This window comes from Mytilus californianus, unplaced genomic scaffold (assembly GCF_021869535.1).
Source record: "Mytilus californianus isolate M0D057914Y unplaced genomic scaffold, xbMytCali1.0.p SCAF_4, whole genome shotgun sequence".
In the NCBI taxonomy this organism is placed as follows: Eukaryota; Metazoa; Mollusca; class Bivalvia; order Mytilida; family Mytilidae; genus Mytilus; species Mytilus californianus.
Genome location: NW_026262690.1, coordinates 24566595 through 24638683, shown reverse-complemented (window position 1 = coordinate 24638683; position 72089 = coordinate 24566595). Strand labels below are relative to the sequence as shown.

Sequence of the window (72089 nt, the reverse complement as noted above, 5' to 3'; positions counted from 1 at the left end):
TTGAAAACGAATGTTGAATGTTGAAATCGAATGTTGAATATTAAAAACGAATGTTGGAAATTTAAAATCGAATGTTGAAAACAAATGAAAGAATGTTGAAAACGAATGTTGAAAAATAAAAAATTTGTGAAAAAAAATTATTTTGAAAATACAATTGTTAACAAAAAAAAATTTTGAATGTTGAATATCGAAAACGAATTTTGAATGTTGAAATCGAATGTTGAATATTGAAAACGAATGTTAAATGTTGAAAATCGAATGTTGAAAACGAAGGTTGAAATTTGAAAACGAATGTTGAATATTGAAAACGAATATTGAATGTTGAAAAACGGTTGTTGAATGTTGAAATCGAATGTTGAATGTTGAAAACGAATGTTGAATATTGAAAACGAATGTTGAATATTGAAAACGAATGTTGAATGTTGAAAATCGAATGTTGAAAACGAATGTTGAATGTTGAAAACGAATGTTGAATGTTGAAAATGAATGTTGAATGTTGAAAACGAATGTTGAAAATGAATCTTGAATGTTGAGAAACGAATGTTGAATGTTGAAATCAAATGTTGGAAAAAAAAAAAATGAATTCATTCAACATTCAACAACCGTTTTTCAACATTCAATATTCGTTTTCAATATTCAACATTCGTTTTCAAATTTCAACCTTCGTTTTCAACATTTAACATTCGTTTTCAATATTCAACATTCGATTTCAACATTCAAAATTCGTTTTCGATATTCAACATTCAAAATTTTTTTTTGTTAACAATTGTATTTTCAAAATAATTTTTTTTCACAAATTTTTTATTTTTCAACATTCGTTTTCAACATTCTTTCATTTGTTTTCAACATTCGATTTTAAATTTTCAACATTCGTTTTTAATATTCGACATTCGATTTCAATATTCAACATTCGTTTTCAATATTCAACATTCAAAAAAAAATTTTGTTATCAATTGTTTTTTTCAAAAAAAAATTTTTCAACTTTCGATTTCAACATTCAACATTCGTTTTTCAACATTTAACTTCCGTTTTTAATATTCAACATTCAAAATTCGTTTTCAACATTCAACATTCGTTTTCAACATTCGATTTTATAAACATTCAATATTCGTTTTCAATATTTTACTTTCGTTTTCAACATTCAACATTCGATATTCAGCATTCAACATTCGTTTTCAACATTCAACATTCGTTTTGAATATTCGTTTTGAACATTCGATTTTCAACATTCAACATTCGTTTTCAATATTCATCATTCGTTTTCAACATTCAACATTCGATTTCAACATTCAACAACCGTTTTTCAACATTCAATATTCGTTTTCAACATTCAACATTCGTTGTCAACATTCAACATTCGTTTTTAATCTTCAACATTCAATTTTTTTTTCAACATTCGATTTCAACATTCAACATGCGTTTTTCAACATTCAACATTCAATTTCAACATTTGTTTTCAACATTCAACATTCTTTTAGAGAATCCCCCTCCCCGGTAACTAAGTGAGTTCATACTCATTTCAAATATAAAACTGAAAGTCACTTAGGTTTAAAATTATATAGTGTTCACATGTTTGAGGTGTCAAGATGGACATTGTTAATTTTGAGACAAACATGCCGTTAGTTTAAATCGATTGAATTGTTTCATATTCTTCATGTTGCTTACAAGTCTTGTGTCAGAACAAACTTTTGGTTTTACTCCAGTGTTACTGTATAGTGCTCTCTGTTAGGATTTATGTTTACGTTAATTTATAACAGAACTGTGTTTTAACATTATTAATATGAAAAGTATCTTTTTGATAACGTATCAGTGTATAGAGCTTTCATTATGGTTATGATGACTGGTTTCGGATGAATAGTTTTATTAATCAATCAAAAACTGTGTTTTAACGTTATTATTAAAAGTCTCTTTTAAATAAAACATTTTTTAATACTATTTACCAATATCATTGGCGCAACTAAAATGTTTTCTTTTTTGGCGCAAATGAAATATGGTTTGTGGCGCAAATGAAAGATTGTTTTGGCGCAAATGAAATGCCTATTGGCGCAAAAGCAAATGAAAGATTTTTTTGGCGCAAATGAAATGCCTCTTGGTGCAAAAGCAAAGCACCGAATATAGCCCGATATAAACATAAATATATATATAAGTAGATAACGATCTCGCGCAATTGGATTTTTCTAGGTCTATTTGATTTCATAATATAGGTTAAAAATATATGGTAATCATCGTTTTACCTGTATAAGTATTAGTTTTTGAAGATCGAATCAGTCAATCAAATGAATTATTCTTGTTTCATTTTCAATATGTTGACATTCTTTTCTTTTAAAATAACCGAACACGCATAATTCATGCGTAACCCATCTCAAGCTAAGGGTTAAATTGAAGGTGACATGAATACGGATTCAATGAGGTCGAAATATTCACATGCAAGTCATTAGTTCATCCGCGATAAGCATGTTATGTAAAAAAAATATTGTATGTTGTGAAGGACCATTCATATTCAATTTGGTTATGTGTATGTGCCCTACTGGAAACATAATTTTGAATTAAATATCCGTATCTTTTATGAATATGACAGAGAATTTGACAATTCAGGGAGCAGGTAGATCATTTAATGAGCCGATGAACGAAAAGCGGTGTTCTGGTACAGCTTTAATCCGAATCAGCGTGTCAGTCTAGTACTAATCTGGGTTAATATTCATATAACATTAACACGTTCTCGTCCTGAATATGCGTATAATTTGCCGATGGACGTTTAGCAGCCATTTATCATCATCATCTGAATATGTGCGCAGTCTAACACTTTACATCCCAATGAATTTAAAAAAGCATTACATTTTCAGTATATACGCTTATAATCTTGTCTTTCAGAAGGTAGTTAAATATATATTTAGAATTGTTTTCCTATATATAAATGTCGCCATGTGACCATTTCCAAACAAAGATACAAAGTATATGTGTGGGAATCTTTTTCTTATATATATGTAGCCTTATGCCCATTTTCATTCCAAATATATATAGGAATATTTTGTCCTATATATATTTGCTGACCATATGACAATTTTCATTCAAAATATATATATTGTGCCTTTTTTTCCTGTGACTTTTTTCCTACATTCTTGTAGACAGTAAATTATGTCTGAAGTAAAAGCTAAAATTAACCAGGAAAGCGTATACATATGGATCTGTTCCAACATATATTCTTCTTATGAAAAACCGTTTTGCTAAACCTGTTAAACTCTTTTAAACCAAATCTGCATCCAGTGATGTACAAACAGTCTAACAGTGACGAATTACGAAACAACTGTCTTTTGAATATTATTTTCATGATTTTGAATATTAGCTATATCTTTATAAAGTCGACCGTCACTGATGAATCATTTGTAACGAAAAGTGCGTCTGCCGTTTAAAATTATAAACCTGATATCTTTGATGAGTTTTTATAGAGAAAGCTTTATTATTGTGAAGCCTAGGTGGTCGTGTGGTCTAGCGCGTCGGATACAGTGCAGGCGATTTGGTGTCACGATATCTCAGTAGCATGAGCATAAGCAACATATGTCATCAAGCATCAAGAACGAGCAAAAACCATACTGTATAGTCATCTATAAAAGTCGCCGATATGACATAATCATTGAAAAACAACTCAGACGAAACAAAACTAACGGCTTGATTTTATGTACAAAACAGTGTTGTTATATCCAGATGACCTATTATTTTTTTTACTGAGAATGTGAGTTATTTACAGAAACTATTACGATGTTTCGAATATGTTGTGTTGCACAAATGATCTAATGGTAACATTATTGATATTGTTTCTAAATATACATATTCTAATTCAAATTTGTTAATATACAAAATGTAAATAAAGGCAGCAGTACGTAGTATACCGGTGTTGAAAAAAAACACCTTTAGCTTCACATTATGATATTATTGTATTAAATGATGGTGCGGGTTGTTATCTGCGTAATACAGCATGGTCTGCTTATCGTGCGTTTCCCTCAGACTCTCAACAGAAAAACTACTTCTGTGAGATCTGTGTCTGGATCTATACATGTTCGGGAAGACTAGCCGTGGACAATGCCTAAGATGGTTTTAGGCATTGCTGTCGCTGTAGAGACAGGCCGGAATCGACTGACACCTATTAAGGAGGTTAGTATTTTTTAATAAAGAAAAAGAATAAACAATACAAAATAAAATACAATCTGAACGATAAAACAAATTAAAGAACAATAATAAAATTAGCTACATATTCTCAATTAATTTCTAAATATTAAAACAGCAAATACTTTCCAAAAATAACTTTAAATTTATGTATATCAAGTATATTAATTATCAAAGTTTTATTTAACTTTTAAAAGTTTTACAAGTCCTGAACTTACCTTTTAAGGTGAGGTTCGCATTTTGGCGAGCCAGCTTTAGTCAAGCTTATATAGCAATACGCGTTGATGGTATGACAACGTAACTTTCTTAGTTATTTTAAAAAGCCAAATATCGAGTTGTCCGAAATATAGCCAATTGTTAAGTTGTTTAAGAACAGATGTTTATATTATGTTCAAAGCTATATAATAAATGTTGACCTGCTTGTGATGTTAATTTGATTCATATCTCATCAAAGATTTGTTCTATCAAGAAATAGTTAATTATTCATTTGCATTAATCTTGTAATGATAAAGATTATGTCTTAGAAGATTATTTAATTAGTATTGACAATACCTAACTATAATTTGTAGTATCGATATTGATTCCACTTATAGTGAAATAATAGTTTCCGACCTAGTTTGTTATACAGTTTTATCAACTATTTCGTCACAATAATATCAACAAACTCAAAGATATTCTAGCTTTTTTTCATGTCACCCTAGCTTAAATGAAAAGTAAAGAATTTACATAAAATTCACACATCTAATTAAATGGGCATTTAAAAAGTCAGTATGTTAATATGTTACTTTCTAACTCTATTAGGTCATTTTTCAGTAACAACAAACAAAAGAACTATATTACTCAGACCTGTTTGAGACGATAATACGATTTAATCATTAAGCATTGAGATTATCGTCTGCTACAGTTAACCTTTCTTTAATTTTGAAGGACTTGAGCGTCTTTCATTTACCTACATAATTTCATAAGCGGTTTTCCCGCTTTAATTTGATATAAAATTGCAGGCTTTTCGTGATTTGTTCATTGCGTGATTTGAACTGAAGGAACACAAAAACCCACCCTATCCCACCCTTGAGAATATTTTTCTGCTGTTTGTTGTATATTTTCAGGTATTGTTAAAAGAAGCGTCATGGATTGGAGAGAATGTGAACTGAATATATTGCTTTACATAATGGCTGAATTTATCACAGTTGGCGTCTGGTAGCCCAGTTGCCATTTGGAGAAAACATATGATGGTTGCCCTTCAATGTTTTTATCTTTGACATTAATGAGACATTGTCGATGAATGCAAAATCATAGGCCGGTTGATATATAGTTGAACTGTCCTAATAAATCCATGACAAAAAATTGCCAAAATTCAAGCTTACTATTTGTTGTTTTTTATTATGATTATTTTGTATAACGAAGGTAATCTGGAGTAATTGGAAATATTACGAGTGATTTCAATGAATTTGGGTTATCTTTTATCTGGTATATCGAATTCCTAAATTTACATCTGTTGGTTTCTTTCGAATATTTAATAATTGCCCTTGATATTTTATTAGATAACATTTTTGTTCGCTATGGAGATTCCGTATATCGTCGAAGCTAACTGTTCACCACTTAATGCGGACCTGTTTCTGTATTGTTATGAGTAATAATTTATGACTTAAATCAACAAAGACTCATCGAAACAACATCTGATACAAAAAAATAACACTTTCAGATATTTGGATGATGTATTGGCTCATGATAATGACGACTTCAGAATATACACTAAAGAGATTTATCCTTATGATCTGACTTTAAATAAAGCTAAAACTAACAATGAACATTGCCCTTTTTTGGATCTTGATATCTATATCTTTAACGGGTAGCTTTATACCAAAATTTTTGATAAAAGAGATGATTTTTCATTTGCTATTGTTAATTATCCATTTTTAGATGGCGACGTTCCTTTGTCACCATCTTATGGTGTTTAGATATCTCAAATTGTTCGATTCGTTCGTGTATGTAACAACGTATTTGATTTTAACGAAAGAAACTTCTGTATTACTGCACCATTATTGCATCATTATTGCACCAGGGTTTTCGATATCACAAACTAGTTAAAACATTTACAAAATTTTATCATCGGTACAAGGACATCATTCGTAAATATAAATCAACATGCAGACGTCTTATACTTTCAGGTATTTCTCATCCAATTTTTTATGGTAATATTCTATACAAAGCACACAAATGTCGGCATTCACATCAAAGCTGTCCAAAAATTTAAACAGACTTATTCAGAAGGGATATAGTTACGATACTATTGTCAGGTCATTAAAGAAGGCATAGTTTGGTATTAATATTGATAGCTCATGGTGTCTTGGCATCGGAAATAAAAACATTTAATCTATAACCAGTTGTTGGCATGATACGGGTAATGTTCTTCTCGTATGTTTTATGATAATATGATAATACGGGAGGGATTGTGCTTGATTTTCATATGATAAAAACAATCTTTAATCAGTTCAATTGAGGTCTGGAGCTGACACGCCAGTAACTGCTAGAAGTCCTTTGTTAATTTATGTATCATTGTTATTATGATTAGTTTCTTTTGTAACCTATTCTGACATCGGACTCGGATTTCTTTGAACTGAATTTTACTGTGCGTATTGCTATGTATAAAAAAGAAGACGTGGTATGACTGCTAATGAGAAAACTCCCCACAAGAGACCAACATGACACAGAAATTAACAACTATAGGTCACCCTACGGCCTTCAACAATGAAGAAAGCCCATACCGCATAGTCAGCTATAAAAGGCCCCGAAATGACAAATGTAAAACAATTCAAACGAGAAAACTAACGTCCTTATTTATGTACAAAATATGAACGAAAAACAAATATGTAACACATCAACAAACGACAACCACTGAATTACAGGCTCCTGACTTGGGAGTCGGGACAGGCACATACATACAGAATGTGGCGGGGTTAACATGTCCCAACCCTCTCCCTTACCTGGGACAGTGGTGTAACAGTACAACATAAGAACGAACTATTAAAATCAGTTGAAAAAGGTTTAACTCATCAGATGGATACAAATAGAAATACATCTAACAAAAACACAGAGTGGACGTGGCCGAGTACTTGTTTATCCCAACAACAAAAAGACACTAAGTACTGATCTGAGAGTGCTCGCAGTTACAGACAGCTAGTTCAACAACTAATAAAAAAAATCATCTAAGACTAAATTATCAATCAGTACACATCCAACATCCAATGGATTTAGTGTAAAGATTTAGTATTTGTTTTTTTATTCTATATTGGCTAGATGCATAGAAGGAGGGTTTAGATCTCACGAAACACGTTTAACCCCGTCGCATCTTTTCGCATGTCTGGTCTTTGTTAGTCTTGTATGGTTTTTTTAATTTTAGTTCATTTATATGTTTTTAAGTTTAATGTGACGTCCATTTTCACTGAACTAGTACACATTTTGTTTAAGGGCCAGCTGAAGACCACCGGTGTGGGATCTTCTCGCGGTGTTGAAGACCCATTGTTGGCCTTTGGCTGGTTTTTGTCCCTTGGACTGGTTGTTGTCTCTTTGGCATATTCCCCATTTTCTATTCCTAATTTTATAAATATGCATTTATATTTAGAAAAAAATATCAATACTGTTACCATTTAAAAAAAGTGATTCAATATCTTCAAGTGAATCGTCTCGAAATATATTCTTTGGGTTTATTATATATATCATTTATTGCAAAGCCAGGTGCTGTGTGTTTGGTGGATAATAACCAAGATACAATTTACAGTTACAACATTTTGTTTGGTTTATAGCTGAAATAAAGTTTACTGTATTTGCAATAAATATGCTAATCAAAAATCTATATTTGCAGTACAATTTAGAACGTGTAAGTGATTTATTGAACTTTTATGCAAGCGATACATTTGCCCTAAGCAAAATATTCAATTTATCACATTGTCCGTAAATACTTCATGTTATCCATAAATTAAAGCAGAACTTGTAAAAAATTATTTACACCAAGGTTTCAATTCATACAAAAACTGATCTTTTATGGACTGAAAGACGAATAATTTGATTCCGTCATATGTATCCAATTTGTATGAAAACAACCCGCAATTATAGAAATAAAAGATAATCCTACCTTACTAACCAAGATCAATCAACACTGTATATTTTTTACAATTTTATACACATGGCTTGTTCACCTCTTGCAAACCAAATGTTTTTTTTTTCTAAATAATTTTTTTTACTAATTTGAAGACATTTGATGTTGTAAATATGAATATATTTACAGAAACATTTTATGAATTGTCATTTTATGATTCACATGAATAATACGTATTCAAATTTGATGAATTTTGATTCAATTATGATTTATTTATGTAAATTTCAGCTATAAGATGTACAATTGTACGGATAAGCTTTAAACTCACTAAATAATTTCTGTCGAATAGTTTTTATGTTGAGTTCATAGTTTTTTACTTTCAGATTCACAATTTATTTTACATATACATTTTATGACCTTCGAACAGAATGAATTCAATTATTGAAGAAAAGGGTACTTAAAGTGTTTAAAACATGAAAATACTTTGTGCGGCCATGGAATTTTACGAAACTTGCACAGAAGCTTCTTCGTGATCAAAATAAGCATTACATTTCGTATTAAGATCAAATTAACAAAATACAATATCCATCTTTGGCCGTATTTTACTGATAAACAGACTTTGAGGTTCATATGTACAGTCAGAGGTTTATTTAGCATTTTGAGAAATCAACATCTCGCTGAATTTAATTCTACGAATGTTCTAAAATTTAAGACATTATGATCAAGAGTAAGCAACTGCTGTAAAATATTCGGTTTTACAAACTCGCCAGCTACTGAACAACGCAAACACAGGAATTCCTCAAAGACTACCATGTGGAATTCTGTTATATCTTCCTTGAGGATGTCATCATTTTGCCAACCCCTATGGAGAAGCTCTCGAGAGACTGCATGGAATTAGTATTTGACAGAATCCGGGAAGCCAATCTGAAGGTGTCACCTTTGAAATTCTCCTTCTTTATACTACTAGTAAGTCAAGCAGGTTGGCCACATAGTATCTAACGATTGTATAGAAACAGACCCGGAGAAAATAAAGAAAGTGATGTTTTGGCATAATCCAAATACACCGGAGGAAGTTTAACGGTTTATAGGATTGCTGGTTACTACTGTATATTTATCAGGAACTCCAACCAGACAGCTCGACCATTGACTGGCACAAATGCTAAAATCAGTAAAGAAGAAAAGTGAGAACAACACCCTTGGATTTGAAACAATGAAGAAACAGCAGATAAAGCATAGTTTAGCGTCCTGTTATGTCTTATCTAGATTACCATAGACCATTTGAGGTACAGACAGATGTCAATGGTTTAGGTTTATGAGTTGTGTTGTATCAAGAACAAGAAGACAAACTCAGATTTATTGCATATGCCAGCAGAGGATTGACCAAAGCTGAAAAACTATCCTGCTCACAAGATGGAATTCTTCGATTTGAAACGGGCAATTACAAATACGTTCCACTACTATTTGTATGCACATCGATTTCATGCGATAAGAGATAATAACCCTCTGACTAATGTATTCACAAAGCTTGATGCAACAGGCCATAGATGGTTATCAGCACTTGCGGCATATTATTTTGACATAGCACGGAGGCCGGATAAGATAAACAACGATGCTGATGCTCTTTCCAGATTATCATTCCGGGGGAAAGGGGGGGGGGGGTGGGGGTACGTCAATACTTAATTGATAGTAAGTGCCGCTGGAGTTATATTACCCCACCCTTTTCATATAATTTCGATTTTAAAAATGTATACCTTTTCATATATTGCGTAGGTAAAAATGTAACCTTTTCCCATATTGTTTGGGTTTCATGTGGTGTGTAATGGTCTGTAATGTAAGAGTGGAATACCAAAGTGCCAAAAGAGAAAAATTGGTGAATAAAAACAGCCGGGAACACCAAGAAAGATGACAGACGAAGAAGTTATGAGAACTGTATTGACCTAATCATATATTTCTGATAGTTTTCCCCGACCTATTCACATATTTTCAAGCTTGAAAAGGTGAACTATTCCAGCGGCACGTCCTATCACCTTGTATATAGTAAGTCCCCCCCCCCCCCCCCCCGAGGATTATCATCAGCACAGATTGACTTTGTGGAGTCAGAATCTTAACCAAGTAATGGACAGTTACCACCAAATTATCTGAATCGACATTTTGGGCAAGTAAGTTGCAAGCCAACATACTATACATGGAGATGAGCATCGATGGAAAGAATGTTAGAAAGTTAGTCTTGCCATCCATACATGTACATCCTGTAGTATTGAAAGCAGTGCACAATGTGATGAGTTATTCATGAAAAGATAGGGAAACAGCTAAGTCCGGAATAGATTTAACTGGCCAGCCACGTCTAAGGATATTGGTGAAGGATCAACCACTGCGACAGATGTCTCAAAAGAAAGAAGGACCCACATAGAGCTCCATGTCATCACCACAGCCTAAAGAGTTGACATGTTTAGACTTTGTGAATTTAGGACCATATAATGGAGGCAAACATAATCTCATTGTACTTACTACCCAAGGAACACGCTATGCTCAAGGTGTAACAATGAATCAGAACGCCCGAATAACGGCAGGAACTCTGTTTAACAGCTTTTCCGTGCATTATTGAATTCCACAGATATTGCACTCAGACCAAGGAGCCAATTCGACAGCAAGTTAACTCAGGAACTCTGTTAGCTTCTTTAAGTACAGAAATCAAGCACAACACCTTATCACCTCATGTTCAACGGGACTTTACTTTGCATGTTAGGAGCACCTAACAGCCACACCAAAAGATAAACTTGAAGACTCATGTAGACTCATGTTACCCCAATTGTATGTGATTTAAATTGTACCCGCCATGAAGCCATAAGTCATTTTTGACTGAAACTATTGCAAGTAGAGATGATTACGATGTTTAGAGCACCGTTGAAAGCGGTACAGGGAATCAACAAGATGAAGCGGAGATACAACGAGAACCAGTTGTGGTACCATTACCTCCAGTGCCTGTGCCTAAACGTTATACACGTATTCGTCATGAACCAAAGTTGATGCGCTCAGGTGAGTTTGCTTACAAGATTGCTGTTCCTATACAGCAACAATGAGACCAAAAGGCTAGGTTTATATCTGATTGTTTGCGACTTTGTTATTTGTAGGATTAGACAGACAAGCCGGTAAGGCACTACTTGCAGTCAGTACTAATGATAAGTATTCTATTGTATTTATTTCTGAAATAATTGACATGTCTTTATTAAAGATAACTAATATTTGATTACAAATCATATGATGATATACAAAACTCATTTTAAAGTTTTATATTTAGTGTATAATAATACAACTGTACACATAATTTTGAGAATTGTTATTTATTTCCTCTGTAATACATTTGTATAAATAATTACATTCAATAATCTTTTGTGGATTAAAAAGTTTAGAAACTGAAAAATAATTATGATGCGAATCTTTCAAATAAAAACGATAAGATTAGATTTGTTTTGCCTCATATCTTTATATTAATGACAAGGCATCATCAACTGCTCTTCTGTATCTACTTCAGTGCAGAATTTGGAAAACTTTCTTCTTTGGAATTTTTGGATTTAATATGTACCCCGCTATATATGTGAACAATAAGCACTGATACGTAGTTATGATATTTAACATTTTATATTTTAGAGAAGATTGGTTTCAAGATAGAAGAGACCAAAATGTTACTAAAATGCACACTGTTAAATACATTGTGTAAGAACATCAAAATGCTATTCACTATATAAAAGTGACTGTGGGCATTTTGTTTTAGTTATTATAAAATTAATTTCCAAGAAGTGCTTTGTAACCGCTGAGATAAATTTTACTGTTCTTTGCCTTCTTTATAACTGTCCTCGCGAATATGTTAGCTATTTCGTTCTTTGTGCGAAACGTGCTAATCATTAAAGTGTCCTATTTGGAAGGGTGCTTATTTGTCGTTACACGTTTGTCTACTCAACGTTAATAGTTGTTTTATAAAGCAATTGTCGGAAATCAACAAATGATTGGAGTTCCGTTTCAAGTAAGCAAACGGAAAAAGTAAAGGAATTAAACTAGGCTTGTTTTTCCGAACGGGAAACATAATGTTGATCGAATTAATGTCAACCGATTAGTCATTTGTCGTATTTAAAAACAACAATAAAATGCAGAATATCCAATTTCATTCTGATCAAACAGTCAACAACATGTACAGATACCTATGGTGTCTGTTGACTATTATATCTGTAAATAATTATGTTTTTGCAATACCTACAGGTAAGAACCATTTTTATCACATTATTTTCTTGTATTTCTTATTCAAAATAGAATAAAATTCAACAGAACAGATGATGACAATATGTTTTAATTAGTTTTTAGGATAGCGATATCTTCAGCAGATTTAAGAATAAATGATATAAAATATTCAATGCGAAACTCTCTTTATAATTATAAAAATACATGCAGCATTCGAAGGCTTTCAGCCAATATTTAAATTTTCCCCTGAAATTAGCATTTTGCATTCGAATCGATAATGATTAATAGCGTTTATTATACTAAAATCTTACTTTATGTATATATAAAATTTGGCTAAAATGAGGGGATCAGATAACACATTTCAATTTATCTTTTGGAAAATGCTTACATAAGAAAGTAATAAAACAAACAGCATGTTACACAGTAAAAATACTTCGTAATAAGCTAAATTGTACGAACTGTGTTTGAAAAATGTGTTTGAAAATCAAGCAACGACTTTGTATTGCCTTTGTACAAAATTACAACCTTGGACATTCATATAGTTGTATAATGAAAATGGTATTATGTTAACAGTTACAACTGATTCCCTTTTTTAACTATATACAATACATAGTAATTGACGTTTGAATGGTAGATTATAGAATTGTATAATCATGGTTTATAGACGAGTTGATTATTCACAGCTGTTAAATATTTAGAGATCAGGAAAACGTTTATATCGTCTTATCAAAACACTGACCCTCTTTTTGTATCAATTGGCAATTTAGCCATGGAAAGAAAATTCTTTATAACAAAAATCAGACAATTTCTAGAGTTATGCGGTTATGATCCTAAAAACTTTTCAGGTCATTCATTTAGAATAGGTGCTGGAACCGCAGCTGGTCAAGCTAACATAGAGGATCACATGAGTAAAACGTTAGTCGTTGGTCTTCAGATTGCTATGTGCGTTATATTCGCACCCAACCAACCCCTATAAAATATGCACAACAGCAGCTTGTTGAATCTATTTATCATTGATTATATTATAGTCAACTTCGAATTTATGGACAGGAGAACTGAATGGTTGCTTTATATGTATATTTTGTTTCTTGTATTTACCTTATTATTGTGTTATTCGTTGACTTATTGAAGGTGATCCCGGGGGATTACTCATTCTAAATACTTGGGGACTCATCTGATTTCTAATCACTATTTCGTCAGAGTTTCTTGGCACCTTTTCAAATATTTCACTTATCATTCATAATTTTCATTCATTTTCTAAGTATTTTTCATTTAACATCTCCAACCTCAACTCAACACCTTAAAACATTGTAGCCCACCGTCACGCGGGGGCTGGTCCACTGCCACGCATAGGCCGTCAGATGAAGCTTCGCTTTGTCATTCTTTTGTCAGTTGTGTTGTTCATGTTGAGCGTAGTGGCTTGTCAGCTGATGTACTTTCCACGAAAGAATCGCTTCCTGACAAAGTTCTGGAGCAAAATTATTACAGAGATACTGTATAGGATTATGCATCTTTTGTGCTGTATTTTAACAATTATGTACAAGCATGCTGCCTGTTTACACATAAATTATTTAGTTGAGAGATTTCCCAAGGCCAAACAATTTAATATGTTTTACATATTTAGTACAGAAAATACGTTGTCATTTTATTTAGTGTAATATTCATAATAAATATTTTACATTTACACCGTATTTGTTTAGTAGCAATGGTTCCGTGACAAAATTTATTATTGAATCTACAGTCTGCTGACACTACACTAAGATAACATTCACCAGACAGGAACCTTTAACAAATTTGACCTCAAGATTTGCAACAGATGTTAAAGTTTAAAGTAGTGACGCTTATGAGCATATCGACACAGAATAATTTCACAGTTTGATGTCCTGCGAAGATTCTCATACTAACTGATTGATTGATAATTGGAATAAAATAATTATTACAGAGACTGCAATGTCAAATTCCTCACAAATCATATTGTGCTATTACACGTGTATAGCAAACTGCATAACATGAGACTTGTGGTTTAATCGCCATTGAAATCAGCATCACAGTTTAAATACAACCTTTAATATTAAAGTTTACATGATTTCACTTCGACTATTGAATTATAATTAGATAAACAAGATTATCATGTGGAAAACTCGCGTCATTTTCACATATAAAGTTATCGATTGATTAATTGGATTGGATGCTTACATGGTTGATTGGTTGTTGGTGTAGATCCAGTGGCAAATATTTCATGCATATACACGACGGGAAAAACATAAAATATATTTTGAAACAGAATTTCAGTTTTACACAAACACACGCAGGAAAAACGAGTATATAAAGTCAGTGTATATGTCCTTTTAATGAAAGATACACTCCAGATGTAGATTGTGTTTTTTTTTATTAAGAACAATCTATTGGTTCATTATTATACGTTTCTCCTAAATCTAACATGTTTAGCCTCAAAGTTGCAATCAATCCTTTGTAATCATGTCTGTAAAATTGGACTCAATTAATATTTCTTCGATACTGAATAGCTCTAATCATGTATTTTCAATGCATTTCACACAGATGTCCATTTGTACCCCATAAAAATCAGAAAGATTGCAAGATGTGCTATTTTTGGTAATATATTTTTTTGCGTAATATTTTAAAACTTCGACGACCTAACATGTACATGTAAATGTTAGAGTGCATTTGTGTAATCATGGAATTTGTAAACTCCCTGAAATATCAGACCTTTTTTTTATAAAATTGCAGAACTGGCTATAGAAGTTATTAAATCCCTGATTTTGAATAGGAATTTTACAAAATCACTGAAATAATCTTAGATTTTATTTACAGATTGAAATAATAAAGATTTTATTTACAGATTGCAATAAATAAAATTTTATTTACAGATTGAAATAATTAAGATTATATTTACAGATTGAAATAATTAAGATTTTATTTACAGATTGAAATAATTAAGATTTTATTTACAGATTGAAATAGTTAAGATTTTATTTACAGATTATCTGATTTAATTCAGGGAAATTGTGAAATTAGCAATTTTTTAGTTTAAATAATGCATTGAAAAAGACTACATCATTAACAATGAAGCAGTTCCCAATAAATTTACGAGGTAAGAAGGTTTCAAAAAATTTAGGGAAAATGAAAAACTAATAAATGGAAAAAGTAAAAATATGAGGAAACTGAAAGAACCTCAGTACGACAAAACAACATCATATTACTTGACTGACCAATGTAATGACTTCCTGTGACAAGTATTAAAGACACATCAGGACAAAAACTTATAAATGTGTTGTGAATGGGAACCCTGTTTTGTGTAAGGCGGACAAGCGAAGCCGGAATATTTACGTTCTAGTTCACATGTTACCCTACCAATGCACATTATTGTGACTATAGATGTGAAAAATATCTTTTTATGTAGAAAAACAGCAATTATGTTACAGCAGATATCAAACAAACGTATTATGCAAAAATAAGTAAATTGTTTTCATCATTTCAGTACATATGTCTTTTATTCACTTTAACATATTGTAAACTTGTAATGTCTATTTATCAAATACATTTCAAAAACTAATAGTCTATCTATATTTAAAAAAGACATTTCTGATATCCATTTTCATGGAGCAAGGGAATGCTTTTAGGATTGTCTCGTCTCTTTAAACACAAAGTATGATAGTATAAGAAAAAATGAGGTTATCTATTTAGTTGAGTGGCATTAACAATAAAATATCATTTTAAATGCACCAACCTTGCATATGGCTGAATCATTTATCTTTCGAATGCATATCATCTGTAACATCTTTTTTGCCCGGTAGTCAAATATATCTACAGTACAATATCTGTCACGATGAACATAATTAAAGGTCAAGAACGGGCAATTTCTAATTCTACAAGACGTGTTTGCATATTCTGTTTTCTAAATAATAAGATTAAGTATGAAAATATGCAAAACCTTTAGAACAGAGACTATAAGTCAATTGTCCAACACACTTTAAAAAAAAATTTTATTTAAAAAAATTAATTTCAATTAAAATTTATTGGTGAAACTAAAAAGCTATTGCTTTTTGTATTTGTGAACTCGATGCTACAAGATGGGACAGGATATCGTCCTGACCGGAGAGTTTATTTATGCATAATGAATTAGCTCTAGTCTAACAGATGACAAAACATTGGATTTGTTCTTTATTGTGATTATTAGAAACATGAAAATGACACGAAGTATATTTTTTTTTTATTTCTATTAACATGATAAAGTTTCTTCGTTTTCACGGCTTTCAAAAATTCAAGAGGGTGACTTTCGTAGCTGCTGCATCTTAAAGGGGCACTTGCTACGAGATTTAAAAAAACTAGAATATGATTTTGTTTGGTTCAATCATTAATATAAGTGAAATGATAAAATAATAATTCGTTTTTAGCAACCAATTTTGGTTCAAATTTGTCAAAATAAGCAAAGGAACATTGCTGTTGAATTACTCACTTGCAAGTGAATAATTCGACCTCATTGAACCCGTATTCATGTGACCTTCAATTAAACCCAACAGTTAAAGATTGGGTACGCATGTATGAATCGTGATCAGCCATTAAAAGGAAAAGGAAGTCAACATTGAAAGTAAAAAACAAAGGTGAACCATTTGTTGATTCATTCGATTCACACACAGAAAAAAAATCATTCTTTTACAGGTAAAAACGATAATTAACTTTTTATTTAACCTATAAAATGAAATCGAACATACCTAGAAAAATCCAATTCCACGAGGTCGCTATTTATTTATATTTATGTTTATGTCGATCGACAGTCTCCGGTGGTCATCTCGAAAGTTATTAGATGGCATCTAGACTGAAATACTGATATACATTATCGAGTACATGAAGTGCTTATTGTTTATTTCAGACTTATTGTAATTTGAATATACATTTTAGAATGTTAAAAATCAAATATGAGAATTTATGTCAAATCGGTGAACGAATGTGACCTACCGAATTAGACTATTTACCGGATTTGTAATAACATAAGCAACACGACAGGTGGCACACGTGGAGCAGGATCCCTTCCGGAGCACCTGATATCACCCCCAGTTTTCGGTGGGGTTCGTGTTGCTTAGTCTTTAGTTTTCTATGTTGTGTCTTGTGTACTATTATTTGTCTGTTTGTCTTTTTCTTTTTTAGCCATGGCGTTGTCAGTTTATTTTCGATCTATGAATTTGACTGTCCCTTTGGTATCTTTCGCCCCTCTTTTACAGCGAGTGCGTCTTCAAAGTTTTCAAAGTTTAGACTTTTAATTAATCAATTTTTGAGAGATCGATAGAGTAGTATACCAAGACTGTTTTAACAAATCTTTTAAAATATAGGAATTTTTAAAAACGAAATTTTTTCATACTCATGTTTATTTAGTGCTTTGAACGTTCTCGACAAGAATGCTGTTCATTATCAGTTCACTTGTCAAATGTTTCGCTAAACTGTAATATGATAGTATTGTTATATTTCGTGTACATAATGTAAAATTTTGATTTGTTATCTTTTTTTCAACCACAGTGAATACTTATTATATAATAAGACATTCTATATTTTCTCTCAGGGACGAGTAAACAACTTCTATGTAATCAATGTGCTTAAATATTTTCTACCGCCTCTTCTTGTAACATATGGCAATTATAAAAATAAAAAATAATTGTGTTTGGTTTCGTGAAAATTGTATTATGCAATAATGTACTTACTATTCGAGTGGAAAATATAAAAGAAACGGAAATTCGACAGACGTTAACCGACTGATTTGAAATCAACATAAAATGCACATTCATCAAAATCGAAATTTCAGTCCTATTTTGAATTTTGGTTTGACAAATATTCTGGACACTCAAGCTGTATTAAAAGATTCTTCTACCACTAAGTGACCACCGTCATAAGGTTGGCTATAATGTCACTGTTTGATGTACGCTTGTTTAAATCAACAGGTCGAAAATTATTTTTAACGGAAAGAAAAGTGAAATTTGTGCTGTAGATAACGTTTATACATGGTGAAAATCAAAACATGTGCATGAAATAGTCTCTTGAACGAATCAAGGAATTTTTGTATCGTCACCAAGGCGGGTAAGATGCTCCAATCTCTTATTTTATATTTAGAAAAAAGTAAACGTTGGTATGTCTTGATAATCTGTCTGGTGGTATAAGTTGTCACCAATACCAATCACAACTGCCTCGTTTGAAATTTTGCTCAGCAGGGTTAACCTGGCGTTCTTTCTTCTCTCCTCTAGTGTTGGTCGTTGAAGCTGGTGTAGCATGAATTAAAATGATGATGTGTTGTGATACCTATTTGTTACATACCTTGTTGACGTTCTTGGAATCATTTCTTGCTTATGCTCGTCCCTTTGTAGGTGAGGATCCCATTCTTAATTTGCATATTAAACTGGCGGTATTACTAATGCTCTATTTGCCTTTTCCTTGATCTGACTGTTTGCTGTATTCAAGTTTCGTTTAAGGGATACTATTGTCCTGTTTATATGAGCTCCCCACTTTAGGTCAGATGTTTTGGTGTCTCCAAGATTTTTTCTGATGATACATGTTTTAAGTTATGTCCATGGAGCATATACTTTTGTGAATTGTTTCTTTCTTTTTATTGATTGGATGGACTACATATTTATCGGGATGGAACTGCATCATCCATATTTCTTCCCATGTGACTAGTTTGTTGAGATCTTTTTATAAACTGTTGGTTGCTTTCTGATGAGACAGTAAGAACAGAAAAGATGTCATCTACAAATACATGTAGCCTCACTGTTGACGAAATGTTGTCTGGCATGTCGTTGATACAGAAAAAAAAGAGGCTTGGTCCCAGTACTGGTCACTGAAGAACACCGGAATTTATGATGTCTGATTTCTTCCGTTGAAGGCTTCTGTGACAACCCGCTGTGTTGTTAAGATTAAATACGATTTTCGATGTTTAATTTGTATGATTTCAATATTTTTTTTATTTAGTCTGCTCATATTGATTGATGGTTTTATTGTCTGAGTCAGAATCTTCTTTTCGCGCAAAGTGTGAACATTTTTATTTAGTTTTTGGACACTATAAGGTATGGGAAAAATCTGGATTCTGAACAATTTTTTTGTCATCAGTTTGACCTCAATATATTTCATCAAATTGGGGATCACAATATTTTTTGAGGAAAAAGCCATACCCTCCTTTTCTTTTATATCGTTGGTCAATCCCTAAACGATCCGACACCCCTGTAAGAACGATTGTTGACTATTGTCTAGACGTTATATATAGAAATATATAGACTTATACTGAATGATGCACATTTTATTTTAGTATCTTCTAATTGGTGGCAGTATCCATATCCATATGACGTACTCTCTATAGCGTCATCACAAGCAAAACTGCAACAGGAAAATTTAATTGACAGTTACACAGAGAGCACAGAACAATCCTACGGTCATAGACGACTTAGAAACTGCTTGGATCCAAAGATTGGTATTTTGTTTAAAAACACTTCCTGACAAAATGAATTTATACTCCCTTTGGCACAAATTGCTCGTATACTCTGTCTTTTTCTGTTTTGTTTTCCTTCATATACTAGTATTGGCATAATAACTATAATTTTCTAGAAATCCCCCAATACCTGTTGATAAATAGAAAAGACTGCTTTGTAGTTTATCCCTTTGTTTTATTTGTAGTACTCGACTTGCACCGAATACTTTATTTCTTCAGGGAAACTAGGAAGAAAGGTTAGATATGGTTGTTCCAAGCGTCGCAATAAATCAAGACGATTGGATGGACTATGTAACGATTTTGAAAATCCAGCATCGGGAAGTCTTTATTATCGTTTTGGTGAGTTATTAGTACGGATTCTCATAATTACTTATATTGTAACAAATTTCGTTTTCACTCTTTTCGAACTTGTATACCTCCAATCAAGTAGATGAAACGATGAAAAAGATTTTAGTTTTTAAGAGGAGATATGCATGTGCGAGTAGATCACAATTTGCGCAGTATAAACTACATTTCCTTTAATTTGAGCATAGCGTCATTCCTGAAAGTTCAGAAAATGTGTGCTTTCGGTTTGTATAAATACTTTTACTTTACATTCGTTTCAACGGATATTTGTTTTCTCACTTAATCCCAATCTTATTAAAACATAGTTCTCTGATTTCGCTATGCTCATACAAGCACGCGAGTCAATGTGGATCAGTATTTTAATCAGATTGACTTAATCCATTCCTATGTTCTAGTGACTAGGTATCTACTTAGTTGGTAAGATTGCTTTTAACTTTTTCTAGTGTTAATATATTCATAACATTGCTTACTAGACACACAGCAACCACCAATTATAAACTGAAATTAGTTGTTTCGTCATTGGTACATAGTTCTACCGTTTCAGAAATATAAACACAATTTTGTTTCTTTCAATTAAGGCAGAAATGTTCCCCTAAATGCCACAGTTAGAGATGAGACGAATTTGTACAACCCTAATCCACGTGACATAAGTCGTACATTGATGAAGAGGAAGACCTTTATTCCTGTAACCATTGTTAATATCCTTGTAGCCGGATGGATACAGTTTATGACCCACGATTGGTTTGACAGTGGCAAAAACGACAGGCGCAGGTATATATTTTAGAAAACGTTTAATTTTTAATTAAGCTGAGGAAAAGGAAAGTTACCGAAATAGAAGTGAAGGGGAAACCTTACAAACTAACAAAAATATATTAAATACCAAGAAATGTGTTTAAAGCTAAGTGATTGAGTTCGAGCACATAATCTTATTTTTTTTTTAATAAGTTTTTCTAACACTCTCTGGAACTCTAGTCTGTGAAAAAAGTGTAATGCCTTATTGTAACATTTGTTTCCAAAAAGAAACGGCTATTTTTAGCGTAACTTTTTTTTTAATCAAATAACAGGAGCATTGAAAAATCATTTTCAACAACAGTACAACCAGATTCATTTGATCTTGAGATTACATATACCCCCACTTACAGCATACTCTTAAAAATATGTCTATTCTGTCAAAATTGAATTTGCATATTATTGTAAATGATAATGATATTGTCTTTAAAAGATTAGTCAAGTGGAATATTTATTATCACCCAGGGAAAATATTCCAAGTTCAAATTAAATTCAGGGGCTTAATTATTAATCAGTAAAATAAATGTCAATTCTGTCAAATTCAAACGCTTTTTTTGTAGTTTTATTGTTCTTGAATTTTGTAAGAATTGAAAAAGATTCTGTCGAGTGGTATGTTAGTATTGTCGTGCAATTTGAAAATATCTACGATAACCTGTATAGATCATGAAAATGTGTGAAAGCAAAAAGATTCATTGAAGTGGTACTTAAGTAATTATGAAAAAGTATAAGTATCTAAGATAATTATTGGGAATTAGTCCTATACGGTAACTGCCAAAGTAGTCAAAATCAAACTTGACTTTAAACTTTTAAATCATGATATTGTTTTAACATCGGAAAAGATTTGGGATAGTGATATTTAAATAGAAATCCGAAAAATGAAAAAAAAATCTAATTTTTAAGATATCTATATGAGATGTGTCTTGCCCGATAAATGTCAAATCCGCCTTAATCAAATTTGACTTTTAATTTAAGAATCATGACATTAAGTTGCATCGTATATTTGTAGACATTTAAAGGTTCCTATTCGAGATGATGATCCAGATTTCTATGATACAATGGACATACCTATGACCAGACGAGATAGCTGCAGAAATTCTAAAGATTACGATACATACCAAAATACTGTTACTCACTGGTGGGATTCATCACAGTTATACGGAATTACCAAACAAATAAATCGTCGTATCCGCACAAGAAAAGACGGCAAATTAAAACTAACTTCAAAAGACCGTCTACCGATTGATCCATCGACTGGATTGCCTATTACGGGTATGTATTTGTTTATCGCCAACAAATCTAGAACTTACTTCCCATGGTGTGGGCGGGGTTACAGAATGGCGAATAATGGTGGGGAGAAAAATAAGCCAATCAAATGAATAACGAATATCTAGAAAAAATGTACCAAAAAAAAAAAAAAGATTAGGGAATAATGGCAAGCTAAAATAGAAAATAAAATATGGAATAATTGTCAAATATAAAAAAAAATGGATAATGTCCCACTAAATTAAAGAATTCAGAATAAAGAATGAAGACCCTTGCTTAAAACCTCATAAAGGCCCGAATTGGAAATACTTGCTGAATATCAAATGAAAAAAGTTTAAATGATAGTTCCTGATCAATCACGGGTGTACAATGCGTCATGGTTCAAGCTGTACGTATAAAATCCCGATCTTCTTTTCTACAATTCTATAATTTTAACTTAGATACAATAATCGGCTCAACAACTGTTAAGAAACTTACAAAAATGCCACAAAAGAGATAGCAAACATACACATTTTGAACAATGATTATTAATCTTATATTTTAACCATTATGTACAACAAATTTACATTCCTGAAAATGTGAATTTTATAACATTATACTCATGATCTTAATTTTAGGAAGTTCCTTAAATTGGTGGGTAGGACTAGGTATATTTCATGTAATTTGGACGCGAGAACATAATTACGTATGTGATATGCTTAAAGAACGAAATCCAACTTGGAATGATAAAATGTTGCATAACACGGCTAGGCTCATAATTGCTGCAGTAATTGCTAAAATTCATACGCTAGAATGGACAACTGCTATCCTGCACAATGATGTTGCTAAGTTGGGGTTAAAGTCTAACTGGTATGGAGTAAGTCCTATTGAGATTGCAAGAGGAAATGCAACCTTAGCAACATGGTTAACCAAACAATTTCCACAGTTTGCTAATGGCGAACCGGGAGCTGTAGGTAAGCATTCTAGTACTTTTTATACAAGTCTTTGTATGTGAAAAACTACCAGAATATATCAAACAAATTACCAACAATTAAAAGAAAAGAAAACAACAAAGAATGTATATAAAATGGAGGCTCATATCATTTTCTTGCGTTTTTTCGGCTGTTGGAATCTTTAAAGGTTACTGTAAAATAAAGGAGGCATGTTAAGTCTGGTTAAAAACACTTTTTCAACTGCACATTGCTAGTAAACATACAAATGTTGGTGCCAACGATAATCATTTAATACAAATAAACAAGAAATAAGAAAAACAAATAAAATTCATAAAGAATTACAATAATTCTAAAAAACAAATCAAATATATATCCACTAACTGAGTTCCTGTGTTTTCAAACACTGAAGCAATAATGACATCGCATGTGTCGGGGGTTTTTGGTGTTATGTCTAATTGTATACGTTTTGTGTTTTGTCCACTGTTGGAGGCTGTAGAATGAATTATAGTTCATTGACATAATCATATCACATCTCCTATTTTCATAAATAGTAATGTAGAACATTTGAATTCGCCCTAGCTGAAAAAGGATCGTGACGAGATAATAATCTTCTGCTACGCCTGCATCGCCGTCAAACAATTCCAACACATCCATTTGTTACTGTCAAAAGTAGGGACGTGACAAAACCAGTAATAATGCTAAACTAACATACGTTGTGTGGACATATGGGAGAGTTATACATGTGGATTTAAACGTTTGTTTTTAGTTAAGGAATTCCCAACACCATTGCCGTCAGAGGCAATATTTTGGTCAGTTTAGATTATTTCCTCTGTAATTAAGAGTTAAACTTAACATGTTGTTGGTTATCACCTGTTGTACATGGCGACCACGAAAGCTTCACATTTATATATCCCTAATGAAAACATCTGGTAAATAACATGACCACAGTAAACACTTTTTTATTGTTTTAGTCATTTTTCATTTTTTCTATTTTCATCTTTTCATCTTATGGAAAATAAAATAGAAATCGTATTTGCCAAATAGTATGCTTCAATTGGTCATATTGTGGTCAATTTTAACTAAGACAAAGAAACAGTATGATTTATATAGGTTGTTTGTAGATCTAGTACATATATTTCACAAATGTTACAAAACTTATTTTATCTGATTTAGGAAACCCGAAAAACATTAGAGGAGTTCCATATTCTCTTACACAAGATTTCATTGCCGCATACAGATTACATCCACTTTTGCCAGATGAATTTGAAGTAAGAAGTCACCAAACAGATGAATTAGGTAAGAACTGATTCTTCAAGAATATAACTTTTTAAACAATAATTATAAATGCATGTTTTACATCAATCCATCATCACCTAGCTAAGATTTTAGACAATGAGAAACTGAAATAAGTCAAGTAATAGAATAAGGAGTACTTATTTATAGTTTTATAAATACGTTAATTATTTATACTATATTACACATATTATAGTTAACCGATACAACATGAAAGATACAGTATTTGAGAAGGCGGAGTCAGTTTTTGAAGAAAACTCAATGGAGAACTTAATCTATACGTTTGGCAATGATTATCCTGGCGCAATGACTCTCCACAACTATCCAAATTTCTTGAGAAATCTTGATCTACCCACTACAAGTCCTCATGGAAAAGGAAAAGTAGACATGGCAACAATCGATATATTACGTGACAGGGAAAGAGGAATCCCGAGGTGTGTATGTTTAATAGATGCAAAAAAAATTAAGAATGGAAATGGGGAATGTGTAAAAGAGACAACAACCCGACCATAGAGCAGACAACAGCCGAAGGCCACCAATGGGTCTTCAATGCAGCGAGGAACTCCCGCACCCGGAGGCGAGCTTCAGCTGGCCCCTAAACAAAAATGTAAACTAGTTCAGTGATAATGGACGTCATACCAAACTCCGAAATATACATAAGAAACTAAAATTAAAAATCATACAAGACTTACAAAGGCCAGAGGCTCCTGACTTGGGACAGGCGCAAAAAATGCGGCGGGGTACATGTCCGCTGATCGCTTCAAATGATTTTTTTTAAATATATGACATAAAATTGAGAATGGAAATGGGGAATGTGTAAAAGAGACAACAACCCGACCAAAGAGCAGACAACAACCGAAGGCCACCAATGGGTCTTCAATGCGGCGAGAAACTCCCGCACCCGGAGGCGAGCTTCAGCTGGCCCCTAAACAAAAATGTAAACTAGTTCAGTGATAATGGACGTCATACTAAACTCCGAAATATACATAAGAAACTAAAATTAGAAATCATACAAGACTTACAAAGGACAGAGGTTCCTGACTTGGGACAGGCGCAAAAATGCGGCGGGGTTAAACATGTTTTTTGAGATCTCAACCCTTTACAATTATAGTAAAACTTATACTTATTTTTAAGTTCTTTCGCGTATTCGGTTTGTTATAATTATTTTAAAGATAACTTTTTATTATGCATTCAAAATAAGCTATGGCTAGAAATGATTCTGAATTGCATGTACCGGGAACTTAAACATGATCGATAAAATACTCAAAATATTACTTGCCTGTTAAAACACAAATAAACAAAACGGTTGGAAAATGGAATGACCATGGAGACTGAAAGTGATACTAAGAAAGATTATGTCCTTTTACTAAAACAAAAGATGCTTAAAGGGCATCAGCTGTCAAATTCATATATCATGTTCACCGATTTGACTGAATCTTTCACTTATAACAAACTAAAACTTATATCCAGTAAAAAATAAGTTTAAGATAAACAATTTACGATGTATACACTCGACAGTATGTATCAGCATTTTATGTGTATTTTAGTCTAGAAGCCATCTAAATTAACCATCGCGGTGACCTTTCGAAGACTGCCGACGGTCATATAAACCGGAGTAAACATAAGCATTGATATAAATAGATAGCTGAACACGCGTAGTTCTTGCGTTACCCTTCTGAAGCTTAGGGGTTTAATTGAAGTTCACATAAATACGGATTTAATGAAGTCGAAGTATTCGCTTGCAAGTGAATAATTCATTAGCGATGATTCTTTGTTTATTTTGAAAAAAAACTGAACCAAACTGGCTGCTAAAAACGAACTAGTATTTCACTTAGCCTTAGCTAATGCCCCGTTAAAACAGATTAATAGGAAAATCAGCATATGTTCGATGGACTACTGTAACTTGTATTAAATGTTTTATGTCTGCCATTGTTATGTACATTTCAGATACAATGCATTCAGGCGGTTGTTCCATATGACACCGATCAACAAATTTGAAGATCTCACCACAAATCCAACTCATACCGAAGAACTTCGTCATATGTATAATAATGACGTAGAATTGATTGATTTCCTAATTGGATCACTTGCCGAATCACCGCTTCCTGAAGGTTTTGGGTTTAGCGACACTTTCTTTAGAATTTTTACTATTATGGCTCGAAGAAGATTGGAAGCGGACAGATTTTTTACAGACGACTACACTTCTGAATATTATACTCAATGGGGCCTTGACTACATAGATGCTACTTACATGAAAGATATATTACTCCGCCACTATCCTTCGCTTGCTTCACAATTGCAACCAAATGTTACAAACGTCTTTATTCCTTGGAAAAGTCAAACATCTCTTGACAAAAATTTTCCTTATCCTTTATATTAACTTGAAATATCTGTTCGGATGCATTGCTTTCAATATACTACGCAATTATGAAAGGGATAAGGAAAGAATTTCCTGAAAATTTGGTGCAAGTGAAAAAATATCTGTTGCTGATCAAATATAGTTTACTACCTTACTGATCTGATGGGACAATCATAATGATGATAGATTACTTTCAGCAGGTTTCACAGTTAACAAATACTTCAATCCAACGGGATTTTTCTGAATATCGCAAAAATTAAAATCGCATTTTGGTCTAAAATGACAAAATCGCAATAATTTCTGAATTTACAGTAATTATTTTCAGCAGGTTTCACAGTTAACAAATCCTTCAATCCGCCCTGTGACCTTTCTACATTTACATATTGATCAATAATATCTTTCTATAACATTCTGTCAATAAAGATTTTTTTCCCTTCTTCTGGAACAAATCATGTAGATAGAAAAACGTTTTTAAATCATTATAAAAAAATCGTAAAATTGCTCCTAATTCATCTCAGTACCAAGGTCAACAATTTCCCCTATACAACACTGGTAGATTTGGAATATAGTGTATTAATTCGTTGTTTTCAGTCAAAGTTTATATCGTCAATTGATCCAAATATCGTTAACCTCGACCATCCACTGTTAAAACAATATGAAGTTATGATCTAAAGTGCAATTTCCTTTCTAATTTTCATTGTACGTGTATGTACTTTTAATTTCTCTCTACTTTGAAATTTAAAGAGAAGGGTTGAGATATAAACAAATGATGATTAAACCTCACCACATTTTCATGGACCTGTCCAAAGTCGTCAAACACGTATTAGGTTGTCTTTTGTTAAATTGGAAAGGTTCTTTTTTCATTTAAGGATTTGGGTGTGAATGGAAACACTTTCACGACTATTTTAGACGAGAGGCGATTTAAAGCTTGGCATTGAATGAACGAGTGTTTTTGTTGAATACCATATGTTGATTTCTAGATATAAAAATATAGGCATGTTGTAATATTGCAAATGCGCTAACTTAACACCACAGACCAACATAACGATAGAGTAAACAACTAAAATGCACTGTACGGAAATAAGCAACGAGAAAAAAAACCCTTACCGTTTATAGTAAGCTAAAAAAAGGTGTCTTTATTTTGTGTTCGTCTTACAATCGGTATTTCAATAATGGTAACCAACATCCATTTTTTTGAATTATTGATAAAGAATAATACAGAAAAGCGCTTCGGACGCATAAAATGTATAACGTGTGTTGCTTTCATTTTTTACAGCACTGAGAAGATACCTCTTCTAGTTGACTATCAGTCCCTGACGGTATCGTTAGCTCAGTAGTCAGTACTTCGGTACTGACATAATGTGTAACAAACCAATCTAAATTTGTTCGTTTATAAAATTTTTAATGATGAAGGAACTAAGGTTTCAACTCCCTCAGGCAAAATTGACCTTAGATGGTTTTATTTCTCTATTTTAGGTCCATTTGGTTATATAGGTCTTTTATTGTTTCGGTCCTCATACAACCTTGGCTTTCAAATATTCACCTTCGAGCGTTCCTGATGAAGGTAAATACAGAAAAACGCTACGGGCGCATACTATTTATATCGTGTTGTTTCCATTTAATATCGAAAGATGAAGTTGGATACTACGCTATATTACAGACGTCTAGATAAGAAGGCCTAGAGTCCTTTTTAATTGGACGATCTCTTTTTAGTCCTTGATATTTTCAAATTTTGACACCTTCACTGTCATTGAGCAATTAAGGAATACAGCTTTACGTGATTAAAACTTTCAAATAACCAAGATCATGCTGTCATACTTCAAAGAAAATTTCGTTATTGTTCCAAAAGACTCATTACAACATCTTTGGGACTTTAAACGGTTCCGATGGCTAAATAAAGGTTTTGATTGTCCGCTTTGTTTCACCAGGCCATTGACAGCACATTTAAAAATCATACATGTTACTAGCCATAGGGTTGTTACTTGGGCAATGACGTCTGACTTGTCCTTCGAAAATTATGTCGTTGACGAAAACGATGACCTCCTGCTTATTTATTGGACACAAAAACTGTGAAATTCTCCTTACAAAAATTAGATATTGGTGAATTTGTCAAGTACACCTCTTAATCTCTTCTAACACAATTTGAAGAAGAACTTGTTCATTACTGAGGTAAGGTTTACCTCATTAGTGTGACTTAGATGCTATTTCTCTAAAACAAAACAAAATGAAAATTCTTATCAAAAACTTCATCTCCGCAGTAGTATTGTAATAATTGACTTTTCTTCATTGTAACTTCCTAATTTTCATGACATATAATTGCATTGTAATTAACCACAGAGAACATTATTTGTCTGGTTTTAGGAAGACAAAAATCAGTCCAGGAATCACACCGATTAAAAAAAAAATTAATTTGTGCATTTCTTTTTTATTGATATATTTCTTTACTCATTTGAAGCAGGATGCATCCAAAGAATTATACAATACTGGAATGATTTGAAACCTGCAGTTTGCCTTATTATTCTTTTTGAAAACTCCAGAATACCAAGACTATTGTCATACTTACGTTTCCATTCCAAAGCACCCTATTTTTGTTCCCTTTTCAACACATTTGACAAATATGAACTGCATGACTACGTTGCTTTACTTTGAAATGTGTTTGTGTGTATGTCATTCCAATGCTTACAGTCCAATACAGAGCTACATTTATTTAGAGTATGTTAGCAGAAAGAAGAGAGGCTAATTGAAGAATAATTGATGTAGTCGTTTTGGTAAATAGTATATTTTGTCTTATAGTTAACATTTCAACCGTTAAACGATATGTAGGTTAAGAATTTTTCCTAAATACGCTCTGTGCAGAAGTTGACCTAATATTTTTAATTTAAAAATATTTAAGCAAAAGCTTCAGTTTACATTTTATCCCCGTCTAGTTTAACATACTTTTTTACTTTTAAGATTATACAAAACGAATGTTTCGGTTGACCTTGTGGCTATTTTCTTTATATTTGATATTGAATTGTGTAATAATTATTGCACAGATAGCTACTCACAAGTCTTAAAATATAATTCTTTTAAATTCTCCGTTGATAGATTTAGAAATTTATCAAGAAACTAAGTATCCAACTCCCTCGGGCAAATATAAACTTAGATATATTTGGCTATTCTTTTAAGATCTCTGTTTCACTTGTTCGTTGATTGATAGCGTTTGGTTTTGTCAGTTTTTATGGACTTCCCTTTTTTGAATTTGCCCTAGATTTTAATATTTTAGTTATACTTTTTTGGTCACATAGCTTCCACGTTTTTCGATAAAAGCGCTTAGAACAAACCAAATATTTAAAGTATTTTTTAAGTTGATTTGTCATTTTTTCTCGTCATTACGGTAATTTAACTCGGAAATTGAAATGTTTTTTTGTGTCTTCCTTTCAGTTGCTTCATTGCTATTATTTCTTTTGTCTCATTGTACTTTTAAAATCAATGAAAATATCAAAAATTTATGATTTATATTACTTTCAGCCAAATAAAAGTACTATTGCTACTGATTTTAAAACATACTTTTTAATTGACTTAATAGGAAAATCAATGTTCGCACTAGAAGAGTGATATTTTCTTTATGCGCCTAACCGAAGTCAGTAGCCAGTTATTCGTCGGTTGCCGATGGTTGCTGAGTGCCGTATTTGTTTTTCGTTATGTCATAAATCTCGGCTGAATTGTTTCAATTTTTTGTCATGTTGGCTACTTTTATTTCTGACCATACGATATTGGTTCTGATCCTTGTTGAAGGCCTCGTATCGTGTCCTATTGGTGTTTATTTCCACGTCATTTTGAGTTTTGTCTCATTTCATAGTATCTGTCATACTACATCTCCTTATCTTTATAATCATAGTCAAGTTAATTAATTAAAAAAAATATGATACCAATGTGAATTTTGGAAATAAACATGATAATTCAATTCACATACATTCAATTTGTCTGTTTTCTCGTTTCTTATAAAATTTTAAGATGGTATACGATATAGATATGATATATCAGAAGGTGATATAGGGGTCATAGAAGGTGAACGACCCCTTTATTGACATAAAAGATTATTATTTCATGTTTTTTCAAGATTTATAAATGATTTTTTTTGCATAAAATCGTCCAAAATATTTTCCACTCGCTAAGCTTGGCTCCTTGATCCGACTTGTATATTGACAATTACAAACTTGACCAACGTCACTAAAAATATAAAACATTTGTCAATTTACGATGATCATTACACAATGAAGAGATTAAATTTAGAACCGTTCATTCATAAAATTATTAATAAAATAATCATTATTGCATTTTCTGGATGGCCTGAGACTATTTTACTAAAAAAAACGTGTATAGAGAGCTTAAACCTCAAATTACGTTACAACCTTCATTTCGTTGTATTTCGCCGTAAAAGTAATCGTTTTTATACAAAGAAAAAAAAGGGAATTCAAGCGTTTACAGATTCAAATAAATTATAAGTTGTCCGAAAGAAACCCATTTTAACGGGCCATCAAACTCCTGTTAAACGACGGATTTTAATTTATGTTATACGATTATGCATTATTTTCTATGACAAAACAGGGCCTGCTTTGTTAAATTTCAGGACGAAAGCGGGTTGTACACATTTACAAAACCGAGTCCTTCAATTTTCACATGACCCATTTCTTCGTTCCATGCACATAAATACAAACATTGAGATGCTCAAAGTGACTCGTCTTCCATTCACCATTTAAATATCTTTCTTTGCGTATCTTTCTTTTCGTACAATGTGCACAATTTAACGAGAAATTAAACAAATTCGAAGCAAGGTTCACTCAATTCATTATTTTGACGTGCCTTTTTAATTATTTCTCCATTGATCTAGAACGGTTGTAGAAAACATTACAGCTCACAATCGTAAATAGTTATATGTGTATTTATATTCTTCAATATCATAAAAATAACAAATACATATACAGAAATCCGACCTTTTCTCTGGCTGTTGATGGTCCGTCATCGTACAGGATATAATATACTATTGCGTGCAAACATTTTTTGCCAGGGTTGTTTACACACAGTGATTTAATGATCTCAATGCCTTTTATAACTGGTTATGCGATATAGGTTTTGCTCATTGATGACAACTGTACAGTTCCCTATAACTATTTACCTACTGATCTGTTGGTTTCGGATGGAAAGTCGTCCGGTAGGCAATAATACAATTATTATTGGAAACATTTCATTATGTTGATTATTCATTAAAATTATTCAATTTTATGTTATATAAGCGTTATGTGTAAATATATAGATGTTAAAATTCTCCAGAAAGGGTTGTAAACTTACCAAGAGACCCTGGTATACCATTTGCTAAGGTTGCTTTAATATATGTCATTATTTTTGTTAATTTTGAATTCCCTTAGCAAATTCCATTACTGATACTCCATACCAGTTAGGTTCTTATTAAACCAAGGGAAACGAGTTTGTTTTGTAAGATAGCTGTAGTCCATTCAAGTGTATGAATTTTTGCAATGACTGTTGCGATGATAAGTCTGGCTGTGTTGGACAGCTTGTCATCGTATTATGTTGGATTACGTTGTTCAAGTATATCCCACACGTAATTATGTTCCCGTGTCCAAATAATATGAAACATACCAAGTCCTACCCACCAGTCTATAGCTAGTCCTGAAAGTAAGTAACATTACAATTTCCGTTTAAGAGAATATAATTCAGTTGAATTAAAAAGACTCACTTGCATCTTGGTTTTAAAGATGTTATTTTGATTTAATTTAATTATGTTGTGGGAATCAAAAGTTGTGCATGGCACAATGCCTTGTCAAAGGTGTGGTAGATAAAGTCAGATACTATTTAATATATGTTTTTCATTTAAATATGATGTAAAATATATCCTTAATATCTATTGTATTCAAAGGGCTACTGCAACATGTTGACATTAAATACGGATGCAATCAAAGACAGAAGAATTGATAGCAAAAAATGCGCTCATTATGTAAAAGTTTTTGAGTAAGGAAGTAAGTATATTTTAGTCGTACTGTACAAAAAAAGAGAGACCAAAATTAACTATAACGACGTTAGAAATAAGTGTCAACAGATCATGTCTAAAAATATTCAAATGTCTGTGGCAACAGTAGCAAAAACATACCTTGATTTCAGTATACATTAGGAAGTTACGGTAGGTTAAAAAGTACAAATGAACTATGCAGTATGACTAATAAAATTGAGAATGGAAATGGGGAATGTGTCAAAGAGACAACAACCCGATCATAGAACAGACAACAGCAGAAGGTCACCAACAGGTCTTCAATGCAGCGAGAAATTCCCGCACCCGGAGTGTTAATGCACACCTTTACTGTGTATTATAAAAGAATATACCACATAAAACTTGTTTTTGTGTATGTATTATGTTAAGTCACTTTATTTCTGTACAATTATTACGGATTTGATACACCTAGAAAATTTATGCCAATGTTTTCTGTATTTCTTTCACTTACACGGTCAGGAATAGAGTTGATGAAACCTTATGGAATTCAAAAATGAAAGACCTCAAATAATATGTTTTGATATTTCAACAATTTTACAAATATATCGGTGAAATCAGAATGATATTCACTCCTTCATATCGATTTTAAAACATAGTTTGAATAATTATTGCATAACTCATCTTCTTTGTAAAATTTGGTCCAACTTTATGTTTCGGTAAAATAATGTCCCAAAACGACGACAATGAGGTTTTTTTAACGACCTTGACTACCCATGAAGGTCTTGCACGGTCCTAAAACGAAAAATTGTTCAGACGTTATATCGCTTCTATAGCCTATTATGCCGTTGTAATAAATCAATCTATAGTCCATACTAATTAAGAGCCAGTCTGCCAGAAAACTATACAACAGGCTCCAATGCAATGCTATCATATTGACCTGAAATTGTGCATAAAAAAAAAGATGTTAATGAAAATCGGAGCATGCAGTTTTAAATTGTGGCATAAATAATTACCATTAACTCGAATTTCAATCAAAATTGGAGTCCAACGCACCTGTCACGTGCCGGACAGTGTTGACAGGCTAGTAAAACAGTAGTTCCACTACTTAGACCAATCGGCCACCCAGGCCCCATGATAAAATTAAACACTGCAGCATAATTTTAAAAGTATGTTAGGCCTTGTGAGTGTCATACCTTTACTTAATTTTTACATGAATAATATGTACTTGAGACTCTTCAGTAAACTGAACAGACGGTTAAAATGTTTTTCAAAAATCCCTTTGGTCATATTTGAAGTTGTGGTTTTATGTGTGGTTTTAATAAATTAAATGCTTTCGTTTATGTGGCTGCCTCATAGAAGAATTATGTTTTGTTTAAATGGAAATGAAATATTTAATTTCGCTGATTATCTAATGGTATATACTTCAATAATACCTTGTGCTGAAACATAAATAATTATTAGTACCATTAACTCAAATTTCAATTGAGATTGGAGTCGAACGTAACATAGAAGCGTTTATTCTTGGTCACATGATTTTTGAAGACATATGAAAAACAACCACGTGCAGCAGCAGCAACAGCTGCAGTTCCCTCCTCTGAAAGATGAATACGAATTTAAACAGCAGCAGCCTCAACAGGAGCAACAGGACCTTCCCTTTTCTCTATGAAACAGACCTATAGACGTGTTATTCAACAAGGCTGTCAATATACTTTCTTATATGTATATCTATTTTTTTCTCAAACACAACATAACACCTCATTTTAATTCTAATTTTGTCATTATGAAAACTCAAGACAACTTTTTCGTTCGCTAACAGAAGAAAAAGCGGAAGAAAAGTATTTTGTATGTTTCTTTTACCGAAATTTATTCGTACCCTGATCTTAATATTGATTGGTAAACGCCAAGTAGGTGACACTACCGACACATGTTCACCTGATCTATGGAAAGATGTGTTTGAATTTAATACGGTGGCCTTTAAGTTGTTTTCATACACACGGAATAAATAAAAAAAAAAAAACATGATATGAGCAAAAGTATTGATATGGTCAATATTACATCAAAGCAGAACGATTGTGTTCCAAAATATCAGAATGAAAATAAGGCAATGACTTTTTAGTCGTTGGTATCCAGGTCGTCCGATAAAAAGTCATTTAATATATCTTCTATCATGATACTCTGACATCTCGTTTTCACGTAATAAGCGCAGTATAGTCCACATGTTTCCGAAAAGTCGAGTTGAATTTTACATCGCCAAAAACTTGGGCGGTCCCGATATGGGAAAATGAAAGGCACCCAATGAGTTCCTTCTTGATTGCAGTTGTCCGTGTTGACCACGTACGCTTTATGTCATCCACATAGGCTGGTAAGTCGTCTGCACAGCAAACGGTGACCGACGTTCCCCTCAAAATTGCCTCGAGTGCCTCTCCAGACATTGGTAGGCGAATTAATTTCTTTCGATAATTATGTTCCTCTTAACCCTGAAAGTGTTCAAAGACCAGTCCGCAATCTCGACAATCTATTAGATACTCTATGTCATCCATCATATCTGACGTTGTACTTTCAGTGTCGGAACTATTGTTGCCCTCCATATCTTCAGATGTGTCGACTCCTTTGCCAATTCTGTCGTTCCGGGTTTCAGATCAACCAGAAGGAATCCGTATGGTCTGCTCGTCGCCTCTTCAACTGTCCGTAGATAGAAGTCCGACCTAGACGGAAACATCTGTCTTCCCAGGGTCATGACGGTGTAAACGATCTGTGGGATTGTTAATGAGCACGAGGTAATGACAGTTTCGTCTCTGAAAGATGAATACGAATTTAAACAGCAGCAGCCTCAACAGGAGCAACAGGTGACGTCACAAGTGGGCAGGGAATGCCTTATATTGGTCCCTCTTATCCTCCTTGGGTTGTCGACTTGCATAAAACCAGTCCCATCCTACTACTCATATTTATTGGCCCTTTTAAACAGGGAGCAGTAGTCACTGTCCACCTGGATCACATGAAAATCAATATTATGAAAATATTTTGGTACATTGAATCACTTTACTTAGTATCTTAAATGTCTTTATTAAAACAATTTGTAGTTGCAATATTAAAATTATCATTCCAATAGACCTTCAACATAAAATTGAAATTTGAAAAATCCAAATTTCCCTTTGCTTTTCTGAACAAGTATGAGCCATGACTTTTGAGCCCCTTTAGATACATAATTAAGGATTTTTTGCAACTTATATACGTGCTTATATTTCAAATTATAGTATGGAGATATTTTGTAAAATTTTGTAAACAGATTTTCACAATACAGTCGATTATAATAGAAGCAAATATATGATGATCGTTGATGTGCATATATATAAGCTTAAATTACGCCTTAAATTTCTCAGAAAGATAACAGATTGATTTTTTTAAAAGTAATAAATTATAACTCTGCCACCATCAACAGTTTTTTTTTTAAATCCTAGAAATGATCAAAGAGAAAATCGGGTACACCTTTTTATGTTAGGCGTATTTGAGTTGACTGTTTGTCTTGAAAACACTTAAAGCTAAAATATAGGGTACATCATTTCGCTTCAATTCAATTGTATTTATATTTGTAGACTACATTTTGAGATATTAACATTAAAAATTCACAGTACCAAGAAATGAAGTATATGGGTCTAGTGAAATACCTTTCAGGGTGATATCCAGTTGCAATTAAACAAAAGAAACGATACTATAAGAGAAGGTAAAAAAAGGCCAAGTTGGTATATTTGAATTGCTTACATATGTTTCTATGGGATTTACAAATTTAATGTAAGTGCATAATTTATGATTTTTACATCTTATATACGTGGTTTCATTCAAATTATAGTATGGTACTTCGATATATTTTTAAACTTTTAAATTAAAGACAAATTTTCACAAAACAGTCAATTGTGGTAGGAACAAATACACGTCGATCTTTTTTGTGCATAATCTTAAATTCCGCTGGAAAAAAATCCACAGAAAGAGAAAAGAATAATCTTTATAAAGCATTAATTTGCATCTCTGCCCCCGGTGACAGTTTATTGTGAAAAAAAATCCTAAAAATGGGCAACAATTTCATCGAAAAGAGAGAGTCGAGTACACTTTTTTATGTTCAGGCGTGCCGAAGTAAACAGTTTATTCTTGAAAACGTATACATTGGGAAATCTAGTGACAAAATATGACCTCACCTGTTAACACAGAAATCTTTATCATTTCTATGTTTGTTTCGTTTTAGCAAGGAGGCAAATTATAAATTTATAGGAAAACGTGCTGGTAAATAGTTACAGTAAAATGTAACTGAAATTAAACAAAATGTTCCTATAATGTTATTATTTCCCTTCTGAAGTAACAAACGACGAGTACATCAGGCTGTAGGAGCTTGTCTAAAATTGGTTTAAAATTTTGCTATGTAAATAAATTTCAGGATTACCAAATTCAAATTTTTTTTTACTGGTTGTATGTCTCTCTGGAACACGCCAATTATCCGTATATGTATGCAGCTATATCAGAGAAGTTAAAGGGGGAAATCCAATAGAATAGATTAATATGCAGCAAAGATTAACACTTTGGAAATTAAGTTACCTTCAAATTCAAACAGACCTTATCGTGATGTAAACAATGAAAGTAAATAGGTCGAGAAGACCGCAAATACATTACAGAAATCGGGACAACCTTTTCTTAGAATTGTATAAAATATAGTAAAAATATTTTAACGATAACCCACTTTATAAAAATATATATCTTCAATTTTAACTTGCACAGTCATGACTTTTACTTTTTTACTCAGAGAATTTTTGACGTAAAAGATCTTTTAACTTTAAAGGTTCATGATTTTTTTCCATTTTTGTTTTTTATCAATATGCAGCAAAGATTAATATTTTTTAGATTTCAGTTTCACAATCTTCTAATGCAATAATCTCTATAAATAATTAACGTAAAACATAGTGTCTTTGCATGTATGTTTCTAATAATACAGGTTGATAAATAATTTCTTTAAAATGTACGATTGTTGTTTAGATCATTATCGTCACCGGCATTGTTTTAATGTTGATTTTCTCGACTTTTTCATAAGAGTGAATGTTCTTTTGTTCTCATTCATCGGTTTAGCCACTGTATAAAACAAACATATTTGATATATACTATTGCTTCAGATTCTATTATTTTTATATATTTAGATTGATATTATAACATACAAAATTCACAGTACTATAAAATGAAATATATGGGTCAAGTGAAAAACTTATCTAATTAGTAATGATAACAGATAAGGCATGTTTGAATGACAATGTTTAACTAAAAGTACTTGACGACTGACTTTACAAGTGGATCCTAAAACTGAATAACTTCAAAAAATTTCACTTTTCTCGGGTAATAAGTTTTCAACCTCTGAAAGTATTTAGTCTGCCCTTCCACGAAATATCTAATGATATTTCTTTTAATTATTTTATTTAACTTTTCCCCAGACAACTGATCAGAAAACTGTTTCAAGTTGACACTTGTCTTTTAAAATACTACTTTCATGCAAGAATCGTTATGAAGTGGATAAATTTGTCGGTTTTTAAGAGCTAAGTTGACAGCATGTCATCCCTACAATGGCTTCCATTTTTACGAATAAAAGGAATAGGTGGCGTAATGGGGAGATAGTTTTAACGAAGTAGAACCATGACTATCTTTCTAATGAGTCAAAATAAAAGGGTTGTTTGAATAACAAAAAAAAGCTTCGTGCTACTACAATTGTTAAATTTGGAGGTGTTTTTCTTACTTGTATTCTATTTAAATTTTGTTTTACTTATTTCTAATTAAAATATAGGCTATTAACTATTTTATTCATGCAATCTACTTAAAAAAGAAAAGTGTGACACACCATTCACCATGGGTCCCAAAACCCCTTAAATTCTTACTGATAGCCCTGAACGACATAATTTATTTGTGGATCTTTTTAATGCCCGTAGTTGGTGTGTCACACTTTTCTTTTTTAAGTAGATTGCATGAATAAAATAGTTAATAGCCTATATTTTAATTAGAAATAAGTAAAACAAAATTTAAATAGAATACAAGTAAGAAAAACACCTCCAAATTTAACAATTGTAGTAGCACGAAGCTTTTTTTTGTTATTCAAACAACCCTTTTATTTTGACTCATTAGAAAGATAGTCATGGTTCTACTTCGTTAAAACTATCTCCCCATTACGCCACCTATTCCTTTTATTCGTAAAAATGGAAGCCATTGTAGGGATGACATGCTGTCAACTTAGCTCTTAAAAACCGACAAATTTATCCACTTCATAACGATTCTTGCATGAAAGTAGTATTTTAAAAGACAAGTGTCAACTTGAAACAGTTTTCTGATCAGTTGTCTGGGGAAAAGTTAAATAAAATAATTAAAAGAAATATCATTAGATATTTCGTGGAAGGGCAGACTAAATACTTTCAGAGGTTGAAAACTTATTACCCGAGAAAGTGAAATTTTTTGAAGTTATTCATTTTTAGGATCCCCTTGTAAAGTCAGTCGTCAAGTACTGTTAGTTAAACATTGTCATTCAAACATGCCTTCTCTGTTATCATTACTAATTAGATAAGTTTTTCACTTGACCCATATATTTCATTTTATAGTACTGTGAATTTTGTATGTTATAATATCAATCTAAATATATAAAAATAATAGAATCTGAAGCAATAGTATATATCAAATATGTTTGTTTTATACAGTGGCTAAACCGATGAATGAGAACAAAAGAACATTCACTCTTATGAAAAAGTCGAGAAAATCAACATTAAAACAATGCCGGTGACGATAATGATCTAATAGGATTTCATTTGCGGATTATCTGATTTAATTCAGGGAATTTGTAAAATAATCAATCTTTTTGTGCAAAACATTCATTAAAAAAGACAAAAGCCTACAGAAGTAACACCCAAAAAGTTCCTATTTAATATACAAGGTTAGCGCAGTGTTCAAGTGTTTTAGGGAAAATTAAAATGTAATACATGGAAACAGGAAAAATATGATGAAATTGTACTACATAATGCTAAAGGCCCACATAAAAGACAAAACAAGCTCATATTACTTGATTGGTTAAGGCCATGTCTTCCTGTAGCAAGTAGTAAAGGCATATCAGGAGAATTTAGTAATGTGTTGCGATTGCGAACCCTGAGCAGGAATATTCACTTGCTGATTCACATGTCACGCAACCCATGCACTTTATTCTAACTAGAGATGTGAAAAATAGGTTTGCCTATTCCCCTTTGAAAAAAATGTCGAATTTGCCTGACATATTGAATTCTTTGTGTAGTTCAGTATGTCGAAAGACATTTCTGATACGAAGTTTAAACTTGTAATCAGGGATTTTAAGAAATCCCTAGCAATATTTTCAGTGATTTTATAAATTCTTAACAATTTCAGGGATTTTTAAAAATCACTAAAACTGTTAGGGGTTTTACAAAATCACTATTTATTTCTAATTGTACAAATTCACAGTAACATCTACATATCAATCTTTATTCCAGTGAACAAAAGAATACTGGTATAGAGACATGCACACATTAATTAAAATGCATATAGTATAAAATATAAATACAAATGCGGGGTTGTTACATTAGATATTCTAGGCATTTATTAATTATTCTAATGAATTTGCACGTCTACTAATTTAGGTCAGACGGATTGTTTCTCATCATAAAATTGTTGGTATAACTGCAAGTTTCAAGTTGTTTCTTTTTTCTTTCTTTACTTCCATCTGCATCTTTTTCGGATTCATTTGCTGATCGACCCTCGGCACCCTTTCGAACGGGTTCTACTTCTGTAGTCTTCCTTGTTTCCCTTGTTAGTCTCGGTGTGTCGATCAAAATTTCATCAGCAAAATACTGGTTTACCGATGGGTTGCTATTCAGTACAAGAAACTAATTATTTTGCAATCTACAGATTTCAACAGGAAGTGTAGTGTTCAAAGTCTACGAAAGGTAGCAATACTAATGTCATTTGAAGCGACAATATCTACGAAAGGTAACAATACTAATGTCATTTGAAGCGACAATATCTACGAAAGGTAACAATACTAATGTCATTTGAAGCGACAATATCTACGAAAGGTAAAAATACTAATGTCATTTGAAGCGACAATATCTACGAAAGGTAACAATACTAATGTCATTTGAAGCGACAATATCTACGAAAGGTAACAATACTAATGTCATTTGAAGCGACAATATCTACGAAAGGTAACAATACTAATGTCATTAGCAGCGACAATATCTACGAAAGGTAACCATACTAATGTCATTTGAAGCGACAAAATCTGCGAAAGGTGACAATACTAATGTCATTTGAAGCGACAATATCTGCGAAAGGTAACAATACTTATGTCATTTGAAGCAACAATATCTACGAAAGGTAACAATACTAATGTCATTTGAAGCGACCCTCGGCACCCTTTCGAACGGGTTCTACTTCTGTAGTCTTCTTGTTTCCTTTGTAAGACACGGTGTGTCGATCAAAATGTCATCAGCAGAGTTCTGGTTTACTGATGGGTTCCTTATTTAGACGAGACTGGTGTACCTGTTTCCATATCAGTGATGATTTTAGGTATTTCCAAACTTCGTCATGTAGGGGTGGCGCGGTTGTTTCCAGCTTCTCCGTTTTTGATGTCGGGTCGCCTGACTGTTGTTTTTTACGAGAGAAGAAGGTTTGTTGTCGACGGTAATTTCTATATTGACGTGCTTTTTGATATCCTCTTTTTCGTCGCCAATTTCTGTCTTTTAAATTGACGCCATTTTAAAGTGATCGAGTATTTGCCATTCCGTTAGGTTAAAGTCAAATCGGCGGTTTGACTCTCAACGAGAAAAATGACTGCTACAATATCATCTGGTAGTTGTTCTGAATTTTCATTCTCAAATCATGCTCAAATAACTAGCTTGTACTATATATTCCCCTTTGAAAAAAATGTCGAATTTGCCTGACATATTGAATTCTTTGTGTAGTTCAGTATGTCGAAAGACATTTCTGATACGAATTTTAAACCTGTAATCAGGGATTTTAAGAAATCGCTAGCAATATTTTCAGTGATTTTATAAATTCTTAACAATTTCAGGGATTTTTAAAAATCACTAAAACTGTTAGGGGTTTTACAAAATCACTATTTATTTCTAATTGTACAAATTCACTGTAACATCTACATATCAATCTTTATTCCAGTGAACAAAAGAATACTGGTATAGAGACATGCACACATTAATTAAAATGCAGATAGTATAAAATATAAATACAAATGCAAGATTGTTACATTGGAGATTCTAGGCATTTATTAATTATTCTAATAAATTTGCACGTCTACTAATTTAGTTCAGACGGATTGTTTCTCATCATAAAATTATTGGTATAACTGCAAGTTTCAAGTTGTTTCTTTTTTCTTTCTTTACTTCCATCTGCATCTTTTTCTGATTCTTTTGCTGATCGACCCTCGGCACCCTTTCGAACGGGTTCTACTTCTGTAGTCTTCCTTGTTTCCTTTGTTAGTCTCGGTGTGTCGATCAAAATTTCATCAGCAGAGTACTGGTTTACTGATGGGTTGCTATTCAGTACAAGAAACTGATTATTTTGCAATCTACAGATTTCAACAGGAAGTTTAGTGTTCAAAGTCTACGAAAGGTAACAATACTAATGTCATTTGAAGCGACAATATATATATATCTACGAAAGGTAACAATACTAATGTCATTTGAAGCGACAATATCTACGAAAGGTAACAATACTAATGTCATTTGAAGCGACAATATCTACGAAAGGTAACAATACTAATGTCAATTGAAGCGACAATATCTAGGAAAGGTAACAATACTAATATCATTTGAAGCGACAATATCTACGAAAGGTAACAATACTAATGTCATTTGAAGCGACAATATCTACGAAAGGTAACAATACTAATGTCATTTGAAGCGACAATATCTACGAAAGGTAACAATACTTATGTCATTTGAAGCGACAAAATCTGCGAAAGGTAACCATACTAATGTCATTTGAAGCGACAAAATCTGGGAAAGGTGACAATACTAAAGTCATTTGAAGCGACAATATCTGCGAAAGGTAACAATACTTATGTCATTTGAAGCGACAATATCTACGAAAGCTCACAATACTAATGTCATTTGAAGCGACAATATCTACGAAAGGTAACAATACTTATGTCATTTGAAGCGACAATATCTACGAAAGCTCACAATACTAATGTCATTTGAAGCGACAATATCTACGAAAGGTAACAATACTAATATCATTTGAAGCGACAATATATACGGGTTTTACCAACAAAATGGTTCACCATTTTTGAAAGAATAAAGTACATTGTGTATATAAAATACGAATAAAAACTGTTTTGTGCAAATTTTGACGATCTTTTTGCAATTATATACTTTTTAAAAAGAAGTTTATTTTTCTCAGTCCGACAAAAACTCATTTGCAAACCTGCCTCTTATTCACATTACCAAGGATTAACCTAATGAATGCGAAATTTAAGCGTTCAAGGTTTTATTGATTAAGAAAACGTGTTTACCAAAGCAACATGTAATTGAGCTAAACCGACAACTTTGTCAAATTTGCCTAAAAATACAAGAGATCATAAAGAAGTAATAGCGAGATATGCCTGGACCACGATAACTTTAGGGAGGAACTAAAAGGCCTCAATCAACTTAAATTGGTAACGAAGTTACAAAAACCTCACCTTAATGTACGCAACGTGTAAATGAGTCTAGCACGTGATTACAATTATATTTTTTTAGATATACGATCATAAAATAAGTTAGATTGTGAGTCTGAAGTACAAGTAGAAGTCATATTCATGATTTAAGCAATTTTGTTATTCAAAAAGTAAGATGAGTACAGAGATTTTACGGGAGAATAAAAACACTGTAAACAAATGTGGTCAGCCTAGAGGCCAAATAATGTACACGATAGAATAAACGTAGAAATGACAAAACACAATAATATAAACACATAAACAACTGCTACAATATGTATAAATGTATTGCAAACATTAAACCAACTGTTTTCAAATTTTTGATCAATTGTTTTATTCATTTAACAATGGCATTTTAGTCGATAACATTTATCAAAATTTGAGAGGAATTTCAAATAGTTCAATAATAACAAGTACCCCTTCCATTAACTCTAAATAAAAATCCTTTCATACGACACTTTTAAAAGTGTAATAATTCTACAAATTGATTATTACAAATATTGAGCAGAAAAAAAAAAACAATATTTAGAAGGAGAAAAACTGTATCGGGCAAATGAAATGAATTTCAATTCGAATTTTTGGGTGAAATCAAAAAGATATTACTTTTCGTATTAATGAACTCGTGCTTAAGAAGGGACAGGATATCGGTCCGGATGTGAGAGTACATTCTTGCATAATTAATTAGCTCTGGTCTAACAGATGACAAAAACAGATGAGTTTTTACTCTTAATTGCAATTATTAGATTCCTGTAAATGACACGAAACATATTTTTTCTTTGATATCTATATAGCTACTTCATTTTCATGGGTTTAAAAAAATCATGGCGTGACTTTCATAGCTGGTGCCCCTCTTTAAGTTTTCAGAATTTAGACCTTTATCTAATATAAATATACGATTTTGAGAGATCGGTAGAGTAGTATACCAAGACTACTTTAACTGGTGAGTTCATCTTAATATTGGAATTCATGGAACAGAAATCATATCAAAGTCATGTTTATTTACTGTTTTGAACGTTCTCGACAAGGATTCTGTTCTATATCAGTTCACTGGTCAACGTTTCGGTAAACTGTTATATTATGATAGTATTGCTATTTTTCGTCTAATGAATGTAAAAATTTATTTGTTATCTTTCTTTTCAACCACAGTGAATAATTATTATATTATAAGAAATTCTATATTTTCTCACGGAGACGAGATTAAATATACTCTGTTAACACATTTTATCAGTTTGCGTAGATATTTGAGCTTTAAGGAAGGTAAAATACAACTTTCTGATGGAATAATACTTCAACTTCATTTTAACTCTAATGGATAGCTGTATCATTGACCATCATACCTTATCTCCTCATTTTTGTCGAGGCTGCTAAATTTATTTTGCGAACGTGAAACATAGCGATCCTAGATTCCGTCGTCGGCGGCGGCGTCCGCGGCGTCAACATTTAGGTTCAGTCAGTGGTTAAAGTTTTTTTGGACATCAATAACTTTGTCAAACCTACATAGAATTAGATGATATTTGGACAAAAGCTTGTTTATGACCAAAATATTGTATTCAGAGCAAAATTTTGAAAATAAATTTGGAATGGCTTAACTCAATTAAAAAAATCAATATTACACTTTTACACTGACAGCAGCAATCAAAGGCGAGACCCCAGGTTCCGCGGAACCCCTTACAAATTTTTACTGATAAATAAACTTAGTTTTTTTTTATGAAATTTGGACAGAAGCTTGTTTATGACCAAAATACAGTATCCAGATCAAAGTTTTGAAAATATTTATCTTCATTTTTCCTTATTTTACTGATAAATGGACTTAGTTTTTTTTTTTTTTTTTAACAAATAGATACAGTCTGGGGTTAAAGTTTGTTACACATCAATTACTTTGTCAAACTTTCATAGACTTTTATGAAACTTTTTTATGATTAAGAGATAATGTCTGAAGCACAATTTTGAAAATATATTTTCATTTGCAGTATTTTTATGATAGATGGATTTTTTTACAGTTAACATTTACTGACAGTCTGGGATTAGAATTTTTTGACATGATAAGTTTGTTAACCTTCATATATTGTTATGAAACTTGGACAGAAGCTAATCGTCAAGACCAAGAAATAACATCTAAAGAGAAAGTTTTAATCTTTTTTAACATTCTGTATTTTACTGATAAATGGACTCACTTTTTAATAGATATAGGAAGATGTGTTATGAGTGCACATGAGACAACTCTCCATCCAAGTCACAATTATAAAAGTAAACCATTATAGGTCAAGGTACGGTCTTCAACACGAAGCCTTGGCTCACACCGAACAGCAAGCTATAAAGGGCCCCAAAAAATTACTAGTTTAAAACCATTCAAACGGAAAACCAACGGTCTAATCTATATAAAAAACGAGAAACGAGAAACACTTATGAACCACATAAACAAACGACAACTACTGAACATCAGATTCCTGACTTAGGACAGGTGCAAACAATTGCAGCGGGATTAAACGTTTTAATCGTACCAAACCTTCTCCCTTATCTGAAACAACAGTGTAACATCACAACATAGAAAGACACACTATAAAATATCAATTGGAATGGCTTAACTCAATCAAAAAAATCAATATTACACTTTTACACTGACAGCAGCAATCAAACAAACCGAAATTCCCGTCGTATTTTGAATTTTGGTTTGAGGGGTATAGTCTGACAAATATCCAGGACACTCAAGCTGTATTTAAGGATTTGAGAAAGAAGTAAATTTCTTATTATGTTTTAATTGATTAAATCCGTTTGTTCAGGATTGTCTAATATTTTCAGATTAGAAATGATCGGTTATATGTATAACTAGTTGCAGGAACTATGATAATTACTAACACTGAGTTTGTTTTAATAAAATAAACATATGAAGGCCGTACGGTGACCTATAGTTCATTTGGTCTCTTGTGAAGAGTTGTCTCATTGGCAATCATATCACATCTTCTTTTTTATATAACTAGATACGTATTGTTACACAGTTATGAGCACTAATGGGCCAATACCAAGGCGATACTTATATTTTGGCATTGCGCAAGGTCATGCTTTTCTCAAATTGTTAAAGATGTGTACTAATGGTATTATAATTCCACTCTATTGGATGGGGCTCAGTTCATTACATTCACCTTGCCCGTCCGTTCTTTCGTTCGTTTAACAGATTTCTGTCACACTTTTCTCACACGTATCATGAAAGGTTTTTTTTTGGATCTGATCTACTTCCTGTTTGCCGATATTTTAGATAACAAATTGGGGTATACTCAGCACGACGACGCGTGCATTTTTAGTTTAGTCTTGGAACCATGGTTTATCTGTTAGTTGTAATGGGCTTTGAATGATCTTTCGGTAGTTGCGAGTACTTTCGAACGGTACTGTGTGTCCTTTGTCTTTTTGTGCTTGGTGTTTATATAATGTGTAAAACCAATTGCAACTGAATTTATAGTGTGTTCGAAATACAATTATGGTTGTCAGCAACCAAAATCAACCACTAGAATACAGGTTCCTGTGAAAAGCCATGTACAGTTCAGCCAGTATGTGCATTCGGGAGTGACTTTTTTTGTGTGTGTGTTTATTTATGTTTTTTTCTTGAGGAGATTGGGCCGGAAGTAAAATCGGATGCTGTTTTTTACCCTAAAATTTATATCCTGTTTTTTTTCCAAGACAGTCCAATCCTTAACTCTATGGGCATTTTAATTCATATTATTCTTTGAACCATAAGGATTTTATTAATTGTGTAATCTTGAATTTTACGTCGCAATCTTTTACTGAAAGTTTAAGCAGTTGATGCTGTACATTTGATGATTTTCGCTAATGTTAACGTAACGGGTTCAAATAATTGTTTTGGTGTTCGTACACTTTTAAACTTTTAACGATCCGACAACCACGTAAGAATGATTGTTGACTACTATGTAGATGTTCTATATATAAAAATCTAGACTTATACTGAATGATGCACATTTTATTTAAGTATCTTCTAATTGGTGGCAGTATCCATATCCCTATGACGTGGTCTCAATAGCGGCATCACAAGAAAACCTCCAAAAGGAGAATTTAATTGACAGCTACACCACAGAGAGCACAGAACAATCATACGGTCAGAGACGACTTAGAAACTGTTTGGATCCAAAGATTGGTATTTTGTTTTTTAACACTTTCTGACGAAATGAATTTATGCTCCATTGACACCAATTACTCGTGTACTCTGTCTTTTTTTCTGTCATTTATTTATTTCTTTCATATTGCATTATCTTACCTCCTATACATTTTTAGGAATAAGATTGGTTAAAAGCAACCGCGTTGAGACCGTTAATATTTCATATGGGGTTAGTAGGCGTGGTTTTTTCAATACACGGTTAGTAGTGGTGTTACGTCCCTTTGTAAAAACAACACGGTGTTGAGGAAAAATCTGAAAGGTTTCACCAGCCGAAGAATTGATGACGAACGATTGAAATAAATGCAGAAAACACATTAAAAGCTAACAAGTTGTTATTGTTGGCATTTGTGTATGTATAGACCAATGGAAGTAGGTTCTTAATATTGAAGACTTGATCACTTTGATAGGCCACTAGTCTAAATGCCACATGTTAAGATATTCGGTACGATAAATTCGTTACACAGTGTGCTAGTGACCTATTACGATATATACGGGGTCAGTAAATTTCATATGGGATTTACTGACCCCAAATATATCGTAGTAGGTCACTAGAACACTATGTAACTAATATTATTACTATTATATTTTAGGAATCCCCTAATACCTTTTGATAAATAGAAAAGACTGGCTAAACCTCGTCAAAACAGTCATCCAACAGTTCACACTAAAGCTGTGAATGCTTCTAGTGTAAGGTAATGTTGTTTTACGAACTTTTGGTATTTTCTATATTTAAAAGCCATTTCAAAGTATAACATTTAAATAATTTCATGCTTTAATCAATTCCTCTGACGAAAGATCAAAAGTGTTATTATAATTTAAAAAAAGAAACGCGTTTTGTAGAAAGATATTATGGACATTATCGTCATATCCAGAAATCAACGCCAGTTTGCTTATTTGAATATTATACTAAAGAAATCGGATACGGGTCACGGAAATTATATTGAAATGATAGGGAATTTTGAAAAAAAATGTCTGTTTTAACTTTAATTTAAGTGATAGACAGGTTGCGGGGACAGAAAATGAATATACACAACAATATACACCATTTAAACGAAACATAATGACTGTCGTTGCAAAACTCAAGGTTCCTGAGCTTTTTTGAAAATCGAAGCAAGAGGTTTTTAACATTGCAGTATAAAATAAAGGCTAAAATGGCTGAAACGTCAAATTTGCAAACTTCGTGTTGAAAATTGGCTAACAAGGTTAATACAAAAACAGGTTGCGGGGATGACACTTGAAAATTGAATGTCCAAAGAATAAGCAAGTCCAAACCTTGTATGTGTAGTCGTTGAACTCTAGGTTCCCACGTAAAGTTAAAATGCCCCTATTTCAAGAAGAATAAACTCACAAAAACACGAAAAATTCACTAAATTCGGGTTCATTGTTTTGATTTTGACCGCCTGACAACTTTACGGAAATATCAGAGTGATTATAAACAAGGACTCTGTGACGGGCAACTTATAATATCCGTGTTTTAAAGATTTTGATGATATCAAGCCAGTCCAGTTCAACCTATTATCACGTGGTACAATTCTCATTTACATATTATGAATATTGATTAGCAAAAGTACTACTAATTTCTGGCTATGGTTGACAAGAAGCATTCCATATGCCAACTCCTTCAGATTTCAGAACAAGTACAACTATCCATCAAAGAATGCTCTAGAAAATGTTCTCATTTAGTCATAGACAACTCTAAATGTTAGCAGATAAAGCAGTTTACACCAATTTAGGTTCACTTCACCTGGCGAATATTTGACAACAAACAAAAAAGGATCCGGGCATATCAATTTGTCTCGTGCTTTATTCTTCAATTAAAAAAAAAAATAGAATTATAAATCCCTCACTAAAATGTCATGTATAGATGTTGCTTGTGAAAATGTGACAACATTTAAAATCACATGTAGTCATTGCAATTAAAGGTATATTCAAGGATTTTAATAATATATTGCTTACTTTTAATATTCTTGGTATCTTCAAAACTTTATTATCCAGGAAACCATGAATACTTCTACACAAATGCGCACCTTAAACCATTTTTTTTTATGATGCAAACACAATGTGCCAGACAAAACGTTATGAATGTCCCGTCTGCAGACTTTTTGCTAAAAGTAAACTGGAATTTCAACTGGAACGGAACCGACATTACAAAAAAATAATATTCTTAGTACAATTTTCATGTACTCATCTTAAAAGTGAGAGTCCAAGGGTCGTTACTTTGCTAAAAGTAGGTTAACCGAAACAAACCCAAACTCGATCAGTAAGTCAACCTTTTTTATTATTAATAAGGTAATTATTTTTTTGTAATCATATTTGTATACCACGTTATTCTTATTTTTAAAATTGTATTTCAACAGTGATAAAACTATTCAATTTCTACTAGTATATGCCATTTTAATATTTTATTTTGCAAGATCCTAGTATCTGAACAAAAAAAGATTTTAAAAGACATACAGCACCATTTCAGAGAATACGCTTCCATCCCTTTATTTTCATAATAAAAGATGTAAGGGAGCTACAATTTGATTTTTATGGGGAGGGGGCTAGGATGAAATTTATAAAAAGGCAGGACAGGAGTTTTAAGTTAAAAAAAATAGGCAGGATGAGCAACTTGGCAAAAAAAAAAGGCAGGATGACAATTTATGTAAAAAAAGTCAGGATACACAAATAAAAAAGGCAGGACCGACCAGATTGAAAAATAAAAAGGCAGGACAGAGATTGCAACTAAAAAAAAAAAGGCAGGACAAAATTTTTTATCCTAGCACCCCCCCCCCCCCCTCCCCCCCCCCCCCTCCCCCATAAAAATCAAATGTTATCTCCCTAACAGGTGACGAAACGGTACACTGTGCCATAGAATGAATACAATGAATTAATATTAAGTACATGGCAAATATACAAGTATGAACACTAGGTTAATTTATAGTCTATCCGTTTGTTTTGGTTTAGTACTCGACTTACACCGAAAACTTTATTTCTTCAGGAAAACTAGGAAGAAAAGTTAGATATGGTTGTTCCAAGCGCCGCAATAAATCCCGACGATTGGATGGACTATGTAACGATTATGAAAATCCAGCATCGGGAAGTCTTTATTATCGTTTTGGTGAGTTCTTAGTGCAGAATCTCATAATTGCTAATATTTCAACAAATTTTGTTTTCCCCCTTTATAAACTTTTATATCTCCACACAAGTGGATGAATAATGGAAGATATTGTTGCATTTAAATTGTCTGTCGGTTCGTCTTTCTGTCCGCCCATTTGTTCGTAATACAAATATTTCCGTCACACTTTTCTCAGGTGAGTTCTTGCTCTTCCTATTAATGATATATTTCATTTAGAGAACCATATATTCCATTTAGAGAACCATTTGATTGATTCAAATATGACTGCTAAACAGCCAGCGAGTCATATTACATGCACATTTAGGACAAACACGTCTTAATAAGATAAAGATTATATCATGGCTTGACCATCCCGCTATCCCCTGCTTAATTGTATAGCGACAAGCCGAGTCTAATGTTTAACTTGCTAGCGTGCAAGTTCCTAAAGAGTCACGACCCAACATTTCTGGAACCCATATCCCTACCTCTGGATCTGGATCTGGATCTTTGGAGCCCTTTCATTGAACCCAATGTCAAGGTAAATATGTTAAAAATATCTGGATCCATGAGCCTTTTCTTTGGATCCCTTTCATAGGAACAAAAAGTCCCGATATTTATGTTAAAAATAAAATATTTTCTTACACATCCAATCTTTTACTGACGAAATAAAAATGGGCAACTTTTGATTATCATTTGGTCGTGAAAAGTACATTTTTATTTTACTAATTATATGCATCACGCAACTAAAATAAGAATAAATTGAGTCTAGACAAAAAAGAACAATTTTAATGACATTTGAACTGTATTGGAAATAACCTGTAATTGTTCGTCGACATTCATTATTAATTAAATAATTATTACTGGAATACAAATGAATCTGGTTTGTTGAAATTAAACCAATTAGACAACAGGGACACGATTTCGTTTCGTTTTTGCATCTAAGTACCTAGAATGAATATTTGTTATGTCAGTCATCGAATTTGAGAATATTCTAAAGTTGCGAGAATTTGACATTCAAAAGCGCATACAAAATGCTTTAGCAAATAAACGCGAAGAACGTGTTTTATTTTAAGAGAAGATCTGTAAATGCGAGTAAGTAACAACCCACGCAATATAAACCATGTCTTTCAATTTGAGCCAAACACAAGCGTTATTCCTGGGAGTTCAGAAAATTCGTCTCTTTGGTATTATAAATACTTGTACATTCCATTCGTTTCGACAGAGAGTAAATTTTGTCTCATTTAATCCGTTCTTATTCTTTTTCATCTTTGTAACATGATTTTTAACTTCTCTAGTGTTATATATTCATAATATTGCTTATTGGACATACAGCAACCATCAATTAACAATTAAAATCAGTTGTTTTGTCCTTAATGAAATAATTTAAAATAATGAAAATAAGTCTTTTAAAAATAGAAATGACAATCTTAATGAGTCTTGTTTCAACGGTTATGATTGGTATATAGTTCCACCGTTTCAGAAATATGAACTGATTTTTTTTTTAATTTAAGGCAGAAATGTTCCCCTGAATGCCACAGTTAGAGAAAAGAAGAATTTGTACAACCCTAGTCTACGTGACATAAGTCGTACTTTGATGAAGAGGAAGACATTTATTCCGGTAACCATTGTTAATATCCTTGTAGCTGGATGGGTACAGTTTATGACCCACGATTGGATTGACAGTGGCAAAAACGACAGGTGCAGGTATACATTCTAAAATACGTTTAATTTTTAATAATCAAACTGAGGAAAAGGAAAGTATACCAAAATAGAAGAAAAACCCTGCAAACTAATATCAATATCGTTAATACCAAGAAATCATGTTAAGTTTAGTGATTGAATTGGAGCACATAATCTTAATATTTTTGTCAATTTTTTTCTAACACTGTCTGGAACTCTAGTCTGAGAACAAAGTTTAATGCCCTATTGTACTGTTAGCGTAACCTTTTTTGTTAATCAAATGATAACAGGAGCATTGAAAAATCATCAATATCGTACACAACAGTACAAACCAGATTGAGGTGATCTTGTAATTACAAATACCCCCACTTGCAGCATACTCTTAAAATAATCGATCCATTCTGTCAAGATCGAACTTGCATATTATGGTAATGATAATAAGATTGTGTTTAAATTCGTTTAACATTATGCCAAGTGAAATATTTACTATCACCTAAGAAAAAAATTAAAATTTAAATTTAAAATTTAGGGGCATAACTATTGATCAGTAAATGTCAATTCTGTCAAAATCAGTTTTTTGTAGTTTATTGTCCTTGACAATATGTAACAATTTAAACAGATTCAGTCGAGTGGTATTTTAGTATTATCTGGAAATTAAAAAAAAATATCACTTTTTAAGAAATCGTGTTTAGATCATGACAATGTGTTAAAACAAAAAGATTCAGTAAAGAAGAACTTTCAATTGTTTAAGATAATTATTAGGAATAACTTCTGTACACTAATTGCCAAAGCTGTCAAGATCGATCTTCACTTTTAATACATTAGTCATGACATCGTTTGTAAAATCGGAAAAGATTCGGGGTCGTGTTACTTAAATTATTATCCGATAAAGAAAAATAATCCATTGTTTAAGATATCTATATGAACTTTCTTTTGCGTGATAAATGCCTAAGCCGTATAAATCAAACTTGACTTTTGATTTAAGAATCATGACATTAATATGTTGTATCGTATATTCCTAGACATTTTAAGGTTCCTATTCGAGATGATGATCCAGATTTCTGTAAAACAATGGACATACTTATGATCAGACCAGACAGCTGCAGAAATTCTAAAGATTATGATACCTATCAAAATACTGTAACACACTGGTGGGATGCATCACAGTTATATGGAATTAACAAACAAATAAATCGTCGTATACGCACAAGAAAAGACGGCAAATTAAAACTAACTTCAAAAGACCGTCTACCGATTGATCCATCGACTGGATTACCAATTACAGGTAGGTAAATTTTTATCGCTATTAAATCTAGAAGAATTTACTCGCCCGGGTCTAGGTTGGGTTTACAGGACGGAGAATAATGGGGGTGGGGGTACAACAAAATCAATAAAGACTATCTACAGAGAAATGTACCCCAAAAAAGTAAAGGATAGAGTATAATAGGGAAACAAATAAGGAATAATGGTCAAATATTAAAACATTGAGATAATGTTCTAAAACTAAAGAATTCAGAAATGAAGACCCTCGTAAAGGCCCGAAAAGGAAATACTTGCTGCATATTAAATGAAGTAAGTTAAAATGATAGTTCCTGATTAATCACCGGTATACATTACGTCATGGTCCAAACTGTACGTATAAAATCACGATTTTTTTTTCTATAATTCAGTGATTTCCACAATGCTAAATTAACTGTTCTTGTAGAGAAACTAATGCAAATGTCAAGAAAGAGATAATAAACATGCACATTTTGAACCTTAATTATTAATCTTATATTTTAACCATCATCTACAACAAAATGATAATCATTCAATGACGAATTTTATAACATTATAATCATGATCTTAATTTTAGGAAATTCCTTAAACTGGTGGGTAGGACTAGGTATATTTCATGTAATTTGGACGCGAGAAGATAATTACGTATGCAATATGCTTAAAGAACGAAATCCAACTTGGAATGATAAAATGTTGTATAACACGGCAAGACTCATTATTGCTGCAGTAATTGCTAAAATTCATACGCTAGAATGGACAACTGCTATCCTGCAAAATGATGTTGCTAAGTTGGGATTAAAGTCTAACTGGTACGGAATAACTCCTATTGAGATCGCAAGGGGAAATGCAACCTTAGCAGCATGGTTAATCAAACAATTTCCACAGTTGTCCAATGGCATTCCGGGAGCTATAGGTAAACAAACGTTTTAATTGTGCATACTAGCACTTTTTGTACAAATTTGCATGTGAAAAATAACCAGAACATATCATTTAAACTACCAACAATAATAATTAAAAAAACAACAACAAAATATTATATAAAATGCAGGCTCATATCATTTGCTTGCGTTTTTGTCGTTCAGGATAAGGACATGGGTAATAAACTGCACATTGATATAGTAAACATTTGAATTTTGGTGCTAACGATGATCATTTAATACAAATAGACAGGAAATACGAAAAAAGAATTCCTAAGTCCAACACATCCATCTGTAACTGTCACGAGCATGGATATGACAAAACCTGTTATTAGTATAATGCTAATTTGACATAAGTTGTGTGGATATATGGGAGAGTTATACATGCATGCAGACTTTAAACTGTTGCTATTGAGTTGAGAAATGTCTAACAACATTGCAAACAGAGGCAATATTTTGTTCAGTTTAAATTATTTTCCTCTGTAATTTAGAGTTAAATTAAACATGTTTATTGGTCATCAGCTGTTTTACATGACGACCATATATGATTCACATTATATCCTTGATGAAAATCTTTTAATTAGATCTAGTATAAAACATGACCACAGTAAACACTTCTTGATTGTTTAAGACAATTTTCAATTTTTCTTTTTTTAATATTTTGAAAGATAAAATAAAACTCGTGTAATAGGCCAACTTGTCAGAGAATATGCTTCAATTGATCAGATTATGGCCAATTTTAACAAAGAACCAGAATGATTTATAAATGCTAGTAGCCCTTATACATGAATAAGTTTGACATATGTTACAAAACTTATTACATCTGATTTAGGAAACCCGAAAAAAATTAGAGGAGTACCATATTCGCTTACACAAGATTGCATTGCCGCATATCGATTACATCCACTATTGCCAGATGAATTTGAAGTAAGAAGTCATCAGACAGATGAATTAGGTAAGAACTGATTCTTTAAAAATCATACTTTACAATAGTACGGCGTTTTGCATTTGCGCCGATCTGTATTTCATTTGCGCCGATTTTTTCTTTTATTTGCGCCGATTTTTTTTTCATTTGCGCCGATTTTTTTACAGGTAAATTACAGGTGAATGTTATTTTTCATTTATCATCATAGACCTCTTCCGTATACCAGTTGTTCAACTGTTATGAATTGTCAATCAATTGGGATAGCCATTTACCAATGTCACTTACTAGTAATTTGTCTTTATACTCTGTGCTCAGCCCAACAGACTGGATTTTCCTACACCAGTTCTGAGCCAGATGAAAACGACAACTATCTATTCTACATTGTGGAAAAAGCATCCATAATTGCCATAACCTCGGCCACAAAGGAAAGTTGTTTTTGACGGCAGAGATCGCAAATTATTTTCTACATCACTTCATAACACTGTTCATCTTTCGCTGGTAAGAGGGCGTAAATTAGAGGTACGTAGTTTCCATCCGTGTAAAGTATATAACTGATAAAAGTATTTGGGACAGCACATAAAAGTTCCATCTATAAATATTGCAGACATATCATTGCAAAGACATTCAAGATTGAGGTGTGTAGAAAAAATAAGTATACCTTTCCCGTGATCATTTGGACTGACCTTCCGATGTATGTATGGCCAGTATTTACTCACCTATGCTAAACTGTAAATGCAATTCCGAGCAAATATGAAATCGGCGCAAATGAAAAAATGAAATCGGCGCAAATGAAAGAATGAAAATTTAAAAAATCGGCGCAAATGTCATACGCCCCAATAATAATTATGAATGCATACTGTGGGTTCATTAATATTCGTTGGATACCAATTTTCGTGGATTTCGTGGGTACAGGGGAACCACGAATTTAAATGTTCAACGAATTGCAACTTTTTCTAAAGGAATGTATGCAGACTTTGCCAAACAAAGGAATTCAATGTCCACGAGTATGCAAGTTTTCCTCAAACCACGAAAAATGGTACCCACGAAAATAAATGAATCCACAGTATTTTAAAGCAATTCAATATCACCAAGATAAGAAGTTAAACAATACGAAGCTAAAATAAGTCACAATTATGAATGAGAGGTTCTTATTTATTTTTTGATACACACATCAACTAATACATCATATAACAAATATTCCAGTTAACCGATACAACATGAAAGATACAGTATTTGAGAAGGCGGAGTCAGTTTTTGAAGAACACTCAATGGAGGACTTAATTTATACGTTTGGCAATGATTATCCAGGTGCAATGACTCTCCACAATTATCCAAATTTCTTGAGAAATCTTGATCTACCCAATTCAAGTCATCATGGAAAAGGAAAAGTAGACATGGCTACAATCGATATATTACGTGACAGGGAAAGAGGAATTCCGAGGTGTGTATGTTTAATTGAATGCAAATATATACATGTCCGCTGGTCTTTTTCAATGGAATTAAATAAAATGTTAGAAATAAGTCTCTTATTAAAGTGAACGCATGTCCCGTTGACCACATGCAGAACTGAAAGGATTTGACATAATTATAGTAAAATGTACATTTATTTTTCTCAAGTACTTAAGTGTAATCGGTTGTCATAGTTATTGTAAAGATAACATTTTATTATACATTCAAAACAAGCTATGCCTAGCAAAAAAAATATTTCTGAAATGCATGCACCTTGAACTTTAACATGATCGCTAAAATACTCAAAACATTACATATGCATGGTTCGATGTACTACTGTAATTTGTATTAAATGTTTAATGTCTGCCATTGTTATGTTTATTTTAGATACAATGCATTCAGGCGGTTGTTCCATTTGACGCCGATCACCAAATTTGAAGATCTCACCACAAATCGAACTCATGCCGAAGAACTTCGTCATATGTATAATAATGACGTAGAATTGATTGATTTCTTAATTGGATCACTTGCCGAATCACCGCTTCCTGAAGGTTTTGGCTTTAGCGACACTTTCTTTAGAATTTTTACTATTATGGCTCGAAGAAGAATGGAAGCGGACAGATTTTTCACAGACGACTATACTTCTGAATATTATACTCAATGGGGCCTTGACTACATAGATGCTACTTACATGAAAGATATATTACTCCGCCACTATCCTTCGCTTGCTTCACAATTGCAACCAAATGTTGCAAACGTCTTTATTCCTTGGAAAAGTCAAACATCACTTGACAAAAATTTTCCCTATCCTTTATACTAACATAAAATATCTGTTTAGATGAAGTTCGTTCAATATAGTACATAATTTTGATAAGGATAAGGGAATCATTTGCTGAACATTTGGTGAAAGTCAAAGATATCTGTTGCTGATCATATATACTGTACTACTTTACTGCTCTGATGGAACAATTATAAGGATAACAGTTTCTTTATTTTCAGAAGGTTTCACAGTTAACAAAACCGTTAATCCACCCTGTGGCCTTCTTCATTTACATATTGATCAAACGTATCTTTTCATAATATTCTGTCATTAAAGATTTATTTTCCTTCTTAGACATTTCTGCAACAAATAAATAATCATAAAACAAAATATAAAATTACTTCTAATTCATCACAGTCCTTTCCCCTATACAACACTAGTATGTTTGGAATTTAGTATATTAATTCGTTGTTTTCAGTCAAAGATTATATCGTCAATCTATCCAAATATCGTTAACCTTGACCCATCTACTGTTAAAATAATATAAGTTATGATCTTGAGTTCATTCTCTTTACTAATTTTTATTGTACTGTTATGTACCTTTTATTTTTCTCCTCTTTCAAATTTAGAAAGGAGGGTTGAGTTAAAAACGAATGATAATTTAACCCTGCCACAGTTTGAAAGGGTCTTTTTTTTCAATTCAGGATTTGGTGTGGATGGAAAATTTTTCAAGACTGTTTTAGACGTGAGGCGATATAAAGCTTGACATTGAATAAACAAGTGTTTGTGTTGCATACCATATGTTCAACTCTAGATAAAAAAATATAGAGATGTTGCATTATTGCCAATGCGTTAACTATCAACAACAGACCAACATAACGATAGTGTAAACAACTAAAAGACACTGTACGGACTTAAGCAACGAGAGAAAAAATACCGTATATAGTAAGCGATGTATTTATGTTGTGTGCGTCTTATTATCGCTATTTCAATAATGGTCACCAACAGTTTTTATAATCACAATTATTGATGAAGGTAAATACAGAAAAGGGCTTCACACGCATAAAATTTATAGGGTGTTGTTTTCATTTTTTTTTTTTACAGCACTGATAAAATACCCTTGTGGACTATCTTTCCCTGAGGATATCGTCATCTCAGTAGTCAGTACTTCGGTACTAACATTTGGTTCACCAGGCCGTTGCAATTGGCAGCACATTTAAAAATCATACATGTGACCAGCCAAAGGTTTGCTTCTTTGGTATTAACGTCTGCCTTGTTTTCGATAATTATGTCATTGACCAAAAAGATGACCCCCTAATTATTTATTGGACACAAAAACAAAACTTCTAACAAAAATATATGTATTGGTGAATTTGTCAAGTTCACTACTTAATCTCTTATTAGCATAATTTATAGAAGAACTTTTCCATTACTGTGGCTATGTTTACCTCAGTGGTTTGACTTAGATGCTATTTCTCTCTAAACTAAATCAATTTTCGTGACATTAAAAGACATACTAGTATTTGCATTGTAATTCACCATAGAAAAAGTATGTATGTCTGGTTTTAGGAAGACAAAAGTCTTTCTAGGAACCATGCCGATTCAACAAAAACAAATCCACTAGAAATAGTGAAAGGGGTGCAAGACAAGTCGGCCCGGAGACAACTCGGACCGTCTCCAAAAAAAACTACTCGGACCGTCTATGAATACAACTCGGACCGTCAATAAGAAAACTTGGACCGTCAATAAGACAACTCGGACCGTCTATAATAACAACTCAGACTAAGTATAAAATAAGACTTTGACGACATAAATGATTTAAGGGGGAAAAGTATGTGTCTGATGAAAGTTTTGAAGTCGGACCGTCTATCAAGAGAAGTCTATATAGACAATTAAGTGTTGTTTCCAACGGTAAAACATAACAAGTACTCAAACTCAAGACAAGTAAGTCATTCACATAAGATAAATATGATTTGAGCACTAAGTAAAACATAAGAGGTACACAAAATCAGGACAAGTAAGTCATTCACATAAGATACATATTATTTGAGCACTAAGTATAACTTATAATATAATATAATATAATAAGGAAAACGTTCTCATATAAAGTTCCTATGTCAAACGATTTATTAATAGTTCATAAAACACTAAAGTTTTTACTAAGTCCATTATACAATGTACTTACATGGACGGTCCATAAATACGTGCACACTTCTTCAGGAGGTGATTGACTGTCATATCTTTGGTGGCATACAAGTTCCATGCATTAAATAGCATCCCTTGTGTCTGTGTTGTCTGTTTCCTTTGGAATCTACGGAGCTTGCCTTCACTGACGAGTTTACAATCCATTGGTGTTTTCTTGGCTTCCTTGTATATAAGGTGGATGAGAACATAGAATTGAAGATTGCCTTTCTTTGCCTTTCGATTAAGTCGGTGGTGCCACCCTTCTAAATCATTGTTGATACAGACACTTCTGCCAAACACACTCCAGGACTGAACGCACCATACAGAGCTCTGCAATCAAGTACTGTTGACATAGGATATAACCTCTTGGAGTTGGTCACCAACGGCTCTAGCCTGCAACTTCTGGAAAGAATCTGGTCTTTATGGTTAATTTCTCAACCACGTGTAATGAGCTTGTGTACTTGTATTATCACTTTCTTGATCATTCAATTAGAATAATTAAATTTACATTACTGATTGTTGATTAAATTTATTGATTATGAAAAAAATGAATAATTTTATTAACTGATTAATTAAGTTTTTTTATTGAATTAATGAAGATTTTATTCAAAATGTAGAATCACTATAAAGAATCTACACTGTCACGTTAAAATAATAAAGAATTCCAAAAATAAATGTGAGAATGTAAAATCGACGACGTCTCTTCTAAACATATTTTCCAAGAACAAACTGCGCATCTATTTTTGTGGATATTTTTCTTTACTCATATGAAGCAAGATACATCCAAAGAATAAACAGTACTTGAATGAATTTAAATCTGCCATTTGATTTATTACTCTTTTTGAAAATCCCTGAATACCACGATTATTGCTATACTTACGTTTCCATTCCGGATCTACCATTTAGTGTTCCCTTTTCAATACGTTTGAAAAATATGAATTAACTGCATGCCTACGTCGAATTCCTTTGAAATGCTTTTGTTTGTATAATGTAAAATAACAAAAATACTGAGCTCCAAGGAAAATTTAAAACGGAAAATCCCGTATCAAACGGCAAAATCAAAAGCTCAAACACATCAAACGAATGGAAAACAACTGTCGTATTCCTGACTTGGTACAGGCATTTCCTTATGTAGAAAATGGTGGATTAAACATTGTTTTGTAGGTATCTGGAACTCTCACTTGTATGCCAGCCGCATAAAACTCCATTTTATGGACAACGATTTAAAACAATGAGAGTGTGACAGCTATGGTTTTGCCATCAATATAGTTTCGTAATAAATATGAATTTAACTAAGTTTCTGGGCTCGAAGTTAACCAAATTTTTATAAGGGTTTTAGGTTCAACATCTTTAAGTTTTCATTCACTTTATTCTCAGCTGATTTTAACGTCAAACCGGAAGTGGGATTTAGCTCGTGCAGAAACGCGAACTTTAAGTAACTTAATTTCATTGGTCTATTGATAACTATTTCAGTCAATCAGAGCATGATATGTAAAAATTATTCCTAGTCTTTCGGGTAGATCCTAAAAGCTAGGTATTTTACGATGTAAAACCAGTGAACTGTAAAGGGTTTTAACAAGTTTAAAAGGTCATACTTTTTCTACTTTATCAGTCCATTTATTTCTTATAATCATGGGAACATGTCTAAAGGCGACAGGTATGTGACCCGAGGGAATTATGTTCAATTCTAGTTTTTGGGTCCGTTTGCTTAGTTTAGTACCAAAGAGGATTGTTTCAATCCATTTCTATTGGTATTCAATCTTGCGCAATTTTGTAGTTTATAGCCCCTTTTTGTTACAGTAGTATAACATTTGTTAGGTATTTGTATAGATACTCCCGGTAGATCAACTGTCACACGAATCCTGGTTTAAAGTAAGATAAAATAGTAGAATTTGTTTGATATTTGTTGCTGATTTAGTTTTGTTCTTTATAATAAAAGTTGTACTTTGTTTCAAAAGCCTATACAAACATCCAATAGATACGAACCAGGACAGGTACCCCACTACCCCACTACACGGTCCAGGACTAGTGCCTACCGAACCCCACTGTGTACTGGGACCTGATTGATCCGGTTAAAAGAGGATAAGCTACAGTTTACATTTAAATCTCTTCTGGTTTAACATACTTTAGAGACTTTACACACGAACTTTTTGGTTGACCTAGTGACTATTTTCTTTACATTTTATAGTGAATTGTGTTATCATTGTTTACAGATCTATATCAGACTGCCAGTTCAAAAGTCAGTGATTCACTTCTCTTTTGACATATAAGTTAACTTTCTTAAATTTTCCGTTGATATATTTAGAAATGATCAACATCCAACTCTCTCAGACAAATATGAATTAAGGTGTATTTGGGTATTCTGTTAAGGTCTCATTTTGACTTGTTCCGTTGATTGATAGCGTTTTATTCTGTCACTTCATCTGGACTTATCCTTTTTTACTTTGCCTTCGGTATTTTTATTATACTGTTTTAGTCATATAGCATTCCACGTTTTCCGAGAAAAGCGCTTAGGACAAACCAATGTCTTATATTTCGGAAATTGAAGGTTTTTCGTCTTGCAGATACTTTGTTGGTTTAACTTCTGATATCTCTTTGAATTTTTAAAATCAATGAATATATAAAATCTTTTCATCCAAACAAAAGTATCGGTACTGATTTTAAAACAATCTTTTTCGTTAAATGAATAATTTATGTTTGCACTAGAAAAGTGTGTTTCCTCTATGTGACTGTCCGGAGTCAGGGATTGCCAATGATTGCTGTGTGTCGTATATATTTTGTTAATAAGTATGTTATCAATTTCGTTTGAATTATCTCACATTTTGTCATTTCGGCTACTTTTATATCTTACTATACGATATTGGTTTTGCTCATCGTTAAAGGCCGCATACCGGGCCCTATTGGTGTTTATTTTCACGTCATTTGGTAGTCGATGTCATACCGTATTTTGCATAAATTAAAATAGCGATTAGGCTAACTTGCAAAATTATAAGCTCCAAACAAACCACCGTGACGAGATTTACAAAAGTAGCATGAGTTTCGTGCCATAGCATAAAACAATGAACACTACACAAAAACATAATTGCAAAAGGAAAATTACACAGAGGTCATAAGTACAAGCAACCACGCTCTCTGCACCAATTGAAATATCGTCCACCTTACCCAAACAAGTTAGGCAAATTGGTTTGTAACACAATAAACAATAGCTTAGCCTTAAAACTTTTAAGCTGTCTTGCTCTTTCATATAAGAGCGTTTAAATGTATGGAATCATTAAAAACATCGTATATAAGTGTGTAACTTTGCATTCTATCATGTGTGTTATCATTACCGTTATGCAATACAGTTTTGTATTTGTATTTAAATGAACCATGTCTCATACAGATACATAAGGCGGATATACGTTCTGCAAACATTATGATGCTTTTAAGGATTCATTAACTAGTAAAATTACAACACCAGGTCAATCATCAGCTATCTTTTTCAATGAGTATGGTAAATAGTACATTTTGATCGCAGACGCACAGTGTCGCCACCAACACCAAAATTTATTTGACTCAATCGTCTCTTTGACAAAGAAATAAATTTGACCAACTGCTACGTGTTTTGCATAAATCAAAATCGTGAGATCTATCCAAATGGAAGAATGGTAATAAATTAACTGTATGTTTGTTCAGAATGTAAGCATGAGATAGCTTAAAATAAAAGTATAGTTTGATTTTACCTCAAATTGCTAAAAGGAAATCACTCCAGTCCAAAATTATTCATAAAATTAAACATTTTAACAAATTGTTTGATAAGAATTACAAGCTAGTTAACACATCAAATGCTGATAATAAAAGGAAGTGACCACAACGCACTTACACGTGAACTCGCGATGACCCCGCAAGATCATTGACCAATAAGAAAGATGTAATCCAATCATGCATTGGTCATAAGTGAAATTTCTCTGCACGTGAAAACATGTAATACATGTTCATTATAAGGTTGAATCCTAACTATCCTACTGCCTGTCGATACTTTTATTTTGGCATTGCACAAGTCATGTCTTCTTTTACTGTCCATGGCGTTAAAACACTAAATCCCTGAGATGTATTTTAGTTGATTTTAGTCTCTAATGCATGCTTTTAATATTTAATTGTTTTGGCTTTTAACTATCTCTCAGTAACTGTGAGTACTCTCAAATCTCACTTTCGTGTTAATTTGACCTGTTTACACAATTTGTAATACATTTTTGTTATCAATGTGGAAATTTTTCTTCTGATAAAAAGGATTGATTACTGAGAAAGAATTTCTACTTCACTGTTTCAAAATTGTTTATCAAAGTTCTGTTATACATTTTCTGATTGAAACATCAGTTGAAATCTACTCACTTGCATTTACCTGTTAAATTACATACCTGCAATTTTCACTTCAAGATTAGTTTTCACATGGTAAACACTTAGTTCTTTTATATAGAATGTATCTATTTTTGAGTTGAAGCGTCGATCAACGATGTCGATAGATTTAAGAAAAAAAATATTAACCCGCCCACTCGTATCCTAAATATAATAGTGTGTTATGTTATGATCTACTAGTTTAGGGTTAATTTTATGCAATTACATTTTTAGAATTTCTACCTTGATAATTCTTGAAAAAGAGGGACGAAAGATACCAGAGGGACAGTCAAACTTATAGATCGAAAACAAACTGACAACGCCATAAAAAGTCAAACAGACATATAATAGTACAGATGACACAATTTAGAAATCTGAAGACTAAGCAACACGAACCCCACCAAAAACTGGGGATGATCTAAGGTGCTCCGGAAATGTAAGCAGATCCTGCTCCACATGTGGCACCCGTCGTGTTGCTTATGTTATTACAAATTCGGTAAATAGTCTAATTCGGTAGGTCACATTCGTGAAAAGGGAAGGGTATTGTAGTTACTACATAAGGAACATATCCGATATCATCTGTGAAACGGTTATTCCATAACGGTCAACCAACTCGTGATGACGTCCGTAAAATTTACGAAGAGATGATTTCAACATCACCATTTGGAACTCTTGGTTTAATAGCTTCCTTGTGAGTAGCAATCCTCTATCAAGGAAATCATGATAGGAAATACAAGCCCGGGAATATCGTATCAATTGGGAGATATATACTCCGAATGCAGGCGCTGCTGGAATGTTGCTACATAGAAATGGAAAGTTCACAATTGGGAAGCTGAAATCATCTCTTTTGTCGTAAAATTTCGTTTTCAACCGACCCTCATTGTCAATTTCTAGATGTAAGTCAAGATATGAGGCAGACATAACTGTATCTGTAGTATCCTTTATCTCTAGTTCGATGGGATAGATTCGTTCAACATAGTCACAAAATTTTGTATTATTTAGTGAGAGAACATCATCTTTATAGCGGAATGTAAAGTTAAAGGATATTGCTAACTTCTTATCTTTCTTCCTAAGAAGATCGTGTATGAAGTCAGCCTCATAATAATAAAGAAACAAGTCGGCAAGAAGAGGGGCACAATTGGTTCCCATTGGAATTCCGACAGTCTGTTGAGAAACACGTCCTTCAAACGTAACAAATATGTTGTCAATCAAGAAATCAAGCATCTTGATAATGTCAGTTTCAGAGAATTTTTTGTTTGAATCAGAGTGATTCTTTACAAAGTAGGATTTATCTCTCCCCAAGACAAGATACTTGTATCTACGTTCGCCATTCTTTTTAATGAAACAAAGTAAAACCAACTCTTTCAATTTGTCTTTTAGTTTGGAATGGGGAATACTTGTGTAAAGTGTAGAAAAGTCAAATGTTTTAATTCTATTGCAAGATGAGAGAGTCTTAGATTGTATGTACTCTAAAAGATCTTTTGAATTTTTTAGTATCCACATCTGATTCACGTCACCTCTAGAATAGGCAGTTTCACAATAACTTTGAAGCCCGGCTTTGATTACTGATCAAATAGATGTTAATAATTTAGAAAGAGGTTTCGTGGAGCACTTGGAAGACTCAGCAATATACCTTTGTTTGTAAGGACACTTATGTAGTTTAGGTATCCAATACAGTGATGGAAGATCCAGTTCTTCATCTTTGGTTGAAATTCCAAAGGAACATAGAACAGACCTATGATTATCCAGGATTTCCTCTTTGGTTAGTGTCGTGAGTTTCCAAATGAATTGTCAATACCTAATTCATTTATCAAGCAGTTTATGTAATGATATTTACACACAAAAACGATGTTGTTTGGGGCTTTATCTGCGGGGACAACAACATATTTGTCATGGAGGTAGGACAAGTGTTTTGCAACATTTGGGTCTTTAAAAATTGACGTAGCGTGGGTATTGATACACCCATTTAGTTTCTTAATTCGGATTTTTATCAACGACCTCACAGCCTTAATCCATTCGGAAAGAGTAATCTACGTCTTCTTTCTCGCGTTTAGCCCATTGCCTGGCATAATCCTCGAATGAATCCATCAGTATTTTGAAGTTGTATTTCCAATTGATGGATTTAGGCTCAAGATATTTCGGAACTTTGGATAATAAATTACGCAAGGTAGTGTTATTGACAATGTTGAGGTCTCCGGTAATAACGTGGCCAGCCGGACTATATGTGAATTGGGAACTAGCACAGGTGCAATCAGGAGGTTTAGACTTGAAGTCGTCAATGTTGAGATCCTGCAAAACGTAATTGTAATTGAAAATTTTAGTTGCAATTGGTTTGGTATAGGTATAAGAAATTATTGGTACAGACTGATTTTTAAAATAAGGAGGTATTTTCGACTGAACTAATTTATGATGAAGGATATTGCCTAAGTTGACGCCATCGAGACCTTTGTTGGCAAAGGAAAGTTTAAGAAAAGATCTTTTCTCTTGTTCATCTTTTCCAATGCGAACTGGTTTGAAAAGTCTGTGACTTGCAATATCCGAAATGATAGCTGTAAGTTTGTATTGGTTTGAATGAGGGTTTGTAACAGTGGTTTCCAAACATAAATTGAACAATTGAAATGAAGTTTTGAAAGGGGTAATGAATAAAGTTTCGTGCGAATGTGATGAATACCTAACGACTTTTGTATAAATGGCAGGAAGTCATTAATAGAGACATCATGCAAAGTAGGTGATGTATAATTACGATGACCATGACTGCGTTTACGTCGAGGAGTAGAGTTGAAAATATTCATCACATTCACCGAGCTACAGGAAGGATTAGATAGAATACCTATACCATCAATTTTGTCATTGCAACCATATGGTGTCGCAGTTCCCAATTGTCGAATCCAGTAGTCCTCTTTTTGTCTACGGAGAGGCGTTGCAAGTTGAGGATTGTTAGTCTTGTGGTATATTTTTTCGATAATACGAACTGTTCTTGAATTGAACTATTGTGTAGTGTGATACCATACCATATCATTAGCATAATAAAATATTTTATGATACATGTATTTTCATGATTTCAAAAGTAATTTTTACTTATTTTGTGTTATATCTCGTCTCACCATTTTTGATATGTGCTACCTTTGATAAATATCTAGTATGATGATAACTTTTCACGTCTGTTCTCGTACTATGAACAACACATTTATTTATTTTGTAAAAAAAATATTTCCGTACTCCTGCGACAAAATTATAATATTTAAATTTACCTGTGTACGTTATTTTATATAACGCAATTTTGTCCAAGGTTATAGTTGTCATTTTGACATTGTTTTACATCCCCCCCTTTTTGTTAAATTTATATTGTATTTGTATTGTGTCATATATCAAATTTATTCGTTCAGTGTATGTTTACTTGCTTTTGTTAATAAGTCTTTCTGATTCAGTTTAGCCATTTCAATTGATATTTTATAGTGTGTCTTTCTATGTTGTAATGTTACATGAACCTGTTGGTCAGTGATTGTCGTTTGTTGATGTAGTTCATAAGTGTTTCTCGTTTCTCGTTTTTTTTTTTATATAGATTTATAGACCACTGGTTTTCCTGTTTGAATTGTTTTACAATAGTCATTTTGGGAGCCTTTATAGCTTGCTGTTCAGTGTGAGCCAATGCTCCGTGTTGAAGGCCGTACACATTGTAACTTGGAAGGAGAGATGTCTCATTGACACTCATACCACATCTTCTTATTTCCATATAAACATCTCTTTTTAATGGTTGTTATTGACATCATCAATAGTTCTCAAAGATTATTCTACATGTATGATTCGTAGAACTTTGGCTGCAATCGGATAATGAGATGTTTGATTTCAGAATAAAAAAATATAGATATTAGACATAGTGTTTATTTATAGTATGGCAATCTTTTCGGTCTACAATGGTCTATGAGAATGTCTGACATATTTGTTAAGGATAATATTGTTCTTTCGGAATTTTTAATTCTCAATGCTCTTCTATTAAGTACTTTATTTTGCTTTTTAAATTTTTAGATTCTAGTGTCACTGATTAATCTTTTGTAGACGAACGCGCGTCTGACGTACACAGGCCTCGTGTATATGATGCGTTTCTTATTCAAGAAGGGTACAATTTTCCCAGTAGTTTCAGAGAAGATTTTTTGAAAGGCTTATAAATTCATAGGTGAAACTTTTACATAATGTCCTTTATGGTTTCTACATAGCATTGAAAGAATAGGACGCTAAAAACTTATTCAAGTTGGAGCAGCCATGGAATTTATAACGATTTTAAAAGAATTTTCGAATTTTACCAGCAGAGATAAGTTTGGTCCGTTTGCAAGTGTATTGGTAGTTATTCTGAAAAGACGTTTCTGGGTGACCCTTTGACAAAATATCATTTGAATTTTTATAGTATTCATATCTGATTGACATCGCCTCTAATATAGATTGCTTCACAGCACAAGGGCAAGAACTCCCCCAAGGAGCCGTTTGATAAGTTTGGTACCTCTGTATTGTTGTAAGATCTGGACATTATTATACGATTTTACCCATATATATTTAAGAAATTAGACAACTTACATTTTATCCCCATGTTTTGTTTTAGCCACAGCGACCATATAGTTTGGTTGGTGGGGGCCACGAATATGTTTTATATATAAAGTAGATATCCTCAGAAGTATATTGTGAAATTGCCCAGTGGTTACTAATGATATGAAAGAAAATAATAACGACAGACGACGGATGCCTACTGATGACAAAAACTCGTGGGCCCAAAGAACCAGAAGGGATAAAACGTTGTATCGACTACTACAGATGCGATGAGACCCACATGCACAAAACTATTCTGTATAACAGAAAAATATATATGTTGTGATATCATATCATGTTGTAGTGTCGTTTGAAATGCTATAACCGTAAAAATACACACTGTGCGAAAAAGAAGCGATTTTTTCAAAGACATTTTTAAACATTTTTTAACAACTACTTCCTTTTGTGTGTGATTTTGTCTGATGTTTTCCGGTAAGGACATATTTCAAAACCTTTAGCACAGAACTTTCCCCTCAAACTATTTCCTATTTCTTAAACACTTTAAGTTTTACTTATAAATCGTACCAGAACATTTGATACAGTATAACAACAAGGTTTCAAGGTTTATTTTGGAATGCTTTACGGGATGTTATGAACATTAGCAAGACGATACTCGCTTACAACTGTTTTAGTATTAAAGATCCTGAAAATTTTGGGATTTTTCCATTTAACATTATTTATTGCTTCACGGAATAAGATGTCACAGTATATGAAATAGTTATGCAATATACTTTATTTAAACATGTGCGTTCATATTCTGGTCTATTGGCTTCTGTCTACCAGTCAGGATAGGAAAATTTTATGTCTAGTGTTGTTTGACTTTTCCATGGGATGAAGACATTTGTGACATTTGGTTGTAGCTGAGAGCTGAGGGTAGGATAATGCCTCAGTAATATGTCCTTTAGATAGGTTTTATCAATATAATCAAGACCCCATTGGGTGTAAATTTCAGGGGTGTAATCATCCGTAAAGAATCTGTCTGTCAGCTTCAAGTCTTCTTCTAGCCATGACAAGAAATATTCTAAAGAAAGTGTCGCTGAAACCAAAACCTTCAGGAAGGGGGAGACTCTGCAAGCGATCCAATCAGAAGGTCAATTTTTTCCACATCGTCGTTATAAACCTGACGCAGTTCTTTGACATGTGCATCATTTGTGGTCAGGTCTTCGAATGAAGTAATTGGTGTTAAATGTAACTGTCTTCTAAATTCATTGTACCTAAAATCATACAAGGAACAATTTTACATTATTATTGCCTATTTACATTTCAGTTTTATAAAGAGTTTCAAATACTAGAAAATATAGCATAGGATTGAACTGTTTGGTTTTGCAATTGGACATTGATAGTTCTGTTGTATCTTTTAATGAATGTTTCCATATTAATCTTATATTTTAAAGGAAAATAAAAACCTAATTAAAAAAGAGTTTAAGTATTTTATCATGCAGTAGCCTTCATATATGTGTTTGAATATAAAAAAAAAAATAATACAAAAAATACAAAAAATCAGAAGGATTTTTACAGAGGAGCAACTCCAAAATAGTGTCAGCTGTACCTAAGAAAGTTGGAATTTTAAGAAGTTTCAGGAAAACAAACTTAAGCACTGAAATAGAAAATCTTGTTTTACGTTTGCCAACATTTTGAAATAAAGAATATATATTCTCTAATTAATACCTTTTGTAGATTTAATATAAATGCGTTCTGCTTCAATATCATTCATATATATAATATTTTCTTTCTTAAAAACTGTGATATACATTTTTAAAATGTTATCAAAATTATGGACATTAAATACTTCATCAAAATCATTCAATGTGTTTGACACGAATAAAAACACCTAAAAATGACCACGTTAATAACCCTTCTAATATTTATCAAATCGTTATTATTTCTTACCTTGGAACACCTCTTTCTCTATCACGTAAGATATCAATTGTAGCTAAATCTATACGCCCAGCTCCATGTGGATGCGTCGGCGGTAGCGTTAAATTTCTTAAAAAGTTTGGATAATTATGGAGGGTCATTGCTCTTCGATGATCATTGCCGAATAAATAAAACAGGTTTTCCATGGAGTTTTCTTGGAATACTTCTCAGTTTTTTCAAACACAACATTCTGCATGTAATATGAGTTTTCTAGAGAAAAAAACAGTTCTTATAGAAAAAGTTTTTTTAACTTATTTAAGTGAAACATTAATATTTAGTTAATTGTAGTGTACCAATATGTTTTTGGACTAAACGCAATTCTACACACCGAAATAACTATTGGTATCTACACTCAGATGTTATCTGTCTAGGCGTGACGTAAACGAGGCCAGATTAATAAACCAAGTAAAGATGGGTATAATTTACATAGAAAAGTTTCAAGGAGTGTCATCTTCACAAAATCTGTCATTACAACTCTGAATCGATTGCACAGTTTGATTTCAAGTACTCTCAACAGCTAAATTTTAAGACTACAGACTATAAACGATTTGAAATTTCTATAATACGAAACAAAAAACTAGTTATTGGTATAAATCCTTTACAATATAAACAATATCTTAGACTCTGATTGCAGTAACTATATATAACTGCCAATTTTCAGTATTTAAAAAATATTCTTTTTCCTTTATCAAAATGAATAAAGGTAACCGTTTACTTAACAATTATATCTAAATTTGAAAGTATTTTTTAACATCAAACCTAGTACTGAGGACATGGGGATGGAAGATATCAAAGCGATTTTCAAAGTTGAAAACACTGACAATGACATGACAAAAAAACAAAAAGCGACGAAAAGACAAACAACAGTCCTCAAAACGCAACCAAGAAAACTAAAGACTGAGCTTTGCCTTTCCCTCAAATAATGTTGTGTTATAATTTCTCTTACTAATAGCTCCTGTAAGATGATAACTAATCTTGATTGTGTCTGGCATTAATGGATGAAGACGGTATACGGCAATAAAGTCTTGTGTAATCGAATATGGAACGTTTCTGATATTCTTGGGCTTCCCTGTCAAGAGAATACGCTTCA

General features: G+C 32.6%; 1 protein-coding gene across 1 annotated transcript; it reads left to right on the top strand.

Moving 5' to 3' along the window:
* The first annotated feature begins 12399 nt into the window (after positions 1–12399).
* Positions 12400–52957, top strand: LOC127699265 (uncharacterized). The gene is made up of 5 exons (XM_052203016.1): positions 12400–12511; positions 19797–19958; positions 20196–20315; positions 52449–52523; positions 52908–52957. The coding sequence occupies exons 1-5, from the start codon at positions 12400–12402 to the stop codon at positions 52955–52957; spliced, it is 519 nt and encodes a 172-aa protein (XP_052058976.1).
* The last annotated feature ends 19132 nt before the right edge of the window (positions 52958–72089 follow it).

What these genes read in the sequence shown, in the direction of transcription:
- LOC127699265 (XM_052203016.1), top strand. Translation starts at nt 12,400, where the DNA reads ATGCAGAATATCCAATTTCATTCTGATCAAACAGTCAACAACATGTAC. An exon ending in CTGCTTGGATCCAAAGATTG is followed by an intron (nt 19,959 to 20,195) that starts GTATTTTGTTTA and finishes TTATTTCTTCAG; the next exon opens with GGAAACTAGGAAGAAAGGTT. An exon ending in TAGTCTACGTGACATAAGTC is followed by an intron (nt 52,524 to 52,907) that starts GTACTTTGATGA and finishes AAATGATAACAG; the next exon opens with GAGCATTGAAAAATCATCAA.